This window comes from Phalangium opilio, unplaced genomic scaffold, assembly GCF_054372755.1.
Source record: "Phalangium opilio isolate 3A_F unplaced genomic scaffold, DU_Popi_V2 ptg000060l_1, whole genome shotgun sequence".
In the NCBI taxonomy this organism is placed as follows: Eukaryota; Metazoa; Arthropoda; class Arachnida; order Opiliones; family Phalangiidae; genus Phalangium; species Phalangium opilio.
Genome location: NW_028324177.1, coordinates 2,881,307 through 2,953,395, shown reverse-complemented (window position 1 = coordinate 2,953,395; position 72,089 = coordinate 2,881,307). Strand labels below are relative to the sequence as shown.

The 72,089-nt window shown below is 37.4% G+C and overlaps 2 protein-coding genes across 3 annotated transcripts; one reads left to right on the top strand and one right to left on the bottom strand.

Annotated features, from left to right (window-relative positions):
* The first annotated feature begins 53,684 nt into the window (after nucleotides 1–53,684).
* LOC149666553 (uncharacterized) lies at nucleotides 53,685–60,263 on the top strand. Its single transcript, XM_089841598.1, has 4 exons — nucleotides 53,685–54,213; nucleotides 54,724–55,444; nucleotides 56,444–56,691; nucleotides 60,204–60,263. Exons 2-4 carry the CDS (start codon nucleotides 54,781–54,783, stop codon nucleotides 60,261–60,263), a joined length of 972 nt encoding a protein of 323 aa, XP_089697724.1. The 5' UTR covers nucleotides 53,685–54,213; nucleotides 54,724–54,780.
* A 2,315-nt stretch (nucleotides 60,264–62,578) lies between these two features.
* LOC149666552 (uncharacterized) lies at nucleotides 62,579–64,144 on the bottom strand. 2 transcript variants are annotated; one of them, XM_089841530.1, is made up of 4 exons: nucleotides 64,004–64,144; nucleotides 63,610–63,825; nucleotides 62,879–63,037; nucleotides 62,579–62,669 (listed from the first exon to the last, which is right to left on the bottom strand). In XM_089841530.1, the coding sequence occupies exons 1-3, from the start codon at nucleotides 64,080–64,082 to the stop codon at nucleotides 62,886–62,888; spliced, it is 447 nt and encodes a 148-aa protein (XP_089697656.1). In that variant the 5' UTR covers nucleotides 64,083–64,144; the 3' UTR covers nucleotides 62,579–62,669; nucleotides 62,879–62,885. The 2 variants fall into 2 exon arrangements, with proteins under 2 accessions (XP_089697656.1, XP_089697655.1); XM_089841529.1 differs by having other exon boundaries at nucleotides 62,579–63,037.
* Nucleotides 64,145–72,089: the final 7,945 nt, after the last annotated feature.

Below are 72,089 nucleotides of genomic sequence, written 5' to 3'. Positions count from 1 at the left end.
GGATCCTATACTCCCCCGAGGAGGAACACTCCTCCTCCGAGCCTTGGTACTAGTCCTACGCGTGGTCAAGGACAAGCGGCAGGAGGAATCCCACCTCCGCCGCCGCTACCGCAAGGTGCAGCGCCAAATGTTTTGTTCAAACTATTCAAACACTTGCAGCTACGTTAGCGAACATAGGCACTAGACCAGGTGCCAAAAATAGGCCAAAACCACCCCCTCACTTAATATTTAGTGGTATTGAAGGTGAAAGCGCGCCGGAATTCCTTCGGACTTTGACGGAATTCGCTGAATATCACGGCATGACTGGAAATGACATTATCGCGCTTCTCCCCCAAATATTAAGGGGTCGTGCATTAATCTAGTTTAGAGACATGAATAGGCCTAATCAAGTACAGTAAAAGGCGCGTTTAGAGACTATTTCTTTTCGGTAAGAGCGGAGGAATTCCTCCGCCTAGAAATAGCGCAGTTTAAACAACCTGCTTATGTATCTTTTGACGCGTATATCGCCAGTATTACCGCAATGAATCAAAACCTGCGCGTTCCGTACATTGACTCTGAACTTGTTGGTATTTGCAAGAGAAATATCCTCCCCGAAATACGTATCCATGTCTTTAACGACAACATAAGGACAATGCGCAGTTTTATAGAAAAGGGCCGCGTAACAGAAGAAATATTACGAGCGACCCCTTCTAGCTCATTGTATCCTACCGAAAGGGCAAAGTCTACCTCGCGTGAATCCAGTGGGAGAAGAAATTCTCCCGCAGCCGCGGTTTTGACTAAACCGCAGGGGGGAGGTCCGAAATCAAAGGTTGCGACATCAAACGCAAGAATTACCAATAGACCAAAGACACCGACACAGGTTAAGCCAGAGCAAAATGACCTTAGACAGATACAATGCTATAAGTGCGGACTCTTAGGGCATTATGACACAACCTGTCCGGACAAACAAGAAGTCGCGCAAAGACAGGCTTCGGAAAACGCGAAAGCGGGAAGACCAAAAGGGGATCGTCTTCCCGCCGCGCGAAGAAAGTAAAGCCCCTTATAGAAATTGGCTCTATGGGGGTGCGTCGCTGTGAGGTTGATCTTCCCGTGGCCATAGAGGCCGTATATTCGCATGGGGCTTTCGCAACTAGACTAGATTCAGGCGCTGATGCTTGTTTTATCAGCTTATATCAGTGGCGTAATTTAGTCAGAACTCTAAAACCAGACTTAGTACTCCCGGATGAAGAAGAGACTCAATGCATAGTGTTAGGCGATGGACGTTATACCTTCACAAAGGGACGCGGGCGAATAGACTTCCGCTTAGGACAGTTGAAACTAAAGCAGGAATTTCACATAGTTCCCTCACTACCAAACGATTTTATTTTGGGAAAAAATTTCCTGTATAAACATCGTTCCGTTTTGGATTTTGGTACCAAAACTTGTCACATTGACGGAACGACGTTTCCATTCGTGATTAATCTCCCGGGGGCAAAAGGTGAGTTTGCCATGTCGCGTCGGATCCCGCCCAAACAACCCCACTTAGGACATTATCAGTACTTGTCTTCGTTCTTCAAGTACTTGCGATGGTATTTAACCTGGAAGACTCGGAGTCAGAGATTGACATCTTCACTCCACGGAATACGCTACGTCGCGATCCACCCTCTGCTAGCACTGTCAACACGAGGTCGGAGAGGTCTTCAACTGATTCTTGCTTACCAAGTACGACCATTCCGCCAACTACCAGCAACCAGACAGTTATTCAGAGCACCTCGGTCACTTCATCAGCCGCTCTTACCAAGGACACTGTTACTACAGTGTCCAGTCGTTCCAGCATTACAACGGAGTTCCCACCATTACCGCCACCTAATCAACAAGACCTAAATACTTTGGCTAAAAACGTTAAGAGGGAGTCCGACAACCTACGGAAACAGTCTGCCCGCACAGATCAAATTACACTTGGGGTTACTGAACGCATAGTTGACTTATCGAAGCAATTTGATCTTTTCCTGTCCACTCGCTCCTCTGGCGGCAAGTATAACTTTCCTCAAGCAAGTCAATTGGTGGGAAAACAATTGTGGATGGACCTTATGGCCTTGGTACTTGAAGCTAATAATAAACTAGTCCGCGTGGAAGGCGCCTTGGCGGAGAACAATCGGATTATGGACAAACTTATCGCCAGACCCGTGCCGCCGCCAGTTCCACCTCAACCATTTAATCTTGGGCAACGACTAATTACCATCCCATTCGCTTCAATTGTCAATCCTTCGGCCGCTCTCCAACCTGGCCGCTCATCTCCGACTCCCATTCTTCTCGAACAAGAACCAGCTCTGCCACCACCACGATCGGACAATACAACACTGATTTACTTACTGAAACCGGATGCCACCTCCAAGGAAGTCGAAACCGAATTTTTAAAGCGTATCAAGCCACGACAACTTAAGATTGGAGTTAAAGCAATTCGGCCTAGTCGAAACAATGGGATCTTTGTTGCCTTGCGGAATCAACACGATCGGGATATCCTTATTGACTATCTCACTAGTGATGCCTTCCTTTCGACCATTTCTAGGTACCAGAGCCCTACTCAACGCCTTCCCCAGATGACAGTCTTTGAATTCAACGATTAGCTTTCTCTGGATGATATCCACTCCGCACTTTTATCTCAACCGGCAGTTGACTTTGAGGACGAGGACATCCGAGTGATTAAGAAGTTTAAAACGAATCGGGGAGTCAATTGCATTATAGAGGTCAAACCTAACGTCTATCGTAACTTCATCGACTCTTGCGCAGTCTACGTCAACTTTACTCGTCACCGTGTCCGCGAGCGCTTTAACGTCACACGGTGCTTCAAGTGTCTGGATTTCGGACACGCGTTGTAATAAACAGTTTCTTAATCATACGGTTTGGCGAACTCATATAATGTCACATGGACTTACCCCGAAGGACATTATCTATGTTTGTAGAAAGTGTTCACGTACCTTTTCAAGTATTTTTGCAGTTTCTACTCACTCTACGCTTTGTGGTCAGTCGCAAATTCCTGCCGTCGACTTGGGCTCTGAACCTCTAGTGATTGGTGCACCTTCTCGTGTCCAACACTACGTGGCCTTGGGGTTCACAAGTAGGCAAGACATCCGGCTGAATATGCCCTTCTAAATCAACGGTCCGGCCAGTACAGTCATTGGCATTTCGACGAAACTCATCATTTGGCTACTCTCGAAGCGGGACTTCCGGTCCACATTCCGAACATTAATATCCGCCTAGGTGAACTGTTTACCTGTCGCATAAACGGCTATTACAGCGAAACGACGTGAAACCCACTACAAGAACTTAGTACAGACCCTACGAGCCGCTTTATCTACTCCTGATACTACTCCAGTTGCTCCTCCTACTACATCGACACATGCTCCTGTTGGCACTCTACCGACGACTGTTCCAGCCCAAGACCAATTATCTTCAATATTTCCTCCTATGACCACTTACCCGATGATCACTCCCTACCTGATGTGGACCAATTACTTGAAGCGTATGGATAAGCGATGGCAAAATTTTTATCAGGAAGAATGGTAATTCATTGGCCAAAAGAATCAAATCCTTAGCTGATTTGAAATCAACTTAGAACGTGAAATATAAAATTATTAATTATAGTTAATTATAATATATATATTTTTTGTTAAATAACTCTCACCTGGATATATTAACTAATTCTAATGACCTTAACATAACCGATGTTAATATCATTCATTTCAAAATAAGCAGCTTAAGAAAACATTTTGATGAACTAAGCATTTTTTTGGAATCTTTCCCTATCAAATTTGATATTATTGTGTTAACTAAAACGTTTAAAATTGTAGATTTTTCACCATTTTACCTAGAAGGTTATAATATTGTGAGTTTACATATTTTAATAAGAATGATGGCGTCATCGTATACACTAAATTGATATTCAAATCACGAAGCATCAGATTACTTTCCCTGGCGCTTCCATATTAGCAATTAACTGTACTTTTCCTAATCATGTCTCATATAACATACTCGCGTGTTATAGATCACCTAATAATGATACCGCTGAATTTGTGAATTCCTTAAACCATAGCCTCGCAGAAACTAATCTGCCAAATAATGTAATCTGGATAGGAGATATTAATATTGATATTTTAAATCAAAACGAATCAGTTCACTCAGAATATACTATCATATTATATGATCACTGCCATCTCAAATACTAGGCCATGCAATACCAAAAAGGGGGGTGGCAGTTAGTATTTCACCAATGGCGCTAGATGTCGCTTTTCTGGGGTTTTAAACTGGCGGCAAATTCAAAACTAGGGGAAATTTTTAAAAGCTTGCAAGACAACGGTTAAAGTAAAGGTATTGAGGATAATATAGCAGCTGACTTAAGTAAAAAGACACATTAAAATTCAAACGACAATAAAAAAGGCATGTATCACAGTGTGGGTAAAATGTACTTATATCTTTAGAGTTTTTCATGTGAGAAGTTTGTTCTTGAACTTTTTGTACGATTCTTTGCGATCTGTTAAATCTTTTGCGTAATTGTCTAACAATGGTCTTAAAAACTTTGTTAACAGTAGTTTCATTAACGCCAAATATGTATCACAATCATATTTTAAAGCCTTCGCAAAATATGACTGAATGAAATGTACAAGTATCATCAATGAAGTGCATTGCTTCCTTCAAAAAAATCCGCAACGTCAATTAAAATGTTCTTCAAATAATTGCTGGAATACCTATGTCTCTACGGATCTAGCAAATGTATTAAACTGAAAAGTTTTTGCGTTGGTTCTAAGTTGAGAGACACGATCCAAACACATTGATCTATTCATTGTAGTTGGGCTTCAGATTTAACTGAATTTGACGAAAAATACAATCATACATACCAGAGTATCATTTTAGCGACGAATTGCACCCATAGTCCGTCACAGCGTGGGAAATAAGGCGGTGGCACAGGGCAAATGACCAGTTTAAAAATTGCCTGGTCCAGTTTAAAAAGTAAATTGGAGGGGGTCAATGGACCTCGGGACCACTTAGATAATTCAAGGGTAACTAGAGTCCAAACATGAACTCTAATAGTTTAATTATCCACTTCTCTAGTTTAGCAGACGGCGTGCCCTTGTGAAATGGATCGGGTTATTTAGTCCAGTTTAAAAAAATCATTATTTCCCTTCCTGGTCCGCCATAAGCGAAGGACGTGACGTCATGCGAGACTGCGCAGTACGAATTTACTTTCGTCCTCGCGGAAATTCTCCCCAGAAAAGAGCCATCTAAGGGTTACTAAGCGCAAATTCAAAATGTCAAATAAAAAATACTTCTGTTGTACATTTCCAAGCCTAGTATTAGAGAAGGCAGTGATATGATAATGGTTTCAATTCATACATAAAAGGCCCCACAAGAGTAACTGAATAGTTGAATAGATCACATCTTTATAAAAAAATGATAACAGTGTTATAAAATCACTTTTAAATGACACCGGAATTACTGACCACTTCGCAACTATAATCGGTACCCTTACAAAAAATGTCTTAAGAATGCTTAAGAATATTCTTGCGACTTTAAAAGAGCCCTTGAGAGTTCAAATGTAGAGAAAATTTTCTTACGAATCCTTAAAACATTTATATAGAATTAAAGGGAAAAAACAGTACATTTTTAAGAGAAATTCGTTCTCAATAATTCTTAACGCAATCCTAGAGAATATGAAGGAATGAAAATAGGATGCATTTTTAAAGAAATTTCCCCTAAGAAATCAATGAGAAATGCTCGAGAATATATGAGACTGGAAAGGTTATGCTTTTTTTCAGAAATTTCTCTTAAGAACTCCATGAGAAATGCTTGAGAAAATATGAATCTTAATATATTACGCTTTTTTGAGAATTTTCTCTTGAGAACTCTATGGGGAAAAGCTTGAGAAAATATGAGACTTGAAATTTTAAGCTTTTTTGAGATATTTCTCTTTAGAACTCTAAAAGAAACGCTTTGGAAAATATGAGAGTAAAAGGTTTATCTTTTTTTTGGAGAACTATCTCTTACGAACTCTATGGGCAATTCTTGAGAAAATATGACACTTAACATTTAATGCCATTTTTGAGAAATTTCTTTTAAGAACTCTATGAGAAATACTTAAGAAAATTTGAGACTAAAATGTTCATGCTTTTTTGAGAGATTACACTTCAGAATTCTATGGGAAATGCTTCAGAAAATATGATACCTAAAAGTTTATGCTTTTTCAAGAAATCTTTCTTAAGAACCTAATGCGAAATTGTTGAGAGACTTAATTAAAAATATTATATTTTCTATGTATTTATATAAACAACTGTATGCGAAATATTTCAGGAACAAAAAATTCTTTTATTTTTGCATTAAGAATTATCCACTTATACCATGGGAATTTCAAAAACTTTAAACGTATTAATTTTGTAGAGATTTTGCCCTAAGCATTATTATTATGAATATTTTGGCCTTTTAATAAAGTAACTGTTTTTAAATTAATTTCCTAAGAATTATTTGTGGGATTTATGAATTGGATCATAAAAGTATCTAAGAAAATAATGTATAAGCAACAAATTTTAGATCCTTCAATACAAAACAATTCGTCAGTTCCCTTCCAAAACTAGGTTCAATTTCATCAAATAGTGTTTACCATTATAAACAAATCGCAGGCACTTTGTAATTTTGTTTTCGTTAAGCGAAACAATAGTTTGTTTTGTTGTTTCTTTAAAAGGGTACATAATCTGTGGGAGTGATTCCACAACCCTAAACTCATTTGAATGCTCAATTTTTAGTTTTTGAGCGGTGGCATATACTCTATTTCCGTTTGAATATATCTCAATAATTCTCAAAAAGGTTAAATCGCGTTCCAGTTCAACGCAAATGTAACAATTTTCTGTTTTTTTACTCTTACACTTAGAACTAAAAGTGATTCCATTTACTGTAACGCTTTTAAGATTGAGCGTGTCCGAGAGTTTAATATCATGCTTCTCTAACAAGATAGTTTCATTTATCGTGGGTTTTATGGTTTTACCTAAAGAAATAGTATTGCTGTATTTATCGGTTTTTAATCTTTGTGGTGGAAATTGGCTATAATTATTAGTTAGCCTATTGAAAAATTTCATTACTAATGGTTTTGATTCAAAAATTTCTTGGTTCATAACTAGAGAAGGCAAATATTGTGTGAACAAAAACTTTTGCGACATTTGAGTCTGCACATATTGTGTCCCGTTAAAAAGTTTCAGAAAACGCCCGTTGTTTGACTCGAACGGAAACGCAGAAAACGACCACAACGGTCCCCAATTAGCAACATATTCAACTAAATGAAGTACTTGATGTACATTATAGAGCATACTAGATATACCGTAAAGATTTTCGTATCCTGATAAGAATTCTGTTACAATTTTTCTAATTTGATATAGCATGTCTATTTTGATCTCCTTTGCAAGTAAATTGTGAAAAATTGTCACTAGTTTCATCCAATTGTTAAAATACTGCCGTGGGAGAAGATCTTTTAAAACGACTGGAGAGTAAAACAGCGCCCATGCTCTCCATTCTGAAGCCTTCCAATGTGCTCGTAAGTCAAATGACCTTGGTTTTCTGGAAAACTCCTTTGGAACTTTTATCTGCAAAAGCTTATGATTTAGTTCATTCAATTTGTTTCCCAAATAAAAATCTTCCTTGTTATTCTTTTTGTCCAACCACAGACTAGTAGTACTTCTAAAAACTCCGAGACATAAACAATGCATGTAGTCTACTGTTACATTTTCCACAACATCAAATTTTTTTAATTTAAGCAAAACAGAAGGCCCCTTGACGCCTTTAATTATCTCTTTGGTATCAACTGAAATTTTAACATCTCTTAAAAATGACGAGTGAGTTCTGGATTCAACATCTTCATAATTATTGAACGGATACGCACGAATATGGCCTTTGCCTTTTTCTACAATTACACCTGGATGATAACACCATGGGCAGCCAAATTCGCCATTAAACTGCGTGGTGTTAAGAATGGCGCAACGAGCTATATTGTCGACACTGCAAGGGCCTGGAAAAACCCTTCCTTCTCTCTTTTTCCAGACGATTCCTTCCGAAGCGAGTGTGTTTAAAATTTCGGTGAAAGGTTTCAGAAAACAATTCATTGAAGGCTTTTTTTCTCCAAACCAAAGGCTGGCGCACAGCGTGTTGCGAAATCTCGTTCCGATCGGTAATTCATTAAGGGTAAATTGAAGTGGCCAGATAGCAAATTTAGAGGACTCGAACACAGGAACTCCGTCAGTGTTCCATGTTATTGAGATGTCGAAATCATTAATATTCATTTTTCGATATTTTGATGACATAGTAATATCAGATACATCAAAAACATTTTTGTTTTTTGATAGATCTGGGCTGTTTACCTCAAGCAAGTTTCTAATTTGAAATTCAATGTCGAACACTATGAAGTGTTTAACATGGAATCCACGCCATGTGATAAGTGGCAAATATCACATGACAATTCAGCTTGATCGTGTATCTCCGGTCCAAGATAATTGCAATTGCAGTTTGTAGTTTTACAGTAAAAGTATGGTTTCATCAAATGGTTCGGGCTCTCAAAATATTTATGGAAAAGATATTTGGTCGTGGGGAAGTTGGTGTTTGAATTTTGTGGTAAATGCCAACGAATTAATTCAAGTAAGCTGGCAGTGGCTTCCTCTGAAGTATGATAACGTAAAACAAGTGCCATAATTAACGTCATGCTCTCCTTTTTGGTTAAGTGCGCCCCGTCATACAGTTGCTCGTCCTACGATTACAATTATGTAGGGGTGTGCAGTAAATTGTGGTCGACTAAAAACCTAATTATACTTTCTTACCAATCCTTTACAACCTTGATTTTTCCTAATGGAGTCGCTATCCTCTTGTTCACTGGTAGAATTATATGGACTACTTTCCACATCAGACTCCGCATCCCTAACATAAATGATTAATTTGTTTTGTTGAAAGCTTTTAGTGGTTGTTATATAAGCATACATACCAAGGTGTATTGTTCCTATTATTTGGTTGTGACTCTTCTGAATTAGTTTCATTGTCGTTGTAAATTACGTTCGAGTTATCACTATTATCAGAATCAGATTCAGAGCTTAAATTTAAAGGATTTAGGTTTTCATTCTCGGGTCCGAGTTTTTCGTCAGAATTTTTATCTTTGTAAGTTCCGTATTTATTTTTATATCGTGTTCGAGATCTTTTTGGTATACTTTTAGAGTCAGCCCTTAAATATTCCCGATATCTCTTTCTACTTAAACTTCCGCTCATTCTGATATTGTTTTTAGGTCTTAAATAAATTTATATGTAACAGCTGTTAGCAAAATTTTAAATGAAGTTATTATTTTATTTTAGCGTAATGAAACATCGACTACATGCGTTTTTACGGTACTATGCTTTAATAAATATCCTGATATTCATACCTAAATACTGATTATATTGCTGTTTACTGACACAATCTAAAAGTAACTGGTTTGGTACAATAATAAAAAGCTATTTCAAGCAGTAGATAAGAATCTTGAAGAAAAGGGGGATTCAAGCTGAGCATGTGCGGAATCTATACTAAAATTCAACCTGAGATTGTATAAGTCTTCTCGTAAAAAACCGGTATTGCCTTTATTGAAGTCTATCCGTTTTCAGGTAGAAAATGTTTTAAACAAGTTCCCCCTCCCAAGAAAAAAGGATGGACCGTGCCCAGTTGAAAGGGTAGAAAGCAAGTCGTTGTTGACTCAAGCAGTGGAAATTTGTTCATGCGGTTTTCGCGCCATTTTAGAGAACGACTCGTAACTGGTAACTCCCTACAATTTCAACTTCTGAAGTCGCGAGGTGTTAGGCGCGGTTGTTATGGCGAAAGTTACTAAATCAAAGTGCAAAAGACTCTTCGTCTTAGTACAGTGGACTACCGAAACAGAAACATTAGATGTGTATTCAATTAGAAAAATTGCTGACCAAAAATTGGCAGGTGAAATCGCAGGTGCAAGCTGCTTCAAAAAATATGTGGATATGGTAACTGATATTGTATGGAACAATGAAACCTCTAAAGCAAAACTTTTGGCTTTTGGTAAATATTTAAAATTTTTTATAAGTAAAGACCATGTTATTTTAAAAATATTTTCAAATTAAAAAGCATGTTTGAATGTTTTGAAAACCCATAACATTATAAAGATTAACTTGCTACGTAATTTGCAATAAATAGGGGGTGGAAAAACCCGTCCTTACATCGTCATAGGCTTATACCTCTAACCTCGGTGTCATCCCCCTAACGGTGGAATTTCAGTATCTCAACTACAAACGCTCCCCCAGTAGAGGTATAAAATGACGTCTGATGTTTTTTCCCTCCCCGAGAAAATTCCACTCTCTATAGGGAGAGGGCGTTTGTCAGGGAGGTAAAGAACATCCGACGTCATTTTATACCTCTACTGAGGGAGAGTTTGTAGGCGCGATACTGAAATTCCCCCGCTAGGGAGATGGAATCGAGGTAAGAGATATAAGCCTATGACGTGCCAAGAATGGGTTTGCCCTCTCCCTATCTATACCTATATGTAATTTGGATAAAACCTACTTATTTGCATTGGTCCCAACTCCGCCAATGGAATAGAGTAATGACAGTACCCTGCCTTTGACTGTGTTAGGGTCTATGGGAAAAAACATGGCCTTATATTATAGAAGAAGTTAGAACCTTGGCGCGGGCGCACGAGAGAGAAGCTTACAGAAGTAAGCACGCTACTATGGGAAAAGCCTATTCTCTCTCGACAGCGTAGGGAAGCTTGAGAATGCCATCTAGTCTCTAGTGTATCTAAGCCAACTATTTTTGGCGTTTTTTGTGCAAATAAGAGCAATTCATTCCCTATCGTCAATATAGCACCGCACTACCGATATGTTTTAATATTGTTGTTATTTTTCCGGAAAGTTAGCAACACTACTTACAACCCTATGTTTTAACATTTTATTATTTAATTATATTAAGATTAGGTACGCAATTAAGTTAAAGACTCAGGCTTTATTTAGTTTTCAAATGCGCTCTTAATTTATTTCAAACAAATCTGGAAAAAACAGATAACTTAAAATGAGGCAAAAAATTCGGGGAATTTAAATTCAGCTAAAAAAGTCGAAGAATTTAAACCCAGCCAAAAAAGTCGGGGAATTTCAAAATGGACCGAAATCGACAGGGAAAGTCAGGAAGTTTTAAAAAGGGCCAATATGTCTGGAAATTTTAGGAACTGGAACAATGTCAGGGGCTTTGATTTTAGTTGATAAACTTTCTGGAATTACTGAGGGGCAGTTCACTTGGCTCCAACGTGCGTGTTTAATCAACATTTAATGAAATCTAGTCATTAAAATATGATATAATCAATGCTCAGTGGAAGGCAGGGATAATCATTCTAATCCTATTTAATCATTCGAGTCGATTCTTCTACTATTTATAAGACCTATCTGCATAGTGAAACATTCAGGAAATAACTTCAAATGATTTTAAAAATCAAAATTGATTCCGATTTTACCGACATTGAAATATAAACCAGCTACGATCAATCGCATAACATCTAGCCTTTCAGCTAACAAAATTTCGAGACACTTCCTATGCGGAGCACAAATATAGCGCGAGTAATAGACTGTGCTCGCGATGTGAAGAACTTGACGCGTGACAAGGAGCATGCCACGAAAATTTGGTTAGCTGAAAGGCAGGGCGAAACAAGAATGGTCGAAAGTTCAAATTTCGTTTTATCTGTAAAATCTGAATATATATTTTGATTTTTTGAATCATTCTGGGATATTTCTTGAATCTTTCATAGGTCTTATAATTAATATTAGACTTGATAAAAATCACTTCGTTTTCCTTTTCACTCTTCCTTTAAGAAATATTTTAAGTTAGAAAGAATAATTATTTAATTTATTAGCCACTTTTTAGTAATATTTTTTGAAGGAACGTCAGAAGAAATGGAACAGAAAAGACGAAAAATTTTGAATAATATGAAAAAAGGAAATGCTGCTGCCCCCAAGAAGGTGAATGACCAAGTTACAAATCAAGTAAGTATGCCATTTTTAATTTAAAGGGTCTTTAACTCTGGAACAATAAACAATAGTTTTGTGCAAACTGCTGCGAGTTGCGTAAAGTTAATTAAGGTGATGATATCAGATTGCTGTTGATATTGTGGAGATTATTTTTTCTGACAGTAACGCTTTGCTAGGGCTTCTCACATCTAAAGAGAGTATTTGACGAAAGGGAGAATTATTGTTCTAGTTTTCTAGCCCCTTTAAAAAAGTTAATATAGGATTGAATATTGCTTCCTCTCGCTTTTGAGTGTTATTGTGAAGAAATTCAACAAAGGTTTTATCTTGGTATTATTGTAGAAAAATGAAGAATTAATGAAAGAAATTATGGAAGATTCGTCTGAGGAGCATAGCCCTAGAAAACGAAAACTGTACCGAAAAATTGACCGGATGCAACTGCAGTATCAAAAACTTGAGGAGGAGAACGAGCGCCTAAGAAAATTCGGAGGCAAAGTCCTATGCATTTTTTTCTAAAATAATTAGATTATGCTTAAAATTTAATTTAATTTAGATTTAGATCGTTTGTTAAAAAAAATGAAAAGGGTTCACGAAAAATGTCAGGATTGTCATGTAAATTCTTCTACACCTTTAATGGAAAAAGAAGAGGAAATGGTATAATCATTAAATATTAGAGATGGGCCGATACCGATGCCATATCGGTATCGGTACCGATATTTGGCTTTAACCGATATATCGGTATCGGTTAAAAGTGAACCGATATTTCTACCCGATATTTTTGAAGAAAATAAATACCTATGTTGAGAGTAGATGGCACCATAAGACCTAAACTCTGAGACAGCACAGTTTTTCATCTATTTTTGGATAACGTAACTAGTGTCTAAAGTGGGTTTTTCGTATGATAAACCAGTTTTATAGTTTCAAGTACCGAAATTGGATCGAGAATCATCTATAGAGATGGGCCGATACCGATACCATATCGGTATCGGTTTGATATCGGTTTTATCGAAGGATCGGGTAAAATATCGGTATCGGTACGTATCGGTTTCCCAAGTATCGGATCATATCGGTATTGGTTTAAACTGGTATCGGCCCATCTCTATTAAATATTTTCAACTGTGATAGTGGGGAGACTTATACTTGCGGCAAGGCGGCAAGCCTGCAATGCATAATTAACTTACAATTAGTTTGGTTTTTACTGATAAGGTTGATCTGGGAAACCAGGTTATGGTTAAAAAAACTGATTTAACAATGGCAGAGTTTTCGGCCAATGGAAATGCGTGCTTTTTTGCCCGAAATCTATTATTGTGCGTCTTTTCCGAAGCGGATCTCATCAATACTTCATTAAGTGGAAAACAATGTAACGCATACCCAGATAAACCAGCAAAAAAAAACTTGATCCTGTCAAAGTGAACAGCATTATAAGTAAGATGTTTCATTTTCTCATTTCATTATCACTTTAAAGGGTACAACGACCGCTATATCGAAGATTTTAAAATGTTTAAACCTTTTCTAGGTTATATTGCCAAAAAAATAGTCAAGTCCCAGCCAGTAAAATCAAAAAGACCATTCAAGATAAACTGAAAGAAATCACTAATAAACATGACAAAACTGAAACCACTACTACAAATAATTTTCCCAACCCTCCGTCAGCTGAAGTTGCAAAAGACGCTATTAATAGAGAAGATGACATCGACAATACAGAAAAAATTGAAAATTTACTGAGTTAATTTTTTTTTAAATATATATTTGAGACTGATGTTTTCTAATAATAAATACATTATTTTACAATTTAAATGTTTCTTAATAAAATCACTCCAATATCAATAAGTTTTCTTAGTAATTTCTTTATAAACTCACAGTAACCTCTCAAAGTTTTCTTAATAGTTTCTCAGTAGAATAGCTAAAATATCTCAAAATTTTCTTAATCATTTCTTTCTAAACTCACAGTAATATCTCAAAGTTTTCTTGAGCATTTCTCAATTAAATAGCTATAATATCTCAACGTTTTCTTAATAATTTCTCAATTAAATAGCTATAATATCTCAACGTTTTCTTTAGATTTTCTCAATACAATAGCTAAAACATCTTTAGTTTTCTTAATAATTTCTTAATAAAATAGCTAATTTTTTCTTAAAGAATTCGCAATAATATCTCAAAGTTGTCTCAATATTTCCTTTAGAAAACGCATTATAATTCCTCAAGGATTACTTACTAATTTGATAAGACATCCACGAAAGCATTTCTTAACAAAATCTATAGAATATGTTTCTAAAAAATCACAATATCTCGCAAGAAATTGTAGAGAAATTCTTAATCTAAATTCTTCAGAAAACCCGTTAAAACCTGATTAGAAAAAGAGGCCAAACTTCTCATAGTTTCTCAAGGTGTGTTCTTAAGAATTTCGAGATCTTTTCCTTTATTTCTGTTCTTAAGGATTCTCAAGACATTTTTGTAAGGGTATCCCTAACATAAAAAGTATTGATTCTAGAACAGAAAGGAATGAACTCAGATGAATTCGACCATTGATTATGATTTACTTTTATCGATGATTAAAACGAAACGTGGTCTAGTGTTTTAGCAACCGTAGATTGCAATGTATCTATAAATAATTTTATAAAGCTCCTACAAAATTACATTTATAGAGCGACAAAAATCAAAAGAATTAAAATAACTCATGATCATCTTAAACTAAAACCATGGATAACGAAAGGTTTGATTAATTCTATCCGTAAACGAGATGATATGGCGAAGAAGCTAAAAGCACAACCATTTAATCATAAGCTTAGGGATCAATATAAGCAATACAGAAATTCACTTTCTACTCTAATCAGATCTGTTAAATATAAATATTTTAAAAACAAAATCATTAATGCTAATAACGACCCAAAAAAATATGGAAAGCAATTAACGAAGCCACCCTTAAAACCAGAAAGCAAAATTCAGAAATAAAAATAAGAGTCGATGGTCATTCCTATTCAAGTAGAGATAATGCGAAAATGGTTGCTGAGAGTTTCAATGAGTTCTTTTCAACAATTGGCTCTAACCTGGCAGAAAAAATACTTATTCGTAAAAATATACAAAATCCATCCGTTGATATTCCTATAAACCAACACCACCAACCCATAAACAGTTTATTTTTTAACCCAGTAATAGCTAGTGATGTTGAAACCTGTATCCAGGGTTTCAAAAACTCCAGTTCTAGAGGCTATGATAACATTGAGGTTAAAGTGTTAAAACGATTGAAACATATCATCTCGTGCCATTGACACATACTACAAATCTAAGTCTCACGATGGGTATTTTTCCTGCCATCTTTAAAAAAGCTATTATTATCCCAATTTACAAATCTGGGAGTAAAAGTGATATAGGAAACTACAGACCTATCTCATTGCTCAGCAACATTTCTAAAATATTTGAATCTTTGATTAAAAAACCATTTGTAGACTTCTTAGAAAGCACAAACTATTTCTCTAACAATCAATTCGGGTTTAGGAAAAAACTTAAGCACTAGTGACGCAATAACAGAAGTTACCAACTTCCTTTACAACTCTATAGACAAAAATCTCAAAACTATCGGAGTTTTTCTAGATCTAAAGAAAGCTTTTGATACCGTTTCACACGAGAAATTAATAACAAAAATTAAAAATGCGGAATACCTCTAAAATGGTTCAGGAGTTACCTCGCTCATAGAGAGTCCGTGGTTAAGGCAGCTAACAGGTAAAGTAATCCTCAACCTTTAAAATATGCAATCCCGCAGGGAACTATTATCGGCCCAGTACTATTTCTAATTTATATGAATGACTTATGCGATTATAATATACAAGGAAAACTTACAGTCTTTGCCGACGACACGACTTTACTATTCGCAGGTAACTCATGGACCGAAGTATTCCAAAAAAACTCAAGAGGGTATAGCTCAATTCCAAAGTTTATTATATGATAATCTTTTAACACTCAATGTAAACAAGACGAAATACATTTGTTTCTCAGCCGGTAAACTGATAGATGTCAATGACAAACTGTATATACATGGTTGTGCTCATCTGCCCAAATGTAATGCAAGCTGTCATACTCTTGGTAATGTTAATTCTATAAGATATTTAGGTATTACAATCGATCAACATCTCAAATGGTCTGAACACACACAAATCCTTCATCAGAAACTACGCTCTTGCTTATATAAATTTTACGAACGTAGATGCTTTTTGTCAATAAATTGGCTGAGAACGGTGTATTTTGCCTTGGTGCAGTCGGCTATTTCTTACGCAATAACTGGTTGGGGCGGTACTCATGCCACTTTAATTGAACCTCTGGAGATCCTTCAAAGAAAAATTCTACGGATATGTTTAAAACGTAATAGATTCGAGTCCCGCTCCAACCTTCATAACGAATTCAGGGTATTTACTGTTCGGCAGTTATATGCCAAATCAATATTGCTGTATACTTTTAAAACTAGAAAACAACTGAAACCAACTAATATTTATAACACAAGATTTGTAAAAGAAGGGAACCTTACGAATGTACTACTAAACAAGGATATATCTAAAAAAATATTATTTATTTAGGTCCAAAACTATTTAATATGTTAAATATTGATTTAAAACTCTGTGACTCGGACAAAAAAATTAAAACATCTATTATAACATGGCTAATTAACTTGGGTATTGATAACTTATACGAGAGAATGGAATTCTAATATACTAATCTAATAACCTAATACATAGTTTACTATAATGTTAAATTGTAAAGTTCTCCCCCGAATTTCAATTTTCGATCACAATAATAACAAATGGACCCTAGCCACGCACGAACACGTGTGTTCATGTGGCAATAAGGATGATGTAATTATTATTAAAAAAAATGAAAAATGTACTATTGAGAGAGCATCATTAAGTTAAATAAAAAAATGTCAACCTCACACCAAGCATAACCATGCTTGATTTTGAACCTCCTTTGATAAGGACTCTGGAGCTTGAATTTCCAGCCGCTACTTAACGCGGATGCCATTTTCACCATTCCCTAGCATTTAACAGGCATATTCAAACGTTAGGGTTGTAAAATCAATATAGAACAATTCCACATATAAGTAAAGCCTGTGGAATGCTTATGTCACTCGATTTTGTGCCTTTTCCGCTTGCATTGCGAGTTGAGCCTTAAATTGTAAATCTATAGATATTTTATAATAGCCCTTTTCGCATGTCGGAGGGTAAAAGTGGGGGAAAATGCGAGGCGCATGCGTGATAGTAACAACGTGGATAAAACAGCAGCGTATTTCCTCGTGATTTTAGAGCCATCAAATTTGCCATTAAATCTGATCATTTTCGATATATTTTCTTGATTTTTTTCTTAAAATTTCGAAAAAAGTGTAATAAAATTTCGAAAAAAGTGTAGTAAAATTTCGAAAAAAGTGTAATAAAATTCATCTAAGCCTGTTGTTTTTTAGTTAGTTCAATTTTGAAGCATTGTTCAAGTATTTTTTTTTCATAATATTCTAAAGCCTTTGTACTTTGCCTGGATGCTGTGTTGTGGTTGTGGGTGCGATGCAAGAATCAGTAGTATAAAGTAAAAAGGTATGGTAAAACAGTGGAAATTAAATTTCACAGAATTGTTGTGAAAAGGAGAACGAGTTAATAATTGAAATTGTTGGAACTCGGAAGACGGCGATATGTAGCATGCATTTCGTTAGTGGGTATCGGATCCTGGTCGGGAATCGTCGGATGTCGCGGGGAAAGCGCTCTTTTTTGAGGAGTGGCTCTCGAGGTTTTGCCCGACCCTGCTCGGATACCGTAATTATTTACGAAGCCGACTCTAAGCCTTGGTTATTAAGGGTAAGACTTTCGATATTATGATTTTTTAAAGCTTCAATGTGGGTGTGTTTTCTCCAGTAGGATTTAAATATAATTCCCATATTTTTACAAACTTCTTGAAGTTCCATTAATTTTAGTTTATCATAGTTTAGATTTCTATTCACTCGGATATCTACAAACCCAGCCCTTTCTCCGTAGGCCGATGGCGTCGTCTGCTATTTTATCCACGACGTATGACAAGCGCTTGCGCGCATAAATTTGCGAAAAGGCCTATTCATCCTTTTGCAGGTATTTAATAGGTTAGAAAACGATTATCCGCTTATTTTAGTACCCCTTTTTGAATATATCAAGACTAAATGGATTAACGGCGTACCTCTTCATTATTGGAACATGTACGGAGTCACTCGCCGAACTAACAACGATGTTGAAAGTATTTCGCCTATCGCCATGCTGTAACTGGGATATTTCTAATCAAATAAAGTACTATTTAAGGTTGCAATAAACGATTTCAAGCTATCGTTGGCCGGGACCATCCGAACTTCTATGTTTTGCTGAAAAGCCTTATTGCGGAACGCAGTTCCTATGAAACCATTTGAAGTCAAATTGCAGCTGCATAAAAGGTGAAGCGCGACAGCCGAGAGTACCTCCAAATAGCTAAAAGGATTGAGTCGTTAAAAACAAGATTACACAATAATTAAATAACGGTTAAAGAATTTATTTCAGGGACATCATATAACATATGTAAAAATCTACACTGTAAAAAAAGGGTTCTTCGAAGGTTTTCAATAGAACTCTTACGTTCTTGTTGGAACGCTAAAGGTTCCCAGACGTGGATGAAGGTTCATAGTAGAACAGGAAGGTTCTTAGCAGATCGTATCTAATTAAAAGGGTTCTTGTAATAACGTGTGGGGTTTTAATAGAACCTTGAAGGTTCTTGAAAGAACATTCGGGTTCTTGAAAGATCCTTGAAGGTTCTTGAAAGAACATTCGGGTTCTTGAAAGATCTTTGAACGTTCTTGAAAGAACATTTGTGTTCTTGCGAGAGCCGTCACGGTTCGTGAAAGAACATTCAAGTTCGCGATAGATCCTTGAGGGTTCGTGAAAGAACATTTCAATTCTCGAAAGATACTTGAGGGTTCATGAAAAAAATACGGATTCTTGCAAGATCCTTAAAGGTTCGTGAAAGAACACTGTTAGAGAAAAAGGTGTTTCGTGGGTGTTTGGAAATACCTTGAAGTGTTTATATACTCTTTTTAGAGTGTTTTGTAACTGAGATGGTGTTTTCTCCGTAAAAAGGTGCTAGTTGACTCTTTTTGGGTATTTTTTAAAGGAAATGGCGATTCACTGGTACGCAGAAACACCTTTAGGTTTTATTAACTCTTCCAGGTGTGCTTTAATCTAAAGGGTGTTTTTGTTTCAGTTGATGGTGTTCTATCAATGGGTGCTTAGGAAAACGGCACGGTGTTAATTGACCCTTATTGAAATGTTTTTAACCGGAAATACAAGCTGCGTTTACACGAGCTTGCACGAACCGTTGCCAACGCATTGGAAATGATTTGAAACCACGTGTAAACACAACCGTTTTTAATCGAACCAATTCCGAATCGCATTGTTGTTTAATACAGGGTGTATCTGAAATGGACGTAGGAGCGGAAGTATTTGGGTTCCTGGGGCCAATATAAGACGAAACTGTTCTATGACATTTTGTCGTACGCCAACCCATTGGGAAGTTGCTTGAACCTAACACTTGCTAGTTTGCATAAATCACAGCATGTTGGCTTCGTCTAAAGCAGTAGGAATTAAGTTCAAGATATGGTGATTATTGCAAATTAGTGGTTGCCAGCTAAAAGAAAAAAAAGCCTCATAGCCATAGAGTTTATCGTAAATTTTTAAGGAGTAGAAAGTTGTACAGTTGGTGACTCATAAAGAAACATCAATGTAAAATAGAGAGCTGCAACTCCGTGGAAGAACTCCGAAACCCGCTGGGTTCCGCGTTTAAGCGATGGGAACTCCAGGAGTTGGAAATGTTTTTCTGGGATAAAATTGGAGTTGGGTGGCAGTGGAAGTTTTCGTGTGCGGAGTTGGGAGGCAATGGGAATAATGATAATTATAATTGCGGAGTTGGGAGGCAATGGGAATACTGATAATTATAATTGCGGAGTTGGGAGGCATTGGAAAATTATCTTAAAACATGGAAATCTACGGAGTTGGAAAACTTAAGTCTGGTAAGTGGTAGGTCTCCAATTTAAAAGCGGACTTTAGCGTTGTTTGTCTTCAGAAGCTTCGTACGAAATCCTTTTTTTAACCGTAACCCACCGTGACACGTCCCCTCAGTGAGTCTCTCACACAGTGGGGCCGCGGGCGCTTTCCTTTTCTCTTAAACCCATTGACAAGAGTCTCCTTTCTAGCTTTGAAGCATATTAAAGTAAGGCAGTAGGCATATTGGCAGGCACAACTAATAACAGAATGGACTCTAGTGTTAGTATTTCTTGATTCGTGAAGTTCATGGTCTTGTCCTTCAAAATAGCATTTGCGAAGCGAATCAGTCCGATTTTAATTAAGTAGCTAATTTAAGAAACTAAGCGTAAAATATGACTCAACGACAACGCGTAGCGCCTTTTCCCCCCACATCTTAACTTTTAATGTCTAGAAGAATTTTATGAGTAAATATTATTCCTTATTTGAAAATCATAATTTATAAGTACTCGTGATATCAATCTCAGGCCAAATTTGAAAGAAAACTAATGAGCTACAACTTTCAATTTTTCCAATTCTAAAGAGTGAAGAAATCTTCCAAAGACTAGAAACTAAAAAGATTTTAATGGACGAAGCTAGGAGTTTAAGAAATTTTAATTTTCATGGAAGGAATTGGGAGGAGTTTAAGAAATTTTATTTTTCATGGAATGAATCGGGAGGAGTTTAAGAAATTTTACTTTTCATGGAAGGAGTTGGGAGGAGTTTAAGAAATTTTATTTTTCATGGAAGGAGTTGACAGGAGTTTAAGAAATTTTATTTTTCAAGGAAGGAGTTGGGAGGAGTTTAAGAAATTTTAATTTTCAAGGAAGGAGTTGGGAGGAGTTTTACATTTCGCTTGGCGGAGTTCTGCGGAGTTGAAACTTTTGATTATGGCATTGGGAGGATTTGGAGTCATTGTTGCGTATTGCCTTGGAGTTGGAGTTTAATATTTTCATTTTGCAGCTCTCTAATGTAAAACAACATGTTACGATTTACTGTGTTGAAACAACTGACCGATACTAACGGTAAACTGACAGCGATAAGAAGCGCAAACTTAAGGAACACCGACATTTTGCTACATTCTTCATCGGTATTCGTGAATAAATGTTAGTGGGCGAATGTTTGGGATGGGATGTTGGGTAACGCCTGTTAAAACTGAGCAGTAAAATGCATAATTTGCAAAATTTAACCCTTATAAAAATCAACATAATGATGAAACCTAAATGTTGAAAATGAATTAAAAATTTTTATGGTTCAAAGTGACCAAAAAAGGGAACATTCCTTTCTCCAAAAAATTACAGTGAGGGAGTAATATCATTTTTCTTGGTGCTTCACCCGAAACTTCACCCGTAACAAATTAGGTACGCTATGATGAATAGCGTACTTAGGAGTGCTCTTCATGAAACCTAGCATTCCTTCTCAAGGTCAAACACTACTAACTTGTTCAAGAAAGGGTTGAAAGGCTCGTGATTGGCCTACACTGATTACGAGGTACCACCAAAAGTAATAGCAGAGAAAAAATTTTAAGAAGAAATTTTCGTTCTTAACCTCGGAACCGAACGGATGACCGCAAATAAAACTAAAGAAAATTCGAGAAAAAACCAAAACTGGAGGGTTAACTTAAAACTAAGAAAAAACTTCGCGAATAAATTAATAAACGATTAAACCTTAGTAAATTTGCAGATTACCCTAAAACTTTAGACTTATGACGTTTACTAACTGGTAGCAATCTGCCAGCGTTGAGAACGACAGGAGACATTCGTGCAATGCGAGATGCAATGTAATGTACCCATAAGAAAATGTACATTCTTACTCCTTAGAATTATTCTATGAAAATTTCCATTAAAAACGGTAAAGAAGGTACTTCTTTTAAAGGTTCAAAGTGTTTTAAAGCATGTAAAAAATAATTTAGTAATTTAATGAAAACAAGACGTCGCCGGATATGTAGTCTTGTACACTAACCAAAATGAACGCTTTTACAACCTTTCGATTGTTTGAAAAATGAAGCAAAATGTCGGTGTTCCTTTTTAGTTTCCGCTAGTTATCGCTGTCAGTTTCCCGTTAGTATCGGTCAGTTGTTTCAACAAACTAATCGTAACATGTTGTTTAACAATGTTTGTTATGAGTCACCAACTGTACAACTTTCTACTCCTTAAAAATTTACCATTAACTCTATGGCTATGAGGCTTTTTTTCTTTTAGCTGGCAACCACTAATTTGCAATAACCATCCTATCTTGAACTTAATTCCTACTGTTTTAGATGAAGTCAACATGCTGTGATTTATGCAAACTAGCAAGTGTTAGGTTCAAGTGACTTGCAAATGGGTTGGCGTACGACAAAATGTCATAGAACAGTTTCGCCTTATATTGGCCCCAGGAACCCAAATACTTCCGCTCCTACGTCCATTTCAGATACACCCTGTATATTGGTCCATTGGAAAAGATGCAAAGCAATTAATCAGAATTTGTTTAAAAAAACGTCGATTAGAACCTAGATTTGTACTGTATAATGAATATAACGTATTCTCTGTACGGCAATTATATGCAAAAACCATTTTAATTAATATTTTTAAAGTGAAAAACTATAAATTTATTTAAAACGAGAAAAACTCCTGGCTAATAGCAAAAGGATTTAATGAAATAAACAATTACATAGATAACTAAATATGCAGTTAAATATATAAATTATTGTAATTAATATAACTAATGAAACTACGAAAATTAACTATAATATAACAACGAGTATAAGAAATGTAAAAAAAATACTAAATCTGAATACGGTCGCTTTAAATGCCGTAGTAAATTATGGATTTTAAAAACATTATGATACTGTTTCTATGGAGCAAAAATGTAAATTATTTTACGTAAGTCGAAAAATCTTCAAAATTGGTTGTACTTGTACTATGTTGCAGAGTGGTAATATCGAACTAACAACAGAAAATTCATTGTGCGACTTTAAAAGTACTGAAATATTTATTACCTCCCAGGCATTCACAAGATTCGTTCCATTTTTTTAAGTTCATACTTTTCGTTATAAACAGCGTTAGCTTCTGAATATCCGTTTATATCTCGAGCTGAACAAGTTTCTCTCATTCGTCCAATGGAATTTTAAGCCAGCCTTCGAAGCTTAGTCAAAACAAACATGGTTTAATTAGAAATGTATATTGGATGCCAAGGGATACATAAACGAGTCTCTATGCGAGTTACACTAGTCACAATGTAAATGTACAATAACAATGACAAAATACAAAAACTTCTCTTTGAAAATCACTTCTACTTATTTTGTATGTTACGCTCTATCGTGCTTTCAAGTAATGATGATGCTCGTGCGTAAACTAACCTACGCTTAGCAAAGTTTTCGTAAACTAGAAGTGTCTGACGATCCCGATTTGAAAAATATTATTTGAAACATTTTTACCTCTCAGAGTGACGATGACGTCACGGAGAGGTATTACACTATGCGTGTGTGTGTGTCTGTCACCGCGTTCGCAGTTGGCAAATCGGAGCAAACTAGTTCGCTGAAAGCAATTTTTGGCTTCTGCTACCATCCTTAAGATTAAGAAGTACGCTGTAAATCGGCTAGGTTAACGAGACACGTCTAGCTTCCCAATGGCACGGCTTCAACCAAAGGTTCACGCAATTGCTGATTTTTTATAATTTATTGTTAATCAATCGCTTTATGTACCCTAAATTTACAAAAATTGTTAAAAAGGCATTCGCTTCAATTAAAAAGTGAACAATAGCTATACTTAAAATTATTTCAGGAATAAAGTTTCATAAAACGATTTCCCACAAACTATGGTAAATTAATGAAGATTTAAGTAGTTAATATCAATTAAATGTATCAAAAACCTCTTAATTACGTCTCAACTCGGAGAGGTTTATTTTGTTTTCTCAACTTGTCTTCTTTACGACATTCCATGAAGACTCTGTTTTATTCTGCTGCCGTTTAATCTCAAGTATCAGATGTCAAACATGTACTTTAAATCGTAGGACAGTCAAGCGTCCCCTTCTGACCCAAATTAATTTTTCTTCGTCAATTTTTACTCTACGACTGACGATGACGTCAAGGAGCGGTATAATACTGGACGTGTCTGTCTGTGTATTAGTCACCGCGTTCCCAGTTGGCTAAAAAAATGGAGAAAAATAAAAACTTTGTTCACAAATTCCAGACCGCGTTCGCTGTTCATAGAAATTCGGAAAATATTATACTACAATACGATATCTATCTCACTTACACTCCATTTACTAACTAGCCATTGCATGGGCAAGCTATCCTCCAATTTTTTCACCTAATATTTATAATTTATCCTACATACACATCAATCTGTACCTATTAACTTGATTCGGCATTACGATTCTTTTCGTAGTTTTGTAGCTATAAAGCTCTGTTTCATTTCTATAATTCAAGAACATCTTTTGATATTAATATTTCCAATGCGGTGTTTACGTTTTAATTTAGATTTACTACATTTATATGTAATCTAAATGTAGACTTAAACTAAGCTAGATGCAATGGAAATTAATGCTTTATTGTAATCCTTCCATGGCTGTTATATTGGTTCGGATTGGATTTAGAATTGAAGGCGCACCCTCAGGCCGAAACTAGAAATGGCTTTGTTTCGTCCAATCTTTAGTGAAGTCTAAACGGTCCAGAGTAAAACGAAAGTTAAATTCACAACTAAATAATAATACTATGTCCTCAATAAAACCATAGAGTATATACGGTAGAGGAGCAGACAATATTACTCGGAGTTATATAGAGACAAAGTTAACCACGTATCAACCAAGAAACTGCGTGCCGGAAGCAGTTTCAAAAAATGTAAAGAGAACTGAATTCAACATCTGTTTAAGGTTCAATTGTATATTCTATATGATAGAACCACGTGATAGAACCAGAGTCGTGGCCGCAATTAGATTGCCGCTGGTAAGCCTCCATTTTTTGTTGCACGTTCCCTTTTGAGCGTTTAGAGATAATTTATCTTTAATATTAAGAAACGTTAACAATCATGATGAATTACTAAGAATATTGTTGAGGAGTAACGAGAGGGTAGTGTTTACAGACCAATTGATTTTAGTTTTGAGAAATTCAAGTGGGTATATAGCCCTTATCTCGTCTCGGAGAGATTCATTTTTGTTTTCCAACTTATTTTTATTATAATGAAACTCTACATTTATATCATTCAGAATACATACGTGATTATATTACATAGCAACTGAAAAGGAAACGCAAGCCCTAAAAAACGTTAATTGCTTTTTATCGATCGTTTTAGTCAAGTAACTTATGACTCATTGTTTAAATTCAAATTATCACAGAGAGTTTGCTCCCTATACAAGCGTCATATGTGTGGATGTTTCATTACGTGGCCCTTTTTTTCTGTCAATCTCGTCCCCGTTTTTACCTCTCTGAGTGACGATGACGTCACGGAGAGGTATTAAACTGGATGTGCCCGTGCATTGCGTCTGTCACTGCGTTCGCACTTCGTAGTTGGTAAATCGGAGCAAACCTGTTCGCATGAAGCAATTTTTGGCTTCTAATCCCATCGTTAGGATTAATTGCTGGTTTTCTTATCATTTATTGTGAATCAATCGCCTTATATACCCTAAATTTACCAAAATTTTAATATTGTTTTTAAAATTTACGTATGTGAGTAATTTTTTTCTCTAATGCGTGAGATGTTAAGCTGTTTTCTAACATGTAGTTCCAAGACTAATCTTTTGAGATCTTTGGTACAATTAAAGGTCAATGACGATTTTAATCGTTCATTTTGGCTTGGGTACAATTCAATGCAATACTAAATCTATGACTTAAATGAAATTAAACTTACTTTAAACTACGCCTAAATCTGCGCTTTGATTATGTAAATGCCCAAGCCTAAAAAACAAAACGATTAAGGTTTTTCCAGTTGACTGAAGCGCGGGTATTATTTTTTTTCTATTGAACTTTCTACTCTTTAGAATTTAATTCAATCTCCTGATTTTACTAGTAATGGATTTATTTCCTAATATTGATTGAAATAAATAATTACTTACCTCAGATTTTTCAACAATCCCATTTTCCTAAAACATTTTATCATGAAATCTATTTTTTTCTAAGGAGAACGTGTTTTAATTTTCAAATAATATAGTAATTAAATACATGTTACAAGCGGTCTATACTATTTAAGTATTCGAATACAAAAGAGGGACTTTTATCATCTTTTTACCTCTCTGAGTGACGTATGTCACGGAGAGGTTCTGTAACGATCGTGTGTGTCTGTTTTTCTGTCTGTGTGTGTCTGGGTGTGTGTGTCTGAGTCGGATAGTTTCAATTCGGCTCTTATTGGGGCAAAGACGGAGTTCCACAATTCCCTAGCTACGTCTTCAATACCCGTTGAATGTTGCAATGCCTTTTCTAATATCGGTGATAAAACATCAAAATGTTTTTGACCGCGTATTCCGTGGAATTGACAAAGCGAACGAAATTTTTCGGCCAAAACTCCAAACACGGGTTCCACCTATTTAGAAAAATCAAAACGCTTAGTAGATTTGAAAACTAACAGAGACTTAAGTTAATCGCTCCCAATTTAATTACTTTGTTTAGAAGACTCGCAGATTTTATACTCGTACGCGATAAGAGAAATAATATCGTTGGCGTAAAACGTTCAATGAAATTGAAAAGGCCGTCATTGTTATTAACGCGAGTTACGAAACTCTCGAACAAATTAAAACTGGTTTCTTGATAAGTCAAGAGTTTTAATATATTGGCGTGAGCTGCGAGCTTCTTCCAGTGTTACGCAGAATTTCAGGACTTTATCGAGAAGTTTGCAAAACGAGCGCAATGTTCCTAGAGGATGCGAGTTTTTCTTTGGACTTTAAACGCTGGAAAGTGTGGAGAGCCCCCAGAATGGGCTTTTATCCTTTTTGACAAGGGGTTCTAAGGCAGTAGATTCTGGACGAATCACGAGGCGTCTTGATGACGTTAGGGACCGTCCATAAACTACGTCACACTCTTATGGGGGGAGGGGGTTTGTAAGTTCGTGACGGTCCGTGACAAGGGGGGAGGGAGGGGTCCTTCGGTGTGTGACGTCACTTTTAACATTGATTTTAGAACGAGGCAAATTGGCTCCCTTTTGTAGAAGAAAAAACACAAAGTCCACCCTAGGAACGATTTCTTCAATAATTTAACCAAACTTATATATCTTCATCGCTTAAATAGTAGATTCTTTAAGCAATGATCTACTACTTACGCGTACGTGTAGCCAATTTAAACAGCGCACTTAAAATAAACAGACCAGTTCATTGCAGAACTAGCTTACACGTATGTGCGCGTTAGGACTGCTAAATACGCGTACTGTCACTTTAAACTCCCTAAGCTCAACCAGAGGCTCACGATATTTGCAAAAGCTTAAAAACGGAAGTGAACTTTGAATTTCAAGCCGAGAGAAATATTTCTGAGTGGACATATTTCTGTTAAGACCAATCATAGTGCGAACGGGAGGGGGGGGGTTTAAATAAATGTGACGTGGTTTTTAGGGGAGGGGTCTGAGAAAACGTGAGGAAGCGTGATCTGGGGGCACGGGGGGTCAGAAAATGCCTTTTTTAACGTGACGTAGTTTATGGATGGTCCCTTATGAGTTTGAAACTAGCACTTTCTGGAAAAACCATGCACGTAGGCTAATGCTTGTTTTGAAAAATACTTCTGCACAGTTAAAAATAATGGTGTTCAAAGGGTTTATATAGGGTTTATGATTTTCTCAGAAACCACTAAGGGTTTTATAGCACCAACTAAATGGTTTAAAAAGGTCGCCTTCGAAAATAGCAAACCATTACTGGTTTAAATCAACTTTGATAAACCGTTTCTGGTTTATAATAAGAAATGCCAGGGATCTGTGATAAAAATTGGTTTCAATGTAGTCCCTTTCAAGATAACTCATTGATGGTTTAAAAATGGTAATGCTAAAAACAGCAAACCATAAAGGGTTTAAAAGTGGTGCATAGAAAACAGCAAACCATTACAGGTTTAAAAGTGGTACCTACAAAAAACTGCAAACCATTAAGGGTTCACTGTTAGAAAACAAGGTTTACATAGGTTGAGCAAACAGCGTAAACCTCTTTGAGTTAAAAAAGAAGCAAGAGGGTCTTCTTACGATTTTTAAAAAACATATAATACGTATGTGCTGAATACAAACTCATTTACTTGTGAAAAAACCTTGAAAGATAATAATGCTAGAATTTGAAATACCTTTGAGCTCCCGAAACTTTTAACAATTTAGCAATCCAATTAAAAATACTAATAATAAATTCATAAGAAAATAATGTATAGCACCCTATAATTATGAATAGAATATTTTCATATTACAACATTTGCTTTCAGATTTAGCGCGCTTACACTTTTGCACCCTTTGGGAGAAGTTTTGGTACTACAATAGGGGAGGGCACAAAACCAGCACTGCCGCCTAAGGGGTTCGCGAAAAGCACGATGCGACGGGAAAATATGGAATAAAATGCTGTTAACATAGCTTAAATGAAGAGTTTCATACTTACAGGGAGCTATGAGCTATTTTCTTATGATAAACTAAAATAGAATTCTCCAAGTCAAGACCAAATTAGGAGGTTTTTTTTATAATCAAATAAACTTACCTTAAAGGGAGGGTGAAGTAGAAAATCAAGTGCATTTTATTGATTCTTCTGCAAATTATAAGACCAGTCTGCATAGTGAAACACTCGGGAAATACTTCCGAATGGTTTTAAAATTCAAATTAGGTTCAGATTTTAAGGAAAATTTTAAACAAGGACGTCCAACCAATCGCGTAGCGCCCTGTCTTTTTGTTAACAAAATTCTGGAAAGTTTACTGTCAATCGCGATAAATGGCTTCTATTCTATTTAGTTTGGAAACTTGGAATTTAAAGGGTTATGTCGTCTTTCAAGGGATAGTACTATATATGTTATATAAATCGGCAAAATTTAATGTCCCAGAATAGTTAATTTAATGTAAATATTATAGGATCCTATAAGATAAAATCGATTCATGTAATATTAATTAAGGAGTATTAAATCAACGTTTATTTAAGAAATCAATATTAAGTTTATTTAGTTCTTCAATTTGTATTGTGAAAAACTCTTTTTTAAAAATTTAATTTGAAAAAACGTAAATGAGAGAAAAGAAAAAGAGAAAGAAACATTAAACATTTAAATCGTTATTTAAAATCAAAGGAGATAGTCTTAGAGATCTCATCTCAGACGGTTACAACCAGTACACCAACGAAAAATTCCATCCCTTCCCGCCTTTGATCGTAGTAGTGTTTCTGGTGTGCTTGCGCTTTCTTGGCAAGTTCTTTAGACAAAGCAAGTTGCTTCGCTAAAGCTGAGAGCGATGCGGACCTTTCAACAAAGTCCGCTACTGGCATACCCACGTCCAAGTCCCAGGGAAATCTCGGTTCCCTACCCATGTTCAGGTAGAAAGGAGTTCTTCCTGTTGTCGCGTGTGTAGTCGAGTTGATGGCGAACTGAATGAATGGTAAGTTCTCGTCCCATCTTCGGTGATCTCGAACAACGAACATTGAAATAATTTCTCCCAGAACTCTGTTTGTGCGCTCCACGATGTTACTCTGAGGATGATACGGAGTGATGTATCGTGGTTTGACTTTGAACACCTTAAGAATGTCCTTCCAAAGTTGAGAAACGAATTGTGTCCCATTGTCGCTTACGATGGCTTTCGGACATCCGTAGCGAACTATAATGGAGACGAATTTCTTCGCACACGTTCTGGCGGTGATGTTCTTCATCGGGTACAGTTCGACAAATTTAGTAGCATAGTCCGTAAATACTAGGAGGTATTTATGATGGTGACGGCTTCTTGGTAGAGGTCCCATTATGTCCACTCCCAGCAAATCAAATGGCTCAGTAATGGCCGTAGGTTGCATCAGACCTGGACGTTTTCTATTGCGGGCCTTGTGCATCTGGCACAAAGGACATCCGCGGACGTACTCGGTAACGTCCTGCCGGAACGATGGTCACCAGTATCTGGCCCGTACTTTGTCGAAGGTACGATCCTGACCTCGATGTCCAGATAGAGGGTGGTCATGGAATAAGCGGATGACGTCCCGCCGGAACCGCTGTGGCAAATAGATTTTCGCTGGTTGTCTACCATAGGCCTTTCGATACAAGACATCGTTCTTTAGTTCGTAGTAACGATGTCGTTGAGGATTATCTCCTGATAACTGGACTATGATGTCATTTGTGGCTTGTTCATCTTGTTGGGCTTTTCGCACTTCTTCCAGCGTGAAAGAGTGGTACAATGCGTGATTGGCGGGAGGAGCTAATCCGCTACTGGTTGAGGACGAAGTCGACGTCATTGAGGAGGATTCCGCTGGACTGGAATCTTCTGACGAGGACGGTGAAGTCATGTCTTCCAAGGACATGGCTAATAGCGAGACAGGCGCTCTTGATAATGCGTCCGCAACCTTGTTCTCAACTCCCTTCTTGTGTATGATCTTGAAGTCATATGTCTGCAAGTACATTGCCCAACGAACAAGTCGAGAATTTGGTTCTTTCAAGGTGAACAACCACTGGAGAGCTTTGTGATCGGTATGTTCTCCAAGTATGGCCGGAACTTTCCAACTCCCCAATAGATGGCCAGACATTCCTTTTCCGTAGTGGTATATCTTCCCTGGACGTCGATAAGTTGTTTACTGGCATATGCAATAGGTACCTCGACGTCATCCTGGACCTGTGACAGGAAAGCTCCAAGTCCAGCATCGCTAGCATCCGTTGTCAGGATACACGGCAACTTAGGGTTGTAAGCCGCTAAAGGAGGCGCCATGCAGATCTCATCCTTGATGGCCTGGAACGCTTTCTGCTGTTCTTCTTTCCACTGGAACGGAACGTCCTTTTTCTTGAGATGGTTTAATGGGGCAACGATCTTGGAATACTGCGGGATGAATCGTGAGTGCCACCCCGCCATGCCCAGAAATCTTTCGATTTCTTTCACATTCTTTGGGACGGGAAAGTCTACTATAGCCCTAGTCTTGGAAGGATCAATATGAATCCCTCGTTCATTGACAATATGCCCTAACACGGTCGCTTCGCTCTGCGCAAAGCGACATTTCTTCGTCTGAAGCGTAAGTCCAGCTTCAGACAGTCGGTGAAAGACATATTCCAAGGCTTGTAAATGGTCTGCCCAAGTACTGGATGGAATGACGATGTTATCCAGATAGACACAGATGGAAAAGTGATGTCCATCCCTGAAGACTTCATCGATGAGTCGTTGAAACGACGACGGCGCATAGCATAGACCGAACCGGAAGTACTTCGAACTCGTACTTCCCCGCATGCGTGATAAAAGCAGTTTTTCTTTTGCCTGCGGATGGAGATCTATCTACCAATAGCCGCTCTTAAGGTCCAGTGCTGTGATGAACTTTGGGGTTCCAATTTTTCCTAAGAGTTCTCGGTAGCAGATAAGGGTCTTTCACGGTCACTTTGTTTAACGCGCGATAGTCGACGCAGAAACGTATCTTTCCGCATTTCTGGTGGACAAGTACCACTGGCGACGCGGAGGGCTTCACGATTCATTTCGTGAAGATGATCTTCAATTAACCGTTTTTTCTCATCGCTAACACGATACGCGCGTTGACTAACGGGAACATCGTTGGTGGTGTGTATCTCGTGTTAGACTAATTTCGTACGTCCCGCTTTTTCCGAAAATAGTTTGGGAAATCGTAATAATAAAGTTTTTAAGTCTTCCTTCTGTTTAAGACTCAGTGTAGGCGACGCGACAGCTTGTTCAATATCCTCTATAATCTGAGGGGTCGGTGTCTTTAACCGAGGGAGATTAAGCACGAATGGAAACGTCGTTCCGCCAATCTGACAAGTTTTTGTACCAAAATCCAAAACGGCACGATGTTTATACAGGAAATTTTTTTCCCAGAATAAAATCGTTCGGGAGTGAGGGAACTACGTGAAATTCCTGCTTTAGTTTCAACTGTCCTAAGCGGAAGTCTATTCGCGCGCGTCCCATTGTGAAGGTATAACGTCCATCGCCTAACACTATACATCGAGTCTCTTCTTCTTCCGGAAGTACTAAGTCTGGTTTTAAAGTTGTGACTAAATTACGCCACTGATATAAGCTGATAAAACAAGCATCAGCGCCTGAATCTAGTCTGGTCGCGAAAGTCCCATGCGAATACACGGCTTCTATGGCCACGGGAGGATCAACCTTACAGCGACGCACATCCATAGAGCCAATTTCCATAAGGGGCTTTATTTTCTTCGCGCGGCAGGAAGACGATCCCCTTTTTGTCTTCCCGCTTTCGCGTTTTCAGAAGCCTGTCTTTGCGCGACTTCTTGTTTGTCTGGACAGGTTGTGGCATAATGCCCTAAGAGTCCGCACTTATAGCATTCGATTTGACTTAAATCGTTTTGCTCTGGCTTAGCCTGTGTAGGAGTCTTTGGTCTATTGGTATTTCTTGCATTTGAAGTCGCAACCTTTGATTTCGCACCTCCCTCCGGCGGTTTAGTCAAAACCGCGGCTGTTGGAGAATTTCTTCTCCCACTGGTTTCACGCGAGGTAGACTTTGCCCTTTCGGTAGGATACAATGAGCTAGAAGGGGTCGCTCGCAAAATTTCTCCTGTTACGCGGCCCTTTTCTATAAAACTGCGCATTGTCCTTATGTTGTCGTTAAAGACATGGATGCGTATCTCGGGGAGGATATTTTTCTTGCAAATACCAACGAGTTCAGAGTCAGTGTACGGAACGCGTAGGTTTTGATTCATCGCGGTAATACTGGCGATATACGCGTCAAAAGATACATCAGCGGATTGTTTAAACTGCGCTATTTCTAGGCGGAGGGATTCCTCCGCTCTTACAGAAAAGAAATAGTCTCTAAATGCGCCTTTTACTGTACGGCACGTTAGTGCTTGATTAGGCCTATTCATGTCTCTAAACCAGATTAATGCACGACCCCTTAATATTTGGGGGAGAAGCGCGAATTATATCATTTGCAGTCATGCTGTGATATTCAGCGAATTCCGTCAAAGTCCGAAGGAATTCCGGCGCGCTTTCATCTTCAACACCACAAAATATTAAGTGAGGGGGTGGTTTTGGCCTATTTTTTGCGGCTGGTCTAGTTCCTACATTCGCTAGCGTAGTAGCCAGGGTTTGAATAGTTTGTAGCCACATATTGGTCGCTGCACCTTGCGGTGGCGGCGGCGGAGGTGGGATTCCTCCTGCTGCTTGTCCTTGTCCGTGCGTAGGACAAGTACCAAGGCTTGGAGGAGCAGTGTTCCTCCTCGGGGGAGTATGGAATCCCGGTAACTGCGCGTTGAGCGCCGCGAACAAAGCTTGGGGATCGTGACAGTTAATTTGGTCAAGCACAAGATACAAGTAATTGTTACAAGTACGCGTTTAAGCACAACTGGTAATGTTAGTCTTAACGAGTCCTGCCAAGCTCGCCACTTTATGTAACCGTAAAATTAAACTTTAGGAAAGGGGCCCAACTCATTGAGTTCAGAATATATATCCTTCTAGAGTCCTATTTGGATATCGAGTTTTCGCGCTCGCACGTCCATCGTTTTTAAAAATATGGGACGGACAGACAACTTTATCATTAGGTGGTAGCGCCATCTATTTTACTTAAAACAAACTAGAAAAAAAACAAGTAAATGTTAGTTATGTTACTATCGCCGCATTCGTCTGCTTTAGACAGAAAGAAATGTTTGAAAACCGCTGTGTAAGTTCAGTTTTAATTATAATTAAGACCGATTTAAAATTTTTAATACTTTTAATTGCTACACAGATTTTATCTTGAAAGCTACTATGTTTACTGCCCTTTAAACAATATTATTTTGGTAAGTTTTTTTCTCAAAGCTTCCCTTCTCATTTTCTCATTAAAGTTTCTGGCGATTTTCCTCATCCTTAGGTTTGTGTATATATATAGATTATTTTTGAGATGAGGAAGTTTAAATGGTGATTAAAACCAAGCTCTTGATCGAACATATGATCATTTAAATCTGGGAAAAGAGTTTCATGAACCAAGCACCTCCTAACAAGGGACTCAATTTTTAAGGTTAGTGAATTGCTTGCGGTTCCATGTTTTTCCAGATTTAATCTTTGAATGCATTTTTCTGTAATTTGAAGCAGGGTAACAACGGTTCTGGATGGGTAAATTAGTCCTCCTTGGTCTCGTAAATGTATCAGCCCTTTCTCTGATAAGCAGTAATCATGGAAACTGGTGTTTCAACCGCTGCTTTTTTCTAGGCTAGCCTTGCATATGTCACATTTCAGAATTCTTCTGAGTTTCATCACAACAAAACCACCCACGTATTGAATGATGTTATCTCTCAAGAGATTCGACCCATCAAAGTAAAAATCTAGTTCTGCGAGATCATCAGACACTTGATTATCTGACGACTCTGTGGTGGTTGTTGCGCTTAAAAAGGTCGTGGACATTTCACAAATATCTGGAATGGCGGTGTCATCTAGAGCTAGAACATTAGCGCATGCAGATGCTTCTAATTTTGCTAAAAAAGAGCTCTTGTATGCCGATTTAAATTGCGCCACCGTTGGATTATTATTCCAGCCCCCCTTTGTACGTATCGTTGAGAAAAAAAGCCCCAAATGATCCTGGGATAGTTTATATGTTGGGAGGTATCTATATTTTATATATAACATTTGTTTAGTTAGCTATACCCAAGTGCAGAATAAAAACTTTACTTTTGTCTGACATACTTTAACGGACCATCGTGGTGCACATACATATCCACTAAATACAGAACGCTGCTAATAGAAACGGCGAATCTGAGTGGTCCAGTTTTACGCGTGGACTCGCAAATCATATCACCATCTGCGTCTGTTAGACTCAACATAAGTTCTTTAGCTTTATTTAGACTTGCTCTCTTGATGTTAACATTTGAGTTATTTATTGGAGACTTATATTCTTTGGCATAAGGGTTGCGAGAGTTTAGGATATCAAATGCCCTGAGAAATAATAAACTATTACAACCGACAGGCAATAAATTTAGCGTGTTTTGTCACCTGTCAACTGTCTCGATAAAATTAACTGTGCCCTCACAGTTTTGGAACTCTTTCATTTTTATTTGTTTTAGGAGTTTCAGAGCGCTAGCCACTGAAGCACTCAAAGTTTGGGCTGCTAGTTTGACTTTCATCTTTTGAGTGTGAAATTTTATGTGAAATCGGCTTAATTTGTTAGCAATTCTTCCTCTTGCACCAATTCAAGAAGTACAATTAATGCCCAAAATATGTCCTAAAAATAAAACTATTAATATATTTTTACGATTATATCATTTAAGTTTGTATTTACGTTTCCACTTTGCTGATCCACAAGCAAATTGTGATGTTCCCACAAGTTTCTGACCAGTTTCAACATATGACAAACGTCTAAAATAAAAGCTACATCGTCTTTTGGATTCGCTATTCAGGAAAGGAACCAAAGGTTTTAAATTATTCATAAGTATTTGTGTGAAATGGTTTTTTGTCTTACCAGGGTTTGGAAAAACTGATTTGATTTCTTTGGAATTCATGACTACTCCGAGTCTGTGTGCCATGGAAATGTTTGATGCAAGCCCATCGCAAACGAGCGCAAAACATTTAGCACCAGTCAAATTCAGGTGATGGAAAGCTTCTCTGACGAGTGTATCTAGAAGCCAGGCGGGGGTGTCATGAACGAAAAAATAACCAATCGGTATCTTCCAACTACCGTTTATGTCAACAACCATAAAGACAAGAACAGAGGTAGCGACTTCATCATTGTCAGTCTTGGACTCGATGCTAGTGCCATAGTTGACGTAGCCATCAAAGGATTCCCCATTCCACTTTATCTCTTTCCTAATGGCCATTTCGTCTAACATTATAGACACCAAAACTGGGTATTTAGATTTTTCCACTTCTTTCTTAAGGAATTGAAAACTCTGGGCAGTGAATCCAGGTTCTCCGTCTATTTTGGAACCCCAATTTTGGAGTGTATTTGGATGAGGCAAACAGAAAATTCGGCGAAGAAATCTATACGCTTTAGGGCTATAGAAATGCAAGGTTATAGCAAATTCTCGAAGAATGCTACTATAAGCTTTCTTGGCTTTGTTTTTGGGTGCTGTTTCCTTTAAATGTTGGAAAAGTTCTTTCGCAGTAGGAGAAAATACATCTTCTAATTGTATAATATTTTCTTCTAGCATTAATTTGTCTTTTCGAAAAGTTGCGATAATTTCTTTGAAACTTTCAATCTCTTCGTATGAGTCTTCGCTTTGTTAAATTAAATGTCTTTTGGATGATCTTTATTCTTTTTATTTGATTTGCCAGTTGATTTTTAAGCATCGCAATTTCTCTATTCTAAAGTGGCAGGGTTAAAATTGGAATATGTGCAGTTAAGCGTGGCTCTATATTCTCTAGCATATTATGTACCTTTTCCTTGGAAAGGGTTTCAACTTCTCTTAAAATCTTTTCGACTGTCTTGTGATATGTCTGAGGTGAAAGAAAATGTCATCATGTGTACCAACATAAGTTAAACATAACTATTCAAAGTACAGTCCCGGACAAAAGTTTCTGGACATTTTCATTTGGCTGCCATTTTGTTCCTATTTGAGCTAGAGTAACAAAATAGGACTTTCTAGATAGGATGCCTTCTCAAACGTTTTTTAAAATTAAATATGATTCGATGGCACTAATAGGGCGTAAGCCACAGCGCAAATAGTAAAGCCCCCCGATAATGACGTCACGAAATAATGCTTCAAATGGATGAGCAATGCTATCGTTGAACGCGTCTTGTCACGTAGAATCCAAAACTGGTTTCAAATTGAAAATCGGTTTAGAATATCAAAAGTTATGACAAAAAACGTGACGTTCAAAACATTGGCAAATAAGCCTAACGATTATTTCATCTATATCAACTTAGCTCAGTAGTAAAACATTACGATCAGAAAAACAAGATTTTCAAGCCATAGCATAGTTTTACTCTGAAATTATAGAAATGAGATTTCAAGAATTAGTTTCAGTAATGTGGCGATTTATTAGTTATTTGCAAATAGGGTCTCTATTTTGAAAGGACGATAGGGTTCCAACTTAGAACTAAAGCTTGTGGATGGCGCTTTGGAAAGTAGAAATTTTGGATTTGTGTGCAGGGTAGTGTTAAGTCTGTGAATTTGGAATAATAATCAAGTTGTGATTGCTAAAGTGGAAGGATTTTCGACATTAACGATTTTTCAAATATTCAGTAATGCGTGAAGTTTGCTTTTTGGGTTGAATTCTTCTGTGGCTTTTCGGTAGTAAATGTTTTAAGCTGTTAAAGAAAAAATATTTTCTGTAGCTTCCGGGTGGGTGGCTTTTCGATGATTAATGTTTTTGTGTCTTTTCGGTAATAAACGTTTGGTTGGATTTTGTTAGAAAATGTTTTGAGTGCTTGGAGAATAAATATCGTGGCAGAACTGCAGTTTGTAGAATAGGTGACGTGTCTACCATGGAAATGTAGCAGAGAATTGGGAATAAAGATTCACGATGACATGCATTTGAGAAGAATGTAACAACGACAAATTCTTGAAGAAGGATGCGAATATTAATTCTCATTGTGAAATGGATGGAAATCTTCGAAGATAATTGTTCGAATTATTATATTATTTAAATTAAAAAGACTCACTTATCCTATTGACATAAAAATGTTGATATTCGAATACTTCTCCTTTTGTCTGGAAGTTTAATTTTTCCACCACTTTTGAAATAAGACAACTATCTCTTAAAATTTAAGAATGCCATATATTTTTTGTTAAATCTAAGGTTAATTATTGAACGTTGTATTTAAAAAAGTAGTCTTCAAATAATGAATGAAATGGATTTTTAATGTGTAAATAAAAAAATATATAAGTAGTTCACTGGAATTTACACAGTCATTATCATCACCATAACAATAATAGGGACTGGGCTTCATGAAACGAGTAAAAAATTTCTTTTGTATTTTGTTTCCGAGTAGGTAGGCTACCTTGTTTCTTAAGCTTACAATATGGCAATCACTTAATTCATCAGGTATGCCAAAGTGTATAATCATGGTAAACAAGTGCCTGCCTACGTTGGTGATGATGTTACGATTTACGTTTATTCACTAATGAAAATAATCAGGAATTTTATCATGAATGTTTGCAAGAATTTAATCATGAATATTTTTGAAAATTTGATCATGAACATTTTTAAGAATATCATCATGAATATTTTCAAGAATTTAATCATGAAAATTTAGAAAAATCAATCATGATAACTAAGAAAAAATCCATCTTGAATATGTGAAAAAAATCCATCTTGAATATTTGAAAAAAATGCTTCATGAATATTTGGGAAAAAAAATCTTGAATATTTTCAAATTATAAGAAATGGTTTTATAGATGTTAAGCCTAAAAGTGTCTGACCTTTCCTAGACGTCCTTAAGATTTAAATTGAAATTCCCAATGCAAAAAAAAAACTCGATGTCTTAGATTAGTGGTGTCTTTGAAATTTGAGTAACAAATGGTATATAGGGCATTGTAGAACATGGGTTTGAATTATTGGTCTTACAGTACTAATTTCTGTAATAGTATACTTACTACGGTTTAGTAACTTTGCAAAAAACGCGATACATGATTGATTGACGTATAAAAGACGGGTAGTGTGTTCAAAACCTGTTCAATATCTCGATTTACATATTAGAACTGAAAAATAGCTTTTAGGTTTTTATCGATTCACATGGGTATACGGACTAAACACTTCCAAGACAAAGAACCCCAGGCATAATTTTCCATTACTGAAATTGTACAAAATCCCCCATCCCCAGGCAAAATCCCCGGTTGTTAACCCTATCCGAGAAAAGTGAAAAATCCCCCGATAATTATCCCCATCATAGACAAGAACAACATCAATATAATCCGAAACACTTCAGCAATCCGGTAGTGCAATAGATCAGGCGTTGGACTATTTCTAATTAATTCGTTGACTTTCATTCATTTCAAGAGAAAAAATAAGTTAAAACACTGAAAGAACACTTGTGGGAGGTTTAGAATTACTCATATCATTCACGAGGTCTCAGGAAACTCTTTGCCACATTTTAACCTTCTGTTATGGATAAAGAATGCGCGCGAGGAAATTGGTTTTCACGCTATAGGATAGGCAACTCCCCTATCTCCAACAGCAGCTTATTCTGTATAATCTGATTCAGCTTCGGTTGTCAGTACGCGCAAACCTTTGTTTCTATGTTATGTAGCTTTGTGCGTGCTGACATGAGACAAAGAAAAAAAGGATTATAAATATCCGCGAGTTTTTTAGCTCAAATGCACGGACCTGTAGGCTTTAGTTTGAAATACGTGTAGTAGTATGTAATCAATTTGGCGGGTCCTTCAAATATTATCTAGGAACGTTGTGCTATTAAAAATTGCGACAATTCTTTCTTCGGATTCCCAAAAGATTTAGAGACCTAATAAATATTTACAATACTAACTCTAACATCCTTCCCTTATAGTCGAAATTAGTATTACTTGAAATTTTAAAAGTCACTGGCTCGACTATGAAGTCGACACTCTACAGTCGAGACACTTCAACTTTTTTTTCGGAGCTTACTAGAGCTCAATTTGCCACCTTCGTTAAAAATGGCGGCCTGAAATGCAATAATATAACTCGATTGGTAACGCCGGTTGTTTTTTTGCTTCTCTGTATATACTAAAGGTGATTTTTTGCAAACATTGAAGATGGATTTTTATTCGAAATATTCAAGTGGGAATTCTCCTAAATTTTCAAGATGATTTTTTTCTAAATATTCCTGACATAATTTCTGTAAAATTTCATCTGCGAATAAAATAAATACATAAAATAAATATTCCATCCGAACAACCTTGGAGAAGCTTTAACCTTTGAGAGGGCAAGAAAATAATATTTAACGCTATACATGGGCGCCCGTTAAAATTCTTATTTCAAGAAAATATCCAAGGCGTCTTAGATTATTGTGTAAACCTATGTGTCCCTCTATCCATATAGATTATGAAACGTAAACTTTAAACTACAAAAGAATAATATCAAATTAATTTAGGGGAAATAGTCAAGGTTAATAATGGAAGCAGACTCAATTTAGTTTTTTGCCAAATTAACGATAGTAAACTTGAGATATTAAATTCTCAATGTCACAAACCAAGGCGATTACCGACTATATTATAGCAGGAAAAGTATGGGCTATTGAGTCTGATTGTTTCCCGATGATCATTGAAACTGGTCTACTCTAAGCTAAAAATATAAAGAGCAACCTTCATACGCTGAAACACGACACAATTGCAAACGCTGTGCTTTTTATCGTTTGTATGGCCTCTCTCTCTTTTTTGCTCTATGTTCGAAAAACAGCCATAGTTTTCAAAAACCAAATTCTTAAGTAAAGTTTAAAGGGATAGTTATGACGTTCAAAATGTACTGGAAATAAGAAAACTTGAAGAGTAAAGCCGAGAAAGCGGAAAATATGTTAAAATTTTCCACGTCGTAAAATATTTTGATGTCATAAGAACTTGCGAATAATTTAACCTGTATATATTATTATAATTCAAACCATTCTCATCGGACATAAATATCCACTTTTAATTGAACAATATGTCTTCTCAACCATCCTCATGAATTCGCCGCCACAATATTATTTTCAGAGCATTTCTCAACATCCAATTCTCAAGCGTCCAAACATTAATTACCAAACGTCAAATAAGTTCTGTTACACCTGTATTTTAGTCATGCCACCTATTTTGCTCCTTAAACTTTCTCAAAGAATATTCTTGAAACACTGTCCATCATCCAATACCGCGGCTCGTCCAACTTTTAATAGCGATTCAACAGATAACGCCGTCAAAAGAATTATCCCCAAATATCCACCCACTGTATTAGCAACTAGGAAATTATAAAAATCCTTAAAAATATCCAAATCTCTAAATATTTAGACGTTTACAAACCGACACCAACAACCCTCCATTTCTGAAGACTGAGTCTAATTCATAAGTTCTCATTTCTCATATGTCAGTGTGGAACTAAAAATTCTCGGGTTGGAACATCTTGTTTTTCTTATCGTAATATCTAATACGGAGCTAAGTTGATATAGATGAAATAAATAATCGTTAGGCTTATTTGCCAATGTTTTGAACGTTACGTTTTTTGTCATAACTTTTGATTTTCCGAACCTATTTTCAATTTGAAAACAGTTTTGGATTCTACGTGACAAGACGCGTGCAACGATAGCATTGCTCATCCATTTGAAGCATTATTTCGTGACGTCATTATCGGGGGGCTTTACTATTTGCGCTATGGTTCACGCCCTATTAGTGCCACCGTGTCTTTTTTAATTTTAAAAATATTTTGAGAAGGCTACCTATCTAGACAGTCCTACCTTGTTAGTCCATCTCAAATAGGAACAAAATGGCAGCCAAATGAAAATGTCCAGAAACTTTTGTCCGGGACTGTACATTTTCATTATATCAAGAAATTGTTTTTAATTATCATCTGTATTCCATTTAAAGGTACATGTTAAAATATTTGGAAATTTAATACGGGGCGTAAACCCAGACCCCTCTTCCGCGGCTGCTACCTGGTCCTCTTCTTCCTTGGTCTCTGCCTGGTCCTCGGTCCTTCTTTAAGGTATCCATACATTTCCTATCGGTCATAAGCCGGAGAGTTGCCTTCCATTGAGGGCCAAAGAGATTGTCTCATTTCTCCCACACGACCTCTTTGAGCGCCTCAATGGTTGCATCCTCCAAGTTAACGTGGCTTATTATGTTGTCACGACGCATTGCTTCAACAGATGTAATGTCTTGGAGGATGCTGGCAACCTCTCCGGCCAAAAAATTGGCAAGTGTCTGCTGTCCTTCGTTGTGATTTTCAATTATTATTATTAATAGATAAATAATATGAATTATACTAGAAAAATAATAAAAATAATAATAGCTTGTCTCCCATACGACCGAACTTTGCGGATTTTGTATTCGGTCCAATGGGACAAAAATCTTTGCTTCAATATACCCGATGGGGGTAAAAAAATTACGGAAACGCCAAGATTCCACATTTACCCGCAAAGAAGTACAATGCTTAAAATTTGGAACCGTAGATCTTGACGTGACCTAACCTAACCATAACATAACTTAAGCTAACCTATCATAGCAAAAAATAAACCAAAGCAATCGTATACTTCCTAAGCAATTGGAGCTTAGATTTTCACTTCTTACTAACATTAATTCGGTCCAACGGGAAATGACCATAATGCTTATAAATAATAATAATAATAATAATAATAATAATAATAATATATATAAATATGAATAATAATAGTTATAAAAATTATCTTTTATCTAACGAAAGAATATCCACGATAATATAATTAAAATAATAGAAACACTTACGTCCAAACCTCTGTGGGCCTCCACCCACCGTTTCCACTTCTGACACAATTTGTGTTGATGATCGAATAGTCCGCTTTCCCGTAATTTCTTTTTTGAAAAGATCGTCGACGGTCGGTACATGGTAAATGACTTCGGGTAGCTGTAGCATAGTTTAAAATGGTTATTAATTTATGATAGCATAAATAAATCAAAGGATTACAGTTGTGTTCAGTCGGACTTTCTGTAAACTGGAAACTAAGGCGTATGAATGTAAGATGTCATAGGCAAGAAAGTAGTGACTAACATAATTTATAGCAGTTTAAAACAAGGCCTGAATTTGTATTAATCTGGATTAACTAGTCAAAACATATTCAGGGATGAGAGGCCAAGTATTTGTGACGTCAGTCTAGTTCATGGAAAGGTACCCCCATCCCAAGCTAACACGATAGAAGGGCTAATGATTATATATACTTTATAGCTTATACATATTTTCGCCCTTTAAAACTCCTATTATTTGACTTTTTCTATAATATATATAAAGTTTTGGGGTAAAATAGCTAGGTGACTTAATTGCTAAGAAAGAATATATTTACCTAATTATCTTTGTTTAATGCAACCATTTCTTCGTTCAGGTTCTCTTCGTTGTTTCCGTTTGACATGATTTTAAAGGGTATATTTGAAGATGAAAGGTTTTGGTCTTATTTATAGACTATTCGATTTCAAGACGTAATGTCAGTACGTACGAAGGTACGACGAGTCATCCTTGCTTTTATCAACAGACCAACGATTAGAAATAAGAATTACCTTGCTTTTATCAGCAGACCAACGATTAGAAATAAGAATTACCTTAGCTTTGTATATGCAGACTTCTCAAGGTGAATTTTACTATAAGCTAACCCCCGGTTCGTGAAGAAACCCTCAGAACCGTCAAAAACCCAATTTTGGGCACGAAAATGTTAAAGAGAGGGTGAAAAGGAAAATCAAGTGATTTTTAATCGAAGGGGCATCAAAACGACAATTAATTCTTTTTCGGAAGCTTTTTTAACAGCCAAGAAATTTTGTTAAGTACACTATATGGAAATCATCGTTACGACAGTATGCTCTTATGTATTGATCCGAGTTAATGGGAAAAAGTCTTTCTTGCATGCCAAACCTATAAAACTGCCATGGAATCATTTAAAATATCATTTATGATGTATTTTTGTGGGCCTAGAGATTGAAATCCTTCAATCTTCTGAATTTGCAGTAAACCTTTTTCATCTCTAATTTTTCCAGTTATTTCATGTTGAAAGAGATTGTCTATATTAAGGTTCCTAGGTTCACTTATTTCAGAATAATTAGAATGTTTCCGTTTTTGGAAGTTTTAGTCTTTTTATTTTGAGAATCATCAAAAGTCTTCCCTCGTTTAATTTTTTTCCCCAAACTTCCAGCTTGAGAATTTGTCAAAATTGGTTTTGAGAAATCGCTGACCTTTTTCCTTGTAGATTTAAGTATGGTTTTCACTTGACCGAAAAAAAACTACTTTGCTGCTGGACGTCAAACGTCAGATTTGTTGCTTACGTTGTCGCCCAGCGTTATAGCGTTTTCACTTAGCGTAGTTCATGCAAATAATGGAACCAAGGCTTAACAGATAAATTGAACACTGCACAAATTGCGGCCCATCTATTGTCTTTCTTTTTTGCAATCTTTGTTTCTAATATCATACAGATTTGTATTGTTCCTAACCTCTTCAATGAACCTTTCAGCATTGAACTTTGGCATTCTCAGGGATTTGTACTAGTTACTGATTCGATTAGGAACGAAATAAATAAAAAGATGGCGGACCACGGACGGCCTCTTCCGAACACGCGTGGTCGAAAATGACGTCACGACTCTAGCTCATTGCTGATTGGCTCGCGCAGAGCGTTAATGTTGAACGCGGCCAAAAAAATAGAAAGCTAATATCGCCACACTCAACGTAATTTCTGTCCAGCGTGACTAGGTTTTTTTTGGGTCGTCGCTTGACGTCGGGCGAAAAGTCGTGATTTACGCCAAGTAAAAACCATGCTTTAGTTTCTCCCAATTTAGTTTTTAACTCGCTTAGAGGATACACGTGTTCTCTAGTTAGTCTTTGACCTTTCTCAGAAAACATAAGAGCAGGTTTAATGTGGAAACATATTTTTCTTTTGGGGTCGCAAGAGCAGGTTGGTTTTCTACCCTGCTTATCAACAAAATTAAATATATCTTGTTGAAAAGGATCTCTGACAAGGTAGCCACCAGGTTCTTCCCAAGAATGTACGAATGCATTTTCTACACACATTTCCGCCATCTCTTTAAAGGATACTTTAGTTTGTGGCCTCTTCAATTGTTTTTCGCTCGTTTCTTAGTGAGAGTACGATCCAGAGAGAACCGAGTCTATCATTTCAATTTCAGACTGAAGTTTAACTTGACTCGATACGTTTAGTTCATAAGGCTTAATGGCTTCTGTCAACTCAAATTGACCATCTTTTATTTTATAAGCCTTGCTAGACTCATTCAAAACGTTTAGATGTTTTAGTGCAAATATTGTTACTGCTTCGTCAATCGTGATGTTTCTTTCCTGTACCGCCAAATGCAATTTATTGTGGAAAGTTGGACTAGGATTATTAATCGGTCTTTCGTATTGGAAAGACTTAAAACGTTTGAAGTGAGCCAAGATACAGTTGTTTCTTAAATATTTTTTTTTAATTTCCAATCGGCGTACTCTTGAAAATTTAATGGCCAGTCGCTACGTAATTATTCATAAAGAATATCGAATTCATTTACTGTTATGTAGTCAATTAATTTGTTAAGTTGAGCAACATAATGGTCCATGTTGGTTCCGCAACTTTCTTTTAGATAAACTGTGACGTCATTGAAAATTTGACTAGTACAAAATAAAATATTTTTTGCGACGTGCGCAAGCTATTAAACATAACTCTCTCTGAATCATCAGTCACAATAGGAACCAATTTGCCGAATTTTTCTAAATGTAATTCATTTAAAAGGAATTCGTCCCAAAATAACAATGCCACGATAACATATTGATGAAGTAGGAAGCACACATCGAATTGTGGATATATATAATATTGCGCATTGAAATAGTTGTTACATAAAAACCACCAAGATTTTGTGTGGTCTTACAAGATATGTATTGCTTGGCGTGTTTCGCTTTAAGCAGGTGATTGGCCAGATTTATGGCTTCTTAGTGCGCGCCAATCACTCTAACATCTTTTTCTATTGAGAAATTTCGTATAGTTTTTTGAAATACCGTTTGCCTTAGTGCCATTAGAGTAAAGTGGACGCCGGCAGAGTCTTGCTTTATGAATATCTGAAGCGTGAAATGTTTCACTACGGCTTTTATCTGATTCCTCAGATTCTGAAACTGTACCTTCTATGAGGGGTATTGAAGCTTCCGTCTCTTTATGAGAGTTTGGCTCTTGATCAAGGGTCTGTACTAGACAAGGTTTATTCATTAACTTCTCATTATTTTGGCGCGATATCCCCACTTTCTCATCACCAATGTAGTGAATAATGATTTGATATTCATTATCTACATTCCGAAGCGTATAAAGTTTCCTTTTAAAATTAACTGAGTGACCTTCTCGCCCATTACCAGTTCGTATATGGAAATACCGTTTAATCACTGCGTGATTGTCCCTATTTTTGGTGGATGCCCTTGCTCTCCATAACCTGCCATCTTGTTTTAGTATATATTCCTCTGGGCGATCATCATTTACCATTAAATCAAATAGGTTTCCGCCTTTGATCAACTCTCGTGGAATTTGATCTGACATATGTTTAAGAGAGCCATTTTTCGCTTTCGTCTTTAGAGATGCTAATGTTCAAATCAATTTCACAGGGAATCTTATTTCAGTATTAAATTAACTTTATATCGATAGTCCACAGGTCACTTTCTTAAGTGTTTTGAATAGGAGAGCTTAAGAAAAAAACGGCCTAAGATTCTAGTTTTTTAAAATTCCCTTTATGTGGTCAGAACGCAAAAACTGCGAGTCCACAGGGTCATTAAGTGTTTGGAATTAGCGGTGCTTAAGACCAAAACGGCCTAAGATTCTAGTTTTTTAAAATTCCCTTTATGTGGTCAGAACGCAAAAACTGCGAGTCCACAGGGTCACTTATTAAGTGTTTTTAATTAGCAGAGCTTAAGACCAAAACGGCCCAAGATTCTAGTTTCTTGAAGAAAAATAATATTTGGCATTCAATTGCCAAAGAATGCAGATATACCACCACCCAGCCAGTAAAAAAGGGGTGAGAAAAACTTTCGCACATTCAATACGCGCAAAAATAAAAACGAATCTTCTCTATCGAGACAAGATAGAACACGGAACCACAAAGCTCCAACCAACCTTGAACAAGGAAGATTCGCGTATGTCGCCGTCGCGGCGAGAGAATCGGATCGACCAACAAGCAAGAGGAAATGAATAGCAAATTTTGACATGGGACCCTATTCTCTAACTACATTTGGATCGTTCCTAATCCAAATGATTTGGATTTGGGATCGGCTCATCCCCAAATGACACTAATCCGTATTCTGTAACTCCAAATCCCTTTTCATTTGGTTCAAACCCTATCCAAACATTTGGCAAGCCAAATGGCCGGCCAAATCGTCATTTGGATAGCTCTTTTCCCCATTTTCACCCCGTTTGTGGCCGCCATTTTTTTTTAAGGGGAAAAAATTTGAGAGTGGGTTCTTTTTCGTGGTCATTTTCATATTTTTTGAGGATTTGCTTATGGATTGATTTTAAATATAATATAAAGTAGGTTTCAAGCTTTAATATAAGCCCAATTTCATAATTTTCCACCTTTTTATTGTCCCACAATCTATTTCTAAACTTGGCCCTTTTTTTAAGGCGGTGAAATTGCGCTAAGCCTTGGCTTTCCGTTAATTTTTGCCATTTAAAAAAATGTTTACCTCTCGTTGCCCGTTACTTCGCCTTCTCTTATCGTCGTATTTTTAAAGTTAATTTAGACTTTGAAAGTAGTGCTTTGTTTTCTTAAATTTAACTTAATTGTATAAGATTTAAATATTATAATTGCGTTAAACGTCGGTATTTACGAATTCAAGGGACGCGCCTTGCATTTGAATTTCGTTCCCTCAACATTACCCCCTTTGACGAGTTGTTTTCGCCCTCTATTTTTATTCCGTTGCTTCCGCCCCTAGACAGCTGTTTTAGGGGCTGTAGTGGGCTAGTAGCTTGTGTTATTTACTAAAAATGTACGCGTTCAATGCGTTGCTTTTGCATTTTTATGATTTTAATCATGGTGCGGGTCGAGGTTTACGAATTCAACGTGTTTTGTGAAATTAAAAAACAAGCGTGGACACTGTATGATCTATGTTTTAAGAGGAATTTGGCGACAAGGGACGACAGACTCGACAGTAAGTAAAACGGTATGAGGCCTTTGCCCCACGTTGACTGAGGGTCTGAGTCTGAGCCCCTTTGTCACATTATCTCAAATTAAATTATCACATATAATAATAATTTTTAACCTCCTGTGACGAGAAGATTGTTACAAAGTTGGAAACTCTCGATTTTGAAGGTAGATACTGTCTTTTGACACTTGAAGTCCCGAATTATATTCTAAACAGACTAACATCGTGAGCCGGTATCGTAATTTAACTAATGTCAATATGAAAGCTTAACCCAAATAAAAATTCCAATTTTTTTAACTCAGTGTCTGTGAATCCTTGGTGAATCTTTAATACATATCAAAAATTATCTACTATACCTATTTTTTCCTCTGAAAATTAAGCCAAAACCGAATTTAAGTCCGATAACGATCACCGATAGTATTTATTACTCTTGAAATAGAAAACAAAATTTGGGAGTAGCGTTTAAAATATTCATGGAGCATTTACCTAATATTAATACTCGGCAATCGTCTCGATTAGTAAAATCTACTATCGGAAAGGTTACTTTTATCGATACTTGATTGCTTTCCTCTATAAGAACTAGATCAAAAGAACGATAAACAAGTTGAAGGGTAAATTGGTCCACTAATATCATAAAACTTTAAATTTCTGTTTAAGAGTAGAAATAGCTTCGGGAATGACACAACAATAACACTCCCAATTGTTGTGTCAGAAAATAAGAAAATTTACGTTGTTTTGGAACATAATGAGAGAAATATAGGTAATAATAATAATCTAGCCTTTGTCTACAAAGGGAGGTTCCACACTAAGCCTGTGGCTTGTTTACAGGGGGTCCCTTTACATTGCATAGAGGGGTGGTGGCTAGCCCCTATGCCCCCACAGCTAACCTACAGGGCCCTATACTAACTATTACCGTTAACCTCTGCAAGTTTTGATGGAAAGGAGAAACCGGGTTAGACCGCGGAGGAAAACTCCCTTTAACAAGCGGGGAGAGAACTTGCAATTAAAAATAGGTTATCATTTTAAGTAGATAATTGGTAAACCTCGATATTTGAATTATATCGAGTTCAAGAGACATCCTCTAATTAACCATTTCGGCCATCACTAATATTTAAACTAAATTTCAATAAAATGGTTCACAAGCTTTAGGAAAAGATAAGTTTTGAAATGAGTTAAATTCTTAAAATTAATTATATGGACTAGTTAATTGATAATAGTCGCCTAAAGTCTAAATAAGGACGCGCCTTGCATTTGTATTTCATTCCCTCAATTTTAGCCAATTAAAGGGTTTTTTCACACACCCTGTATTTTTATTTCCCGCCAAAATTTTATTTCCCGCCAAAATTTCATTTCCCGCCAAAATTTTATTTCCCGCCAAAATTTTATTTCCCGCTATTTTATTTACTAAAATGGCTGCGCTATTTTTCCAACTCGAACTTGAACGTTTGCGTTTTGATGATTGTAATCGCGCTGCACGTCGCGATTTACGAGTCCAACGTGTCTTTAGAGACAGAAATCAAGCGTGGGAGCTTGATGACCTACGCTTCAAGAGGAATTTTAGGTTGACAAGGGAAATGGTCTTAGGCCTTTGCCGAACGTTGACTGAGCCTCTTGTAGGTATTCGAACTACCTCGTTGCCAGTAGATTTGAAGGTAAAAAAATCACTATTTGAAACCCACAAATGATTTTTCAGTAGTGAATAATGGTTTATTTTTAGGTGTTAATCGCATTGCGGTTTTATGCACGAGGATCGTACCAGCTAGATGTGGGCCAAAACATTTTCCTCGGTGTTAGCCAGTCTAGCGTGAGTCGTTGCATACATGATGTAACGAAAGCGATCAATGGGGCACTTGTACATAAGTACATAAAGTTTCCCAAGACTGAGGTGCAAAAAACGGCCATAAAAATGCGTTTTCAGGAGGAATGCAACTTTCCCGGAACCATAGGCGCAATCGATTGCACCCATGTTGCAATCGTTCCACCACCGAACAACAACCCAGACTTTCCGGAATACATTTATGTAAACCGAAAGTCTTACCACTCGTTGAATGTTCAATTGGTGTGCGACTATGACTTGCTGATTCTATCAGCTAACACCAACTTTCCGGGATCGTGCCACGACTCCCACATCTACCGGTCGACGGATTTGTCAACCTACTTGCAGGAGTCTTACCTCAATGGCTCTTTGAACGACTCTTGGCTAATCGGTAAAGTTTCTTGGTATGGATTTCAAATTTCAATATTAATACTTTAATCATTCTTGTAGGGGATAGTGGATATCCATTAAGCCCTTGGTTAATGGTGCCCATCATTGGGGCGGAAGAGGGTACGCCCGAATTCCGCTTCATGGAGGCTTTTTGTAAGGCTCGATCTGCCATTGAAAGGTGTAATGGGTGCCTGAAGCAACGCTTTCGTTGCTTGTTAAAAGGTAGGGCGCTGCATTACTTGCCAGAATTTGCCTCCGAAATAGTCATGGCATGTTGCATTTTGCACAACATGTGCATGATGAACGGGTTTGGTGAGGAGGTTGAGCGGGAAGATGATGACGCTCCATTTGTGGCGGATGATCACCCCCATCCCCACGTCGTCCCTCCTTGTAATGGGAATTACAACCCCATTGGCCAGAGGGTGCGACAGAGACTTGTTCGTCGTTTCCGTTGAGGAGAAAAAAACGGCCCTTTTCAGGGCCATTAGACAGTGACATACCGCCAAAATAAAGAGATTCGTTTTTTTAAGAATTGAATCGTCACGCATGATGACTTAAAACGTCGGATACCCTGTGACGAGGAGATTATTTTAAAAATGCAAACTCTTCATTTTGGAGGTATTTACTGTCTAGTGACACTTGAAGTTCCGTGTTATCTTATAAACAGACTAACATCGTGAGCATGTGCGGAGTATGCTGCCTTCCCGTGGCAAGTGTTGAAAACTTGCTTTTGCAAGGCCAAAACATACACGCTTTTCTACGATAAATTAATTACACACACACATATATAATTAATATTAGAATTTAATTCATTTCAAAATTAATCCAAAGGATTTAAATCATTTTATTGGCATTATTTAGTTCCAAATTAACAAACAGCCGATATCCTAAATTAACCGCTGGCTGATATTGTAAGTTTGCCCATGAAAATGATATCAATATCAACCTATTATTTGCTGAAAAAGATATTTCCATTTTTTTAGTTGCAATTGCTCTTGTAAGGCTTCAAAAGAGGTTGAATTTTATTATTGTTAGTGAGGAAATTTAAATAGGTTTTTCGTTACATTTGACTAGTCATGGTAAACTCAATAAAGTATCGTTGCAGCCTCTTTCCGATAACTGATTTTAAGGGTAATTGACAATATTTGCCAGCGGTTAAAGAGTCGTAAAGGGGTCGGCGGCCCATGGGGGAGGGAGGGGGTTTGAGGTAAGCAAAACGAAAATCATCTTTCGGGAAAATATTTTTAAGGTTTGTGATACAACTGGACCAATCACAGCGCCTTTGATATTGCTGCGTGGATGATTATGGCAAAAGCAGCGGGCATGGATTAACTAACGCTAGGGATAGTTCGTTCCCCCCAAAAGATACAGCATGCATATTACAAACGCCCCCTAGCAGCAGCTACTATCCCTAACAGGAAGTTATAAGAAAAAAATTGGACCACATATCACGTGTTCTATGACGTCAAAATTCAAATACGGGCTAAATTGGGCGCCACCATCTTTTCTGTTTATTTTGCCTAGAGATGGCGCCGTATCTGCATCCGGTTTGGTACAATAAATTGGGGGAATGAAGAGGGGAATCAAGGAATCATTCGGAACATGTAGTTGGCAATAGCATTCTACGGGAACAATCCCTAGAGTTAGTTAATCCATGCAGCGGGGATCTCGAACTCTCAGGAGTTGGGGACTGGGGAAACGCAGGAGCAGGGTGTTTCACAACCAATCACGAGCGATTAACCGGATGTGAGGAACCGCTTTACAACCACGAAGTTGTTCCTTAGATTTTTGGGAACGTACTTTCCCCAACAGTAAAACGTACTACCCCAATGGGATGATTTTTGATAAAAAGACTTTTCCCCCTGGGGGCATTAAAATATCCGTCCCCCTCGACGAAAGGCTTCTGGCGCCATCTAGCGGCGTAATTTTCGTCCCATAGACGCTGATGTTAAAAAATGGCATTAGAAAATGTACTCTCAACCATCAAAATGTACTTTTCGTACAGAAGACATTAAAATGTACTGAAAAAGTACAATTGTACTACTCAGTACATGATCACCACGAACTAACTCCTCTTTGACGCGTTTTACATCAGCTGCTGACGTCAATTATTGCGAGGAGGGTGCCTTTTTCTTTAAAAAATAGTCCGCGATTCTTTACAGTCCCTTTAATTTAGGATATCGTCTGTTTGTTAATTTGGAACTAAATTATGCCAATAAAATGATTTAAATCCTTTGGATTAATTTTGAAATGAATTAAATTCTAATATTAATTATATATGTGTCTGTGTAATTAATTTATCGTAGAAAAGCGTGTAAGTTTTGGCCTTGCTAAAGCAAGTTTTAAACACTTGCCACGGGAAGGCAGCATACTCCGCACATGCTCACGATGTTAGTCTGTTTATAAGATAACACGGAACTTCAAGTGTCACTAGACAGTAAATACCTCCAAAATGAAGAGTTTGCATATTTACCTCTCCGAGTGACGTATGTCACGGAGAGGTATTACACCGGCCGTGTCTGTCTGTGTGTGTGTCTGTCTGTCAGACCCCACGTGACCGCGTTCGCAGTTTACAAATCGGAGCAAACAAATACCCGATTTCCGGAACGCGTTCGCGGTTCACGGAAATTTGGCCATTCATCTACCAACACCAGTCTTTACTTATTGGCTTCTAAGGACCACAATCTGCTAGTCTTTGTCCGTCCCACATGGACACTAGTCGGTACTTGCTTGCTTCTATGCACCACCATCTTCTGTTCTTCGTCAATTCCACATTGACACCAGCTTCTATGCACCACCATCTTCAGGTCTTTTGTCCATTACACATGGACGCCGGTCAGTACATTCTGGCTTCTTTTCCTCCGTCATCGTTTGGTTTCAAGATATACGCGGCGATCGGCTAGGGTTACGAGAAACGTCTAGCCTCCCAATGGCAGGGCTTCCACCATCGGTTCACGCGAATGCGTTTTTATCTATTATTTGGTTTTAAGATATACGCGGCGATCAGCTAGGGTTACGAGAAACGTCTAGCCTCCCAATGGCAGGGCTTCCACCAAAGGTTCACGCGAATGCGTTTTTATCTATTATTATAATGGAAACGAATCGTATATATAGCCCAAAATTTGAAGAAAGCGGGCAAGAGGGGTACCCTTCACTTTAAACGTCATTATTAGAAAAGTTTCAAAAGATAATAGGAATAACTTTATTTTAAACGATTTAACTATTATTAATGTTAATTATTGAAGATTAAAATAATGAAAAATAATTATATTTATTTAAATATTAAAGATAAACCTCTCAAGTAGCGAAGTCGATTAAATCATTGCCTCCTATATCTATCAAAGCCCGTGCATTGCGTCATGTTTCCTACATTGCCTCCTCTATCTATCAAGGCCCGTGCATTGCGATATATTTTATTCATTGCCTGCTATATCTATCTAGGCCCGTGCATTGCGTTATATTTTAAACAACAACCAAAATGAGAAGCTCCTCTCAAAACCATAATAATTTCTTTTTCTCTGTATAGAGCTATTTCAGAGGGGGTAATGGCTACGTCACCAATGCTATTTGCCCATAGAGAAAACCCTCACAAAATGTCCGCCCTACACTCAAAGGCAGGCCCAATTTTCGTAGCAGACGAAATTCCCCCCCCCTCACTGAAATAGCTCTATAAAAATGAAAATACGGATAATATTTTCGGCAATAGATAGAGGGAGCGCCCTTTACAATTTTGTCCAGTACGACCCTACCTAACCGCTGAGGATGCTGGGAGAACTACGGTGCCGTAGGTGGGGGTACACAGGCAACGCTATAGGTATGGGGGTAATGGCTACGTCACCAATGCTATTTGCCCATAGAGAAAACCCTCACAAAATGTCCGCCCTACACTCAAAGGCAGGCCCAATTTTCGTAGCAGACGAAATTTTTCTCCCACTGAAATAGCTCTATTAAAATGAAAATACGGATAATATTTTCGGCAATAGATAGAGGGAGCGCCCTTTACAATTTTGTCCAGTACGACCCTACCTAACCGCTGAGGATGCTGGGAGGACTACGGTGCCGTAGGTGGGGGTACACAGGCAACGCTATAGGTATGGGGGTTTCCACTCCATTCCTCTCTCCTTCAAGATGGAAAACCCATACGCCGATTCGCGGGACAAGTGACAGTGTTGCCAAGCTATGCATTTTCAAAACCACAAAATAGTGAAACGTTGCTTGTCCACTTAAGGTAAATACAATTAGTCTTTGTCAACTGTTACCGTTTTCCTACCCCCATATATGGAAATTATTCTATGAATAATGTTTAACTGTTTTTTCATACGCCCCCCCCACCCCTAGTTTGAAAGAGACCTTTTTTACAAGCTGGTGTTAAAAAAATTAAACGGCGAAAAAAATATTTGACAATCTAAGAATATTTTTTAAATATAAACAAATGCTGTTTAGTTTATACGCCCTCGATTTGTGAGAGACCTTTTTTACGCACTTTTATCATTCCCTAGTTTGAAAGAGACCTTTTTTACAAGCTGGTGTTAAACAAATTCAACGGCGAAAAAGTATTTGACAATCTAAGAATATTTTTTAAATATTAACAAATGCTGTTTAGTTTATACTCCCCCTATTTGTGAAAGACCTTTTTTACGCACTTTTATCATTCTTTATTTGAATTTCAAAGGTAGTGCTTCATAATTCAATCTTCTGTAATAACTTTCTTCGGAAAATTATATTTCAAACGTTACAGAGTCTTGCAAGGGGATTGCTTTTGCGGATTTTTGTGAGTATTTAACTGAATAATAAAATGGAGGAAGATAATAATGTAAGTAAAGAGGAAATCAGAAAACGAAAGGCAAGGGAAAGAATGAGGGCAAAAAGGTCAGATCCCGAATTTAGGAAACGCGAAAATGAAAGGAGAAGAGCTTTAGCCGCGGAAAAAAAGTCTCTTTCGGGAGCAGGTTCTAGCACACAAAATGTTTGTCCTACCACGAGGCCAGTTGGCCATGATCGTACGAAAGATAATGCATTAAATAAATGTTCTATTGAAAGTACTGTAGGCGTAGGCATATCTATTAATAAGGAACCCAATAATGTACAAAATGTTAATGCTAATATTAGTGAAATCATCGAAAGCGATGAACAAGTACCTTGTACGTCCCATGGTAATGTCTATCCGTTAGAAAGATTAAGAATCTTGAGACAAAATGAAGAATGCAGTAAGAGGGAGTCGCTAGGTAAGGGGAAAAAGCGAGAGAATGAGTCAAATTGTGAAATTGAAAATCAGGGTGGAATATTTACCAAGAAAGTAAAAAGGGTTGATGAATGGTATAGATCAAGCGAACGTGTAAGAAATCAGTTAAGTAAGGCTACTGAACGCCAAGATCCAAAGTATAGGGAAAGTGAACGTGATAGAAACCAAGCGGCTAAGGCGGCTAAACGCCAAGATCCCGAATTTAAAGATAAAGAACGTGATAGAGACCAAGCGGCTAAGGCGGCTAAACGCCAAGATCCCGAATTTAGAGATAAAGAACGTGATAGAAACCACGCGGGTATGGCGGCTAAACGCCAAGATCCCGAGTATAGAGACACTGAACGTGATAGAAATCAGGCAGGTATGGCGGCTAGACGCCAAGATCCCGAGTATAGAGACACTGAACGTGATAGAAACCAGGCGGCTAAGGCGGCTAAACGCCAAGATCCCGAGTATAGAGACACTGAACGTGATAGAAATCAGGCGGCTAAGGCGGCTAAACGCCAAGATCCCGAGTATAGAGACACTGAACGTGATAGAAATCAGGCGGCTAAGGCGGCTAAACGCCAAGATCCCGAGTATAGAGACACTGAACGTGATAGAAACCAAGCAGGTATGGCGTCTAGACGCCAAGATCCCGAGTATAGAGACACTGAACGTGATAGAAACCAAGCAGGTATGGCGGCTAGACGCCAAGATCCCGAGTATAGAGACACTGAACGTGATAGAAACCAGACGGCTAAGGCTGCCAGGCGTGAAGATATAGGTTTTAGAACGTCTGAACGTTCTAGAAATAGATCTTCAGCCGCAGATAGGCGAGCAAACCCCTCGGTTATAGAGCAGACCTATTTTGATAGCATTAAAGACGGCCCAACGTGGCCGTGTGAAGGATGTTCAAATCTTTTTTTTAAGTCATCTGGCACCATTGTAAAGTCCATAGATTTTTTGTCAGTCCCTGGTATTGAACAAAGAGAGTTGAATGATGAAATATTTTTGTGTAGTACTTGTAATAAAAGCGTTAAGAGAAAGCAAATTCCAAAATTTTCAAGGGAAAATGGATTTGTGTTTCCTAAAATACCTGCGCAATTAAGTAACATAAGTAATTTAGAAGAAAGAATGATATCACCACGAATACCATTCATGCAAATACGAAGGTTAGGGTGTGACCAACAACGTGGTATTAAAGGAAATGTGGTTAACGTCCCTATAAATGTAGAGTCCACCGCCTCGGTTTTACCAAGGTTACCTCGAGACACGGATACTATTCAAATTAAGTTTATGAGAAGAATGCAGTATAACACACCCTATTTGTACGAAACTGTGAGACCCAAAGTCATTTTAGAGGCCCTTAACGTTCTGGTAAAAACGCCTTTGTATGTTAAACATGGAATTACCGTTAAGAGTGACATATTAGACCCCATTCCTGAAGAACTTGAATTTATTGTTGACGAAAATGACCGTCAGGTAAATCAAGTTGATGTTTCAGGAGATAATCCAGTAGCGCCAATAAACGCGGGTGACTCCCATAATCCCCCCAAAAATTTCCCCCCGTCCAAATGGGCATAAGACAAAATCCCCCCATTTGCAGACAAAATCCCCCCAAACTGGAGACAAAATCCCTCCCAAATTGGAGACAAAATCCCCCGCTTACGGAACGAAATCCCCACCTTGGAGACGAACCCTTCAGGGGTCATTCCTATTTTAGAGGTCGTTTTCCACAGTGGAAATTTTTTTAGTAGGATAGTAGTAAAAATAGTAGTATTCCCCCTACGAGGAAAAGCGGAACCAATGATGGAGAAAATAGTATGAATTGCCGACTAACCACAAATTTTCGCCTTTTCCAAAATATTGCTGACTAACCATAAATTTCCGCCTTTTCCAAAATATCGCTGACTAACCATAAATTTCCGCCTTTTTTAAAATATCGCTGACTAACTATAAATTTCCGCCTTTTCCAAAATATCGCTGAGTAACCATAAATTTCCGTCTTTTCCAAAATATCGCTGACTAAGCCTAAATTTCAGCCTTTTCCAAAATATCGCTGACTAACCATAAATTTCCCCCTTTTCCAAAATACTGCTGATAACCATAAATTTCCGCCTTTTCCAAAATATTGCCGACTAACCATAAATTTTCGACTTTTCCAAAATACTGCTCATAACCATAAATTTCCGCCTTTTCCAAAATATTGCTGACTAACCATAAATTTCTGCCTTTTCCAAAATATCGCTGACTAACCATAAATTTCCGCCTTTTCCAAAAATATCGCTGACTAGCCATAAATTTCCGCCTTTTCCAAAATACTGCTCATAACCATAAATTTCCGCCTTTTCCAAAATATTGCCGACTAACCATAAATTGCCGCCTTTTCCAAAATATTTTTGACTAACCACAAATTTCCGCCTTTTCCAAAATATCGCTGACTAACCATAAATTTCCCCCTTTTCCAGAATATTGCTGACTAACCTGAAATTTCCCCCTTTTCCAGAATATTGCTGACTAACCATAAATTTCCGCCTTTTCCAAAATATCGCTGACTAACCATAAATTTCCGCCTTTTCCAAAATATCGCTGACTAACCATAAATTTCCGCCTTTTCCAAAATATTGCTGACTAACCATAAAATGCCGCCTTTCCCAAAATATTGGAATTTTGGAAATAAGTTAAAACAAAATCAGTAGTTTACTTCTTTTGGTTTAGGAACATTGTTTGCAATACCTTTCACTCTTGTGAATTATACTTTTGCATTATTATTGAAGATAATCTTTGGATTTGGGCTTCCGTTTACCTTTACTTCTAAATGCCTATTATCTGGGGGATTTTCAATAAAATGATCCTTTCGGTAGGATTTTGTTAAACAGTTTTCCTTTTGGGGGATTTTGTCCTGGACGTTTTCTCTGGGGGGATTTTGTCCTGGACGTTTTCTTTGGGGGGATTTTGTACAAACACGTCTAAAATCGGGGGGAAAATGTCTTGGCAAATCCAAAATAGGGGGATTTTGTCCGGGGGGATTATGTCCAGGGGGATTATGTACGAGACCCCAATAAACGCAGAGGATGATAGCGATGATATGTGGAATGAACCTAACGAAAGTAGTTCGTTAACAGTTGGGAATCAAGATACATTATTAGTTTCTTTAAGTAATTTTTTGCCAAGTAATACCATGCATGTTAAGTTTGCTCCCGGTGAAGGTCAAACCCCAATGTCTTTACTCTTTGACGAGGATGCGGAAGAATTGTCATTCCCGAGCATTTACGTAGGTCAAAAAATGAATCTTAAGGTTAAGGGAAGTTTTGGTGATATTTTTAAATGGGAGCTTCGTAGTATTGATAGGCGCTGTGCTAAAAATCCTTCGAAATTGTTTTACTCTTTTGTCAAATTAGAAACCTTGAAAGTTAGTCAATCTATACAGGTTTGCATGAGGAAAACTAAAAGAACAGATGGGTCGAATTCTAGGAGAGCGATAGCTCTCTTAGATAAGACCTCATACCGACTTTAATGTATAAGGATGGTTTTTTGATTGGTTATAACTTTTTTTGTATCGTATTAACTGCTTTGAAAAAATTCCACAGAACTACAATTCGGGCCCTCAATATGTGGTTAAAATTTCAAGAAGATCCACCCATTAGTTTATTGTATAAAAAATAAAGTTGCTAAGGGTGGTTTTCATTTCCATAAAATTAATCAGCCCTTTTGGTGAAAAAGTTAAATTTTCCCATAGAAATAACATGGAGTTTTTTTCAAATTTAGCCATTTTGTGGCCACCTTTTTGACATGAAATATTCGTTTGTTACGTTTGGGAACGGTTTTATATCAAAATTTAAACCTTTTTCTAGGACCATTTTTAAGGTTTTTGAGAAAAATTAATTTTAAGTATGTTTAATTTTAAATTTTAATAACTACCCCAATCTGCGATATTTTAGCATGGATACGCTGTTTTATTGGTAAATATCAGCGCGACCAATATTGGCCTTTTTTTACGTATAGTTGCGTCATAATAATCCGATTGTTTTTTCATAATGCCTTTTGGTTGAAATGGCCTATCGATAGTGAGATAAGACTGCTTTAATATTGCCGCCGTGACAAATTACCCCGTTTGTGGCCGCCATTTTTTTAAGGGGAAAAAAATTTGAGAGTGGGTCCTTTTTCGTTGCCATTTTCATATTTTTGGAGGATTTGCTCATGGATGGATTTTAAATATAATATAAAGTAGGTTTCAAGCTTTAATATAAGCCTAATTTCATAATTTTCCACCTTTTTATTGTCCCACAATCTATTTCTAAACTTGGCACTTTTTTTAAGGCGGTGAAATTGCGCTAAGCCTTGGCTTTCCGTTAATTTTTGCCGTTTAAAAAAATGTTTACCTCTCGTTGCCCGTTACTTCGCCTTCTCGTATCGTCGTACTTAAGTTTAGACTTGTTTTCTTAAATATTACTTAAATGTATAAAATTTCAATATTATAATTGTGTAAAACGAATTCAATGTTGTTTGTTGATGGGACGCGCCTTGCATTTGAATTTCGTTCCCTCCCTTTAATGGGCCGGAGAATGTTTCTTTACCGCCGTCTTTCGGTCGCTTCAGCCTGAAAACAGCTGTAGTGAGAAATTTTATTTACTATCGCTCTCTCAGATATGACTTCATACTGCTCTTAATGTATAAGGAGGGTTTTTTGTTTTAAATGTATGCGCTCAGTGTGTTGTTGTGTTTGCATTTTAATGCTTCTAATCGTTGTGCGCGTCGAGGTTTACGAATCCAACGTGTGTTACGAAATGAAAATCAAGGGTGGATACTAGTATGATTTAGGCTTTAAAAGGAATTTGACGGCGACATGCAGTCAAGCAAAACGGTATTAGGCCTTGCATATGAAAATTTAAACCTTTTTCTAGGACCATTTTTAAGGATTTTGAGAAAAATTAAGTTTAAGTGCTAAATTTCATGTCTTTTTGCAAACTCTACGCATAAGAGTTTGTTAACAGGTTTCTAAACTGGTGTCACCGGCCAATGATAACAAATACGTACATCATTTTGTTCGTTGAAATTGCTGGTAAATTAATCGAGATCACACGATCACTAAACCCTGTCAACAAACCAATTAATATTTTTTATTCAGACTCTTCCAATCATTTTTGTTGGGTAACTATTAAATTTTTTATTATTTTTTTAGTGCTTATTTTTAGTTACCTAAGAAAAAATTAAACGATGACCAGTTTATTTATATAATGATTATTTTAACATTGCCCAAGAAAACAATAAGCAATAGCCTGTTTTTAATTCTCACCAGGTGCCACTGATAACTGCTACGAAGATAAATTGTTTGTCAAATTGCTGGTAGAATAAATTATTGATTAAGTCGCACGATCACAAAACCGTGTCACCAAAAAAACCAGAGCTGTGCTAATTAACTGGCAACTAATTGAATTGGAATTAGCAATTGGACAATTATGACTTAATTAGCAATTAGGCATAGAGGCTAATTAAATCCCTTTACACACTGATAAACAAATAAACCCTGTCAACCCCACTCTTGGACTACGGGACCATCTAGTAACGTTTGTTTAATCGAAACCACACCATTTATTTGTTTTAAAATTCGACAAAATTTCATTGAGTTATGAAGATTGAAGAAATTGATTAACGCGAGTTGATAAAGAAATTGTTTCATTTATTAATATTTGCTTAGGGACCGTCCATAAACTACGTCACGCGAAAAAAAGCATTTTCTAACCCCCCCCCCCGTCCCCCCAGATCACGCTTTTCTCAGACCCCTCCCCTAAAAACCACGTCACATTTCTTTAACCCCCCCCCTCCGCACTATGATTTGTCTTAATTTACAAATTTAATTTCACTAATTTTTTGAGTGATATGCCGCCCTCTCAGAAATATTTTGCTCGGCTGAAAATTCGAAGTTCTCTTCCGTTTTAAGCTTTTTCCCTCTGATTAACCTTTAGAATTTTAATGTCTGGATGAGCTTTTTATAAGCTTCAAAAAAGTTCCATAAAGCTTAGTTAAAGGGGCACAATTTTTAGGTTTCGACACTGTCACCGAAAACAGACTAATCGAGCTTGAGATTTAGAAAATTTGCCAAAGAATCGAAACCATTTCAATCGGCAGGGGGATTTGATTCATCCTCACAAATAATAGGGGTGAATAAACAGAGACATAAGAGAGTTTACGCTGTTTATTTTAAATGCGCTATTTAAATTGGCTATATAAAGGGGTAAATAGTAGATAATTGCTTAAATTTTCTACTATTTAAGCGATGATGGAATAACAATTTTGGTAAATTATTGTAACGGTGGACTATGGAATGTTGTCTTTCTTCTTCTTCTATAACATTAGAGAGCCAATCGGCCTCTTACTGACTTCGTAACAAAATCAATGCTAAATGTGACGTCACGCATCGAAGAACCCCTCCCTCCCCCTTGTCACGGACAGTCACAAATTTAGAAACCCCCTCCCCCCCATAAGAGTGTGACGTAGTTTATGGACGGTCCCTTACAGCAATTAATGATACATTCATATTAGTATAAATTGTTTATTTCTGTTAATAGGAGTTAAAGGGATAAGAAAATGTTTTTATGAAATATATTTGTAGCTTCAAACGGGTCAACCATTTTTTAGATAACTGGAAAACTAAATGGTTTTGAATCAAAAAGAATGGACTAAGGAAGGAAAAGTTAGTTTATTTTTTCAAAAGATAACAAAATGGTAGGGAAATCATTTCCTATGTTCAAGGGGTAATGAAATGACTGGTAAACCTTTTCTTCAGTTAAAGGGATAATATTTATTAAAATGGATTAATTAGAATGAACATTAATTTATTAAAATGGATCAAAAAGAATGGAATAATGATGGGAAAGTTAATTGAATTTTTTAAAAAATAACAACATGGCTGGGAAAATGAGTCTTCAATTCAAGGGATAAAGAAATAACTGGGAAACGTTTTCTTAAGTTCAAGGGATAAAGAAATCACTGGGAAACATTTTCTTAAGTTCAAGGGATAAAATTTATTAAAATGGATTAATTAGAAAGGTCCTTTAAAGGACCGTTCTAATTAATCCATTTTAATAAATTTTAATAATTTAAATTTAAATAGATGAATATTGATGAAAAAAATTATTTGGTTCAAGAGATAACCATTTTTAAGTCAAGGAATAACGTAATTGCGGGTCAAAAGTGTCTTAAGTTTAAGGTATTACAAAATGGTTGGGAAACCATTTCTCCCGTTACAAAGCATAAACAAATGATTGGGGTAACCATTTATTATTTTAAAGGAAATGAAAATTTTCTAAAATGGATTAATAAGAATGGAATATTAGTCCATTAAAATGAATTAAAAAGAATGCAATAATTTTGGATGAAATTAATTTATTTTGTTAAATGCTTCAATATTAATAAATGTTTTGACAAGAAATTGAATGAAAATTAATATGGTGATGATGCTACAAAAAAATATAAGAAAAATTATATTAATTATCTTCAATGAAAATTTTTAATTGAAACTCAAGAAAAGAATTGAGAATGCAAAAATATTTAAAACTTAGGCTTTCATGATATTAATGAAAAAAAAAAACCCCCCAATAGTAACTTCTTTTCCTGTGCCCCAATATAATAAAAGTGTTAACTTTTTTAAATGTGGTTTAATACTTACAAAATATTTACAGTGAGGTTTCCATATTGTTGGTTGGGATGGTGGTTGGGGTGGTGGTTGTGGTGGTGGTTGGGGTGGTGGTGGTTGTGGTGGTGGTGCTTGGGGTGGTGGTGGTTGTGGTGGTGGTGGTAGTGGTGGTTGTGGTGGTGGTTGCATTACCTATCATGTAACCGTATATAAGACAACTATATATATGCTTGAGCCTTTAACAACTTTGGCTGGTTTGGGTGCGATATACTTTTTTATAATTCATTTTGGTCTTACATGCAGAGTTTCTCAGTCCTACAATTTCAGTTTAATATCTCATTTTCTTTAGATACTTTTATACCATAGAATATCTTTCTACCCCATTGCCAATATTAGAACAAAATTACGCTATGAAAGCCATGGCGATAAAGGGCTCTAACTAAGATTGCTTGCATTAGGCCTACCTAGGGATAGCAGGGAACTTCACTGTCTTTTTTAAATTCAGTAGGGAGCTTTCAGATGGGATAGTAGTACGTCACACCCACCCAAGTCTTCTGGGAGCCATATTGGGTGGTCTCGGCTTCATTCCTGCTTTAAACCCTCCAATATGGCAGCGTAAATTATGTCACGAGACTCAGCTCCAACTGAAAGCTCTCTATAACATTTTATTAAATTTAAAACTAGTTTCCCTAAATGAGATTTTTAACGAAGTGCATAGAAGTTTTTAGGTAGCCCTGGGAAAAGCAATCGAAAATATTTAGTACCTCCGTTTTGCGGACATTCCCGCATTATGTGGCCGGCCTTCTTGCACTTGTAGCAAGTGCGGACCCATTGCCACCGTCCGCGACCGCCACCTCGTCCGCCGCCTCGTCCTCCGCCCCGTCCGCGACGGCCGCCCTGGCCGCCCCGTCCGCGACCGCCGTCGCCGCCGCCGCCGTAAAAGTAGGCATTAACTACTTTAATGTTTTTGCCTTCCATTACTAAGCCCAAACCGACAAACAAGAAATTTTATTGAATAGTTTACAATCAATTACTTTCTATCTAGTTTAAAGTTTGACAATAAATTTAAACATTATAACTTCAAATTTTATGACTTAGCTTCAAAACCCGTTAATTAATAATTTTAACTATTAAAAATTGTGTTTAAAACATACTTACGAGGTTGATAAACGGCTTGCTTTAACAAGTAATAGTACTTTCCCGCCAAAAATATTCCCCGGGCTAGGGGAAGTACCATAGAGCAATTAAACTAGAGTGATAGCACGATTTTACAGAAACGTTTCCAGCTATAATCGCTCCATGCTACTGTTCCAGACTCCAGAGGGCAATAAATTAAAAAAGCTTATTCTCTTGGCTTCTTTTTTGGCGGGAATTGTTACAATTTCCACGTCGTTCCGTTCTCTTACAATTCCGAAGACTTGTAAAAGAATATTAATTGCCACGAATCTTAATTTTTAAGGTTTTATATGATTTATAAACTTAAGTATTTTTGGTTTTTTTATGTTCCTATTGTACAATAACTTTTGTTCTCATTTCAGATTGTGAAATTGTCTTATTTATTCTTAGTCTTAATAGGTTTCACTTTCTCTTGTAATTATATTATCTTCATTAATTTATATTGTATTTTTTTTTCTTTTTACAATTTGCAATTCTGTCAGAAGTTTTTTTTTTGACACTGGGTTCTTTCTGTGCGCCTAAAAGGTACCCTGTGTACCTTTTATTCAGCCAATTCTTTGTGTTTGGCAAGTGGGTTCTCTGTGCTCTCATTAATTGGGTTCTCTGTGCTCTCATTAATTGGGTTCTCTGTGCTCTCATTAATTGGGTTCTCTGTGCTCTCATTAATTGGGTTCTCTGTGCTCCCATTAATTGGGTTCTCTGTGTTCCCATTAATTGGATCTCTTTGTGTATCCAAATTGCAAGTTCCAGTGTGGGATTAAGGTTTCCTTGTGACCCATTGCAAACTGTGTCAAATACGGTACTGCTTGTACTGACTAGAACTCTGCAGGGGTTGAATAAGATTTGCTTTCTTGTGCGATTCGTAAATTTTCATAATGTTTTGTCGGGAGAAAATAAAGAGAAAAAATAAATGCTTAGCAATGCAAAAAGAAAGAGCCCAAAATAAATTGGAACTGTTAGTTAACAGTAAAGCTTTGCAAAAAAAGAAAGCTAAGCGAGTTAAGAATAAGGAATGTTATTTGAAAAACCAAGACAATTTTCAGAGAAGAAATGCAAATAACTATGTTCAGCGTAAACTTGCGCTTGGTACAGCAAAAGGTTGTAAAAGGGCTATGGCACCAGGTGGCACCACTAATGTTGCTTTTTGCTCAAAAAAATTAAAACCCAAACATAAACCAACTAAAGTAGATAAATTTGGTTTTGCGAAAAAGCTCCTCAATGCGGGGATTTTCAAAACGAAAAACAAAAAAATTATAGCCGAAAGCTATAAAAGGTTTTTAGTCAAACGTCTAACTGAAAGACTGGTGGCGTCAGAGTCTTTTAACGGTGAGACTAAAAAACAACGCACGAAGTCTATCTCTCACAAGCTAAAATGCCAAGTGCTAGCTGGTAGAATATTGCATTTGAAAAGGCAATTATATTCGGCTTACCACGCCCAACTAACGAGCATTGTTAGTGAATTTAAGGATTTTGTTCAGAAAATCAAAGAAATTGGGTCCATTGACCCTGGCAATTTGACAGAAGTTGTGGGTGGGAAAAGGCTTCACAGTAGCATGAAAGAGGCCTATTTTCATGAAACTACCTATTATGTGATTGGAAATAATGGTAAAATATTGAAAAATGGCGATGAGTCACATTACGGCAAAATTTTTAAATTGGATTCTGATGGTAGTATAAGAAAAGTTCTGAGAGACCGTGCTACCAGTTCGACTAAAGAATTGTTTGTTGACGAAATGGGAAATATCGTTGACATGAAAAACAATAACGCAACAAGTAATGTTGAATTAGTTTTACAAGTTAATGAGTCGGGTGTTGTTACGAATCTCTTCAACATTGTTGAAACTGAAGAGAAGAATCCAAAAGCAAATTTTGTGATCAATGAAGGTGGCTTTATTGAAACCTTAAACAAAACTGTATATTGGGAATGCAGTGATATTTGTAATGTTCGAACTCGAGCCATTGCAAAAGTACTAGCTTTCGTAAACACAGTTGCCAATGCGAATGAAAAATCTTTGACTAAAATTTTTGACTCTGATTTGGACCTTTGCGAATTAAGAAAACAATTTTGCAAAAAATCAAACGTGTCTATACCACCAGATGGGGACGAAATAGTGGTGAGAATAGTTCCGTTCCTAGGACACACTGCTTACTGCGCTGATAGCGAAGAGTGCCAAAGTCATTTGCGTGCTTTAGCTGAACTGGCTCCTCACTATTCGGGAATTAGAAATATTCTGAATAATATTTATCACGTCAAAGCGTTACTCAACGCGTTAACTAAAATCTCAACTGAAATTGAAAGTGGTGATTACGAGTCTGTGACGAATGTCATGGCGGAATTAAGGAAAACCCTTGCTACACGTGGGAAAAATTTAAATAAGGAACAAAACGATGCTCCCGAAGGAAGCGTTAACGCTCCTCAGCCGAGTCTCGATGAAAGTCAAATCTTGAGTCTTTACGAGAATCAATTCGCTCGGGCAATGCTAAACACCAACGAGTTTCACGATACGCCCTGCGACTGCTGTTTAAGATTACTGAAAAAATCTGATTTAAGAGCAGTAGAAAAACTGGTAAACAGAGCTGTTTTTGAGAACGAGGCCTATCTGATTTTAAGAGCTGGTTGGATAATGAATAATTCCGACACGAGAGAAGCAGACATGCTACTATGTCGTTACTGCGCTACGGATTTGGGAAAGGGTAAAGTTCCCATCAGATGTTTTCTGAACAACTTGGCGGTTGACAATCCTCCACTAGATGTCACCAGTTTAAACATGTTTGAGAAAGTTTTAATTCAGCTTGTGAAGGCCTTCCACACTGTGGTGCGGTTAGGCACCAAAACCAACTCCAACATGCAGTTTGGCACGGTTAAAGCTTTGAAGGGAAGAGTAATTTATCTTCCAATACCCGTGGAGAAAAATTTGAAGATGATTCCCAAGACATTGCCCAAAAATCACGAACTGCATATCTTGGTCAATGGCGTTCCCACAGCGGACAAAAAAGTTTGGCAACAGGTTGTTTGCCTCGAAAAAGTGTTGAAAGCATTCAGTGTGCTGAAAAAGATAAACCCTTTTTACAAAGACATTGATATTTCGACAATGAATGAGGAATATATTTGTGGCACGCAAGAAATTGATGGAAATGAAAATTCATTGACTCCCGAAGAATTACTGAGCGTAACAGATCCACTTGCGTTAATTAATGATGGATCTGATGCGTTGACACGTGCTTCCGCTGCGCTTCCAACAGAAGGACCAGCGGATAGTAGTCACGACGTCCAAGGTGACCAAAACGCTTCGAACATGCAGGACCAAGATGAAAATCAGTCTAGCCTTGCACCAGGCGACGCCTACAAAATTCTAACACAGCCCGAGGCTTTGTTGCGAAAACTATCTGAGGGTGAAGCCAATGATCTGTACGATCATTACTCTATTCATCCAGTGAACGTTCAACCACCGAAAGATTTACTTGGCGCTTACCAAATGAAGCGCGTCGAAGCCGAGCCGGTTAGCACTTGGGACAAAAATCTTGAATACATGAGCTTCGTTCATTTGTTCCCTCGGGGTCGCTTTGGCAAGCACGATGATAGACCATTTGGCAAAATAACGGAAACCGAGTATCGTTTATCCCGTCTTTTGAACAAAAGTCCAATTTTTAGACGAGATTACGCCTATTTGTTCCATTCTTATCAAGAATGCGAAATGAAAGCGATTTCTAGCAGTTTGAACTACGTTCTTCGTGTTAAAAAACCCATGCCAATTGGGGTTGAAAATTTGCTCAATCGAGTTGAATCTGGCGATAAAGAACTTGAGAGTAATTTAGCTACTTTCTTGGGTCATATTCGAGGAACGAAGGACTACTGGTATAAAGTTCTTAGATACGTTTTAGCGATGATTCGGGAATTTGGTCCTCCCACCTGGCTTCTAACTTTTAATCCGGCCGAGTACGATGATATGGAACTGCACGATCACTTGAGAAAAGTGAATTCAGACGTTCCAGGAGTAGAGTCGATGACGGTGGCTGAATTGTTGAATTTAGACCCACTTAGCGTCAATTTGCACTTTCACAACAAAGTGCGGTCGCTGTTAAACAACTTTGTCTTGTGTAAGCAAAATCCAGTTCTTGGCATGATAGAACATCATTTTTGGAGGGTTGAATACCAATCTCGGGGTTTACCTCACTACCATATGCTTTTGTGGGCCAAGGACGCTCCAAAGATTGGAACTTCTTCGACCGAGACTATTTTGGATTACGTGCAAAAACACGTCACGTGTTCAATGCCAAGAGCATCGGTAAGTCCGGAACTACACCGGCTGGTAAAAAAATTCCAAACTCACAAATGCACCTCCAGTTGTTATAAGAAGGTGAAAAATTCTAAAAAAGGATTGAAAGTGTGTCGTTACGGTTTCCCTCGAAACGTAACAAACATTGCCACTATGAATTCTGTTAGATCAGTTACTCGTCACCGTAAAATGAAAAAGGTGCAGAAACGACTGTACGACTTGCCGAGAAAACAGCACGAAGTTTTAATCAATGATTACAATCCCACGCTACTTTTGGCTTCCAAAGCCAACATGGATTTGCAATTTGTCGCTGACAAATCGGAAATAGTGGCAAACTATGTTACGGCTTACGTGACAAAGGGAGACCGGGCTGACGTGGACCAAACTTTTGCCGAGTTAGGCAACGAAAGTTTGTCCAAAAAATTATTTGCCTATAGATTGAAATCTTTGACGTGCAAACAAATAGGAATTTACGAAGCTCTCGATATGATGCTGGGCCAAGACCTTTTCAACAAGTCCGACAGCACTAAATTTATTAACACTAACTTAAAAGAAAACCGATCGAGAATTTTGAAAGGTTACAAGGAACTCGCGCGTTTGAGGGAAACTGACCCCGAAAGCACGGACACTTGCCAAAAAGGGTTCGTCGACGACAAATATCCGAATCGTCCCGACAGCTTGGAAAATCTTAGTTTGCGGGAATTTGGTCAGTTTTACGATTATGCGATGCGCTCTGAGGGTGTCGAGAAAAATGCGAATGTAATCCAGTTGAAAAACAATCTGGGTTTCATGAGAAAGAGAATTAAGCCGTACATAATAGAGCACTTTATTCACGACCCGATAGAGGAGAAAGAACAGTATTGTCACGCTCTACTGATCCTCTTCAAACCGTGGCGTGACGAAACTGAACTATTGGGCGATTTTGAAACATACGCCGATGCTTTCGAAAACTCGCTTTCGGTGTTAAAAGACATGAGAGAATACCACGAGAAACTCTCGGTTTCCAAAGAAGTTGAAAAGAAACGGAAGGCTTCTAAAAAGGCGAAAGAGCCAGAAACCATAGTCTCGGAGACTGAAAGTGACGACAATGAAAATGCGCTGCAAGGGAAGGAAATTGTTATCGAAACCGAACACGCGATGGCTGATGTGGAAGCTGCCATGGAAATGAATTTCGAGACTGATGTTGACAATGTGGCGTTACTAAACTCGGATCAAAGGCGAATTTATGATCGCATCATGGATCACTTCTCCCAAGAGGGAGAAAAATGTAGAAACAAGTGCCTTTTTGTGTCGGGACCTGGTGGCACTGGCAAATCGTTTCTTATCGACACTCTCGCCAACGGCGTAAGGCGACGCTTTCAAAATCCTGCTAGCGTGGCAATTGCCGCGCCAACGGGTTTGGCAGCGTTGAATGTTAATGGCGTAACATTACACAGATTACTAATGTTGCCGGTAGATCATGGGCGTATTGCCGAATACCATTCCCTAAGTTCGGACAATATGAGCATTATGAAAGAAACTTTGGGTAATTTAAAACTGTTAATTATTGATGAAATTTCTATGGTCTCATCGGTTTTACTGACACACGTTCACTTGAGGCTGAACGAATTTTGGGAAATGAACCAACCATTTGGTGGAGTTGTATTTATTCTTGTCTTGGGAGACTTTTTCCAATTGCCACCGGTTCAAGGAAATCCCGCGTTTATCAAAATCACTTCCGAAGAAGCCAGACTTAGATTCAATTGCATCGGAGGAAGTGATCTTTGGAAGTTTTTTAAATACGATGAACTAACGCAAAATGTTAGACAAGCCAACGACCAAAGTTACGGCGACATTCTAAGCAGAGTTAGAATTGGAAATATTTCCGAAGCTGATGTTGCAACCTTAGGAACTAGATTGGTTGAGGGAGGTCAAAACATCGAGGTGGCTATGGACCTTTTCATTAAGCTGTCCAATGAAGGGTTTCACCCAATTTGTTTGATGCCTAAATTAGCCATGTGCGTAAAATTCAACTTTGATATGCTGCGAAAAAACGGCGAGAAAGTTGAAGTCATTCGTTGTCAGGATAGACTCGCTGACTATGGGAAAAAAATGAATAAAAACATTCTCAGGAGACTGCAAGGGCTACAAAACGAACCGTCCAAAACAGGCGGTTTGGAGAGCGAGTTAGTTCTTTGCGTTGGCTGCCGAATAATGGTCAGAAGGAATATCAGTTTTGAAAAAGGCGTTGTAAATGGTACGATGGGTTTCGTAACTGGATTCAAGAAGGACGAACAAGGAAACGTTACTGGTATTTTTCTCAGAGTAGATCGCGAACCGAATAACGATGACGCTAACACTGACTTTTTAGTTGAGAAAATTTGCGTCAAATTTTTGCTCATGGCAAACGTTTACGTTAAACGCTCCCAGTTTCCCGTCATCCTGGCGTACGCTATTACGATACACAAAAGCCAAGGCATGAGTTTAAAATGCGCCATTATGGATTTGGGTCCGAATTTATTCGGAACTGGCATGGCGTACGTGGCTTTATCGAGAGTGACGTCCTTAGCCGGACTCCATCTATTACAGTTCGATCCGACTAAAATTAAGGTGGATGGACGAGCCATTATGGAGTATAACAGGCTTCGCAAAAAATATAGGCCAGATCTGCCTCTTTTGGAAATAACGGAGTTGAAAGAAAGTCGAGGTAGGAAAAGAAGTGCGCCTACACTATCTAAAAGCCTTTTAGAAGGCGAGGAAGAGAGATGTGCAGAAACACCGAAGAAGAAAAGGAAAACCCAACAGAGTTTGGATAGTTTGCCCTTGAAGGGTTTAGCTAACGATGACCAAGTAACGTGCTATTCTAATAGCGTTTTGCAACTACTCTTATTAGTGCCGGAATTAAGAGAATTGGTTAAATCTTACAATGGATCATTCGTTGAAAAACCAGTTTTACGTTGCCTCCATAACACGATAAACGACATCGAGAGTTCTCAAGGAAGCTTCAGTCGTAAAGGGTTGGAACTGAGAATGGCTGTCGGAAATCATTTTACGCTAAACGATCAACAAGACGCCAGTGAATTTTTGATGGTCCTTTTGACGACACTAAGTCAAGAAATGGAAGCCGATTACTCTAAAGCTCTGAAAGATCTTTTTTGGTCAAAGTCGCGAAACGTTACCAAATGCCCCAATTGTCAAGTTGAACAAAATTCGGAGAATATTGTTGAAAGCAACATTTTCAATCTTCCACTAGAAAACCGAGATAAAATTGATTGGAAATCTCTAGAAAAAAGGATGAGATTAACAGAGGTGCCATGCGTATTTTGTAACAACCCAAAAATACAAGAGCGTGATGTATTGATATCCAGCGGGAAGTACGTATTTTTGTGTCTTCTCCGTGGCGATTACAAAGATGGTCGACCAATTAAGATTTCGACCAAAATATCAAGTTTTGAAAATCAAAATGTCACTATGAGTAAGATGCTTTTTAAAACTAAAGGGGTGATTATTCATAAAGGTGAATCGTTGGCCGAGGGACATTATGTGAACTTTGTGAGAAAAGACAACGGCTGGTACGAGGTCAGTGATACAATGATCAGAAAAAGGGAGAGATTCGTCAGTAACTTGACTGACGTCACTGTTCTGCTCTTGGAAAGAGTCCAGACGCATTAAAGGGAATCTAACGTGCTTGAAGAATCCATATCAAAATTACCCCGAGTAAAGTCCAAAATTTCAATATTCATACCAGAAAGGAGCATCATATCTGTCAAAGATATACTAATAGTTTCATATTCACTTTAAAGTAATTTATG

What these genes read in the sequence shown, in the direction of transcription:
- LOC149666553 (XM_089841598.1), top strand. Translation starts at nt 54,781, where the DNA reads ATGGAGGAAGATAATAATGTAAGTAAAGAGGAAATCAGAAAACGAAAG. An exon ending in CGAATTTAAAGATAAAGAAC is followed by an intron (nt 55,445 to 56,443) that starts GTGATAGAGACC and finishes CTATAAATGTAG; the next exon opens with AGTCCACCGCCTCGGTTTTA. An exon ending in TTGACGAAAATGACCGTCAG is followed by an intron (nt 56,692 to 60,203) that starts GTAAATCAAGTT and finishes GTTTGTTAACAG; the next exon opens with GTTTCTAAACTGGTGTCACC.
- LOC149666552 (XM_089841529.1), bottom strand. Translation starts at nt 64,082, where the DNA reads ATGGTACTTCCCCTAGCCCGGGGAATATTTTTGGCGGGAAAGTACTAT. An exon ending in GCAAGCCGTTTATCAACCTC is followed by an intron (nt 63,826 to 64,003) that starts GTAAGTATGTTT and finishes GTTTGGGCTTAG; the next exon opens with TAATGGAAGGCAAAAACATT. An exon ending in GGAATGTCCGCAAAACGGAG is followed by an intron (nt 63,038 to 63,609) that starts GTACTAAATATT and finishes GTTACATGATAG; the next exon opens with GTAATGCAACCACCACCACA.